Consider the following 70,984-nt stretch of genomic DNA (forward strand, 5'->3'; position numbering starts at 1 on the left):
TTCTTTGCTTTTAACAATCAAACTCCCTTTTGAAGACCCTGTAATTTGATTTTTTTAATCCTTTCAAATAATATTTTTATCCTACCTTGAGTATGAGTAATAATAAATAACAAGCAAAGAGGTGAATATATCCAACACACCTTCCTCCTCCTTATTCCCTACAACAACCCTGTGAGATGAGTTAGGCTGAAACAATATGACTGACCCGAAGTCATGTCCTAGGTACCGGTTTCTTTTCATTTTTTTCTTCGTCCCTTCTCACAAAATTCTTCAAAACTTTAAACAGGTCCCTTTTGTAAATCCAATACCGGAAAGTTATTCAAGTCATTTTGTTTTTATTAGTACATCCCTTTTAATTGTTAAGACATCCGCCATTCCATTTGTGTATCCAGTGTGGCATCTTTTTCTGTATCATTCTTGTAGCCTGTCACTTTAAAATCTAATCAGACTTTTGTCTTTTCCAATAAAACTTGTTTCTCGGTTTCTCTTCTGTAACACATTTTAAATACCATCTAGAATGGCACATTCTTAACTTCTGAATCCATTATTCACATATATTCCTCTATAACTAGCTGCCAGTCACTTGGTAGAATGGATTGCATACAAATTAAATAAATAAATATGCCCAATGTTGGAGTATTTTGCTTCAATTCTGTATTAGTAAATCAAATTTAAGTGCTCTTCTCCTTTAATTGTAATCTTTAGTTCCTTCTGGTTCCCTCTGGTGCCCAACCTTCAAAATCCCATCCAGTTTTTTTGGGGGGATGGGGGAAGTAAAGAATTTATGATTATTTGGATTTTTGTGATTAATTTGAAAACTTATTTCAAATTCATCTGGACCCCTAGTCCACTTGTAACTTTCCTGCCAACATTCTAATTACCAGTTTGTTATTTATTCCAAAAAGAGAATTTTTAAAAGTTCTTATATTTTTATTTCAAAATTCTTTTGCTGAGGATTGAAGGAAACTCACTCACTAAATGCTATAAAACTTGTTGATCCAGGGGTTCCTAATAGTTGAAAAGCAGTAAGCAATTTAAGAAAGTGATTAAGAAATGAGGCTCAGTGAACCTTATGTATATGTAGACATTATGGCTGTGAGTTTGGTTGAAACCTCTTGACTCCCAGTTGCTCAACTCACAAGTAGACCACAAAAAATTCAGATCCTGTAGTCTACTCACAAGGAGCAGCTATGCAGAGTCACTGCTCCTTCAGGGACATTTAGGTCACCATGCATCCTCACTAGAAGTCCATTTTTTCTTTCTGTTTTCACTATTTAATAATGTAAGCTGTACAGAGTTGCCTCATGCTTTGGAGCCAAAAAGGAAGTATTAGTTTATTACAAAATTACAAAATCAAAGGGGCAAGTATGATCTTGAAGGAAAAGACATTTTTGTTCTTAATCTTGTGGCATTCCTTTAGCATATTTGCAGGATGATAGTATCATATTGTCATTCCTTCTTAATGTGTACACCTTGAACAGACGTGCAAAAAAAAAAGGGGGGGGGGGGTTATTTAAAAGTCTACTTTCACAAACACTGTGAAACATATTTAATAACATGACCAAAAGTATCTACAGAAATAAATTTTAAAGATAAAACACACAGCTGCTTTGAAGACAAAGGAATGTTTGTTTTCAGTGTTATTGACGACAAGATTAATTTCTGTTGCCAAGATGATTAATTATAAGAATACTGATACAAAAATAATTTATTGACAAATAAATTGTTTAAAGTCAAAGTAATTCATAAAAGTATAGAAACATACAGTACACCCCCTCACATTTTGTAAATATTTAAGTATAACTTTACATGTGACAACACTGAAGAAATGACACTTGGCTACAATGTAGTGAGTATACAGCTTGTATAACAATGTAAATGTGCTGTTCCCTCAAAGTAACGCAACACACAGCCATTAATGAAGCAGAGCATGATCCCCTCTCTTCCGAGACTGGGCTGCAGGGCAGTATTCCAACCGGATAACAACCCCAAACACACCTCCAAAACCACCACTGCCTTGCTAAAGAATCTGAGGGTAAAGATGATGGACTGGCCAAGCGTGTCTCCAGACCAAAACCCACTGAGTATCTGTGGGGCATCCTGAAACGGAAGGTGGAGGTACGCAAGGTCTCTAACATCCACCAGCTCAGCAATGTTGTCATGGAGGAGTTGAAGAGGACTCCAGTGGCAACCTGTGAAGCTCTGGTGAACTCTATATCCAAGAGAGCTAAGGCAGTGCTGAAAATAATGGTGGCCACACAAAATAATAACACTTTGGGCCCATTTGGACATTATCACTTAGGGGTATACTCACTTTTGTTGCCAGCAGTTTAGACATTAATGGCTGTGTGTTGCATTATTGTGAGCGGACAGCACATTTAGTTATACAAGCTGTACACTCACTACTTTACATTGTAGCCAAGTGTCATTTCTTCAGTCACATGAAAAGATATGCTTAAATATTTACAAAATGTGAGGGAGTGTACTTACTTATGTGATATACTGTATAATCACTTTCCTAATTAAGAACTCTCTGCAGAAATTAAAAATGAATAAATTCAAATAGAAATTAAAAGTCTTTTATGAATAATCTTGACACACTATTTTACTCCCTTAACTTTGTTTCATTAACCTGCATGCATGCAGGTATTTTTCACTTCAGCATAATTCAGCTAGGGAATTTCTGTGACTTTCAGTAAATGTGTGTAAACAATATTTGTGTCTCTTTAAAAATGATTTAGCATTTACTTTTATTCTGTGAAAAGAGTGAATGGGTTAGTGTGTTGGAAAAAAATGTTCAGAAACAGAAAATACACTTCATTACTTCTTTGAGGTTATTTCTACATGTATGTTAGATAAGTGGGCAATGTTTTTATTGCAGCAGTTAGGTGATTTGCTGCTCAGAAGAAATACTTAAATTTAGCTTGATAATTTTAAGAGCACTTTAGGTTTGTTTCTGTTTTCTTTTTGAAAAATTAAAATACTGACAGTTTGTGCCCCCAAGGTTTAACAACTAAAAACCCAAAACTCTTAGAATTAAAATCAACACCGAGGCACATTAAAGAGCAGAAACAAGTAACAGAATTGAACAAATTAAAAAAAGATATTAAAGGATATTCCAAATTCAGATCTATATATACATTACAAAATAAATTTAAAAGGATCAAATCAACTTTACAAAAGCATTTCCTCTTCAGTTCTTCCCTCTTTTCTTTGCACCGTCTTACAAGTTATAAATTTTGTTGGTGTTTCGCCTTAGAACAGCTAACATGACAGGTAATGACACCTCTTTGAGACAGGAAATCTCTTTCACTGTGTGCAGAGCTACACCAGGATGAGAAAACCGGCTAACACTTTTTGGCACCTAGGAAAAAGACAAAGAACAGATTTCAACTCTATATACAAGTGCTGATCAGAAAGTAGGTTTAACACGTAACAAATGATTACCGTATTTTTTGCACTATAAGACACTCTGGACCATGAGACACACATAGCTTTGGGGATGAAAACAATAAAAAAAATCTGCCTCTGCCTACCAGCATCCACTGGTATTCATCTGGCTAGCGTCCTTACAGCAAACAGCCTGGTCAGCTTCAGCACATTATCGCAGTCTGATTTAGCACGAGCAGTTGATTGGCAGTTGGATCAGCCTCCCGGAATAACACCGATCAACTGTTCCAGGCTGTGGGGATCGCTGCCACCCATCGCTGCCTCCATGCGTCCCATTGTTGGCCTGCGTGCGTCCCATTTTTGGATTGTTTTAGGCAGCAGAGATTGCTGCTGCCTATCACTGCTGATTGCCATTGGCAAATGAAGGCGATCCCTGGTGGTGAGTGGTGGTGATCCCCACTGCCTGGAATGGGCCAAAAACAGGACGCACAGAGACTAACAACGGGGCACGCGGAGACTGAAAATGACTGAAAGGGGGGGGGGGCTGCAGGTTGGTGGGGCTTTGGCAACATTTGTTCTATAAGATGCACAGACATTTCCACCCACTTTTCAGGGGCAAAAAAAGTGTGTCTTATAGTGCAAAAAATACGGTATATCTTGTATTAGATTAGTGGGTCTCAACCTTTCTAATGCCGCGACCCTTTAATACAGTTCCTCATGTTGTGGTGACCCCCAACCATAAGATTATTTTATGTTTTCCATATTTTTTCAAAAATATGTTTTTTCCAATGGTCTTAGGCGACCCCTGTAAAAGGGTCATTCGAGCCCCAAAGGGGTCCTGACCCACAGGTTGAGAACCACTGTGATAGATGTAGTCCTTTCTATAAGGTATGTCTTTCTACTGTTGCAAACAAACAAGTGTTTTGATTAAAAATGTGTATAGCAACATGTAAAAAATCATGCAACTGCTAACAGACCTATCTACCTATCTCCTTTTACTGGCAAACTGACATATCCTCCCAAAAAAGTTTTGTTATCAATATATTAATGTGCAACTGATAGCAATTTCAGCCTCAAGTTTCACTTCACAACTTGGCTGCCTGAAGTGGCAGGTGAGACAGTGGGCATCCCCACTTGTACAAGCAGCAGTGAGCAAGTCCACCACTTGTGTAAATGGAGTTGTGCCCACATACATGCTTGCTCACCATCCAATACCCCACCCGCTGGGCCACAAAGCCGGAAAGGTTGGAGAACTCTGTCTTACAGCATTCAGTTACCCTCAAGTCCCCTGCCTATGAAATTTTTCAATTTCTATCCTCCTATATGCAGCACAGTATGGCTAAAACAGTTACCACCCCTAAGACCACAAAACAACTTTTTGTCCACCTATGTCAACCACTATTATTTCCAAGATATTAACCTCACCTTATTCCAACTGAAATGTTGCCTTCATATAGCATGCTGTTTAAGGAGCTGCAGTATAGCCGCAATGTGCTACTAGGTGCAGTGGCAATATGTTAAGTTAAAATAGATTCACTCAGCCTTTCATCCTTCTGACGTCGGTAAAATGAGGATCCAGATTGTTGGGGGCAATATGCGGACATTTGTAAACCACTCAGAGAGTGCTGCAAAGCACCATGGGGTGGTATATAAGTCTAAGTGCTATTGCTATACTACTTTTGTTCTTCAAGACTCATTAGTTTTAGGAAACATTTGCAGGCAGTCCTCAGTTAACAATTCATTCAGCGATCGTTTAGTTACAGTGAAGATGAACCAATGTAACTTGACTGGTCCCCTAAAGTTATGGTTGTTACAGAGCTTCCATGACTACATAGCCAAAATTTGGGTGCTAGGCAGCTTATTCAGATTTAAAACCAGAGGGGCACTTCTCCCATATGCCTATTTTCCGCCATCTCTGCCCTTTTAAATGCCCTGCACAGCATCATTCCTCAGCAGTGGTGCCACTGCTGGAACTGAAATAGAGGCACGGGGCTTTCAGCAGTCTCAAAAGACTATTATCACCCCAGGGCCTCTACTTCAGCCCAGTACTGCTATCCTTTGTTGCTGAAGAGTGTCACCTCAAGCCTCATGCCGCAGCCAGTCAGTGCTTAGTCCCAGTCATTCCATGTTCCACAGGACCTGCGTGCCCACTTGATCTTTGCCACCTTCCTTCTGCTGGTGACAAGGCACACCCAACCATGTGCTATTCGAGGCAGCTGCTGGCCTTGCCAGACCTTCTTCTCAAGGCCATGTGCATACGTCTCCAAACTATGTGCTGCCTTGTCATTATGCTTCAGAAAGACTCTTGAGGCCTTCTGAAAAACAATGAGGCCACGGGCATTTGGGGGAAGTGTGGGCACAGCTTTCTCTGAGGTTTGGAAGGTCTCAAAAATCTCTTAAAGCATCTTGAGGAGGCAGCATGCAGTTTGGAGAAGTGTATATGTAGCCTCGGAAAGGCTTGACATGGTCAGAACTATCTTGCATACCTTGCTGGGAGCAACAGGGCCTGTGAAGCACAGATTGGTGGGGACTGCTGGGGTTTGTGCTGTGGGGCTGGTTGTGGCGCAGGGCTTGAGGTTTGGCACCCTTCGATGGTGCCAGCATTGCTGCAGCACTGCTGGTACTACCATCCCCGCTGCCAAATGCTGAACTGCAGGGCGGAAAAAAAGACAGAGATAGGAGGGACATGGAGGGGGGGGGAATTAAGACACCTTATCAAGGCTTCAGTCGGAGATGCACCAAACTGGGAATGGCTTGGATCAGGGTGGCTCCTCACATAACTACTGGTGGTATTTAGTTAATGACAGCAACAGAAACTGCTGATATTGCTGTCACTAAGCAATGCAGTTGGGTGACATTGCACTTTATACCATCAATTATCGACAGAAATTCCAGTAAATATTTCTGTTTAACTGAGGACTACCTATGATGCTTACATTCTATCTGTTCCGTTTGGATTAACTGTTCAGAAATTTGAACTATCAATACTGGTTGAACTATCAATACTGGTTGAGGTATTAAATTTTTTTCCCTACTAAGTAAATTATGTAACATTAGCACAAATGAATACATAATAAACCGTGGATTAGGAATAATTTTATTTAATACATAAACTATGTAGTTGTTAAGCTTTGAACTAATAGAATCTTTTGGTGCCTGTAATATTGTAATATCTTTGTTAGCAATCTTTTGTTACAGTTTTCTGAGATATCACTTGCATCAACTATTTTATTACAAATTAAGAGAAAAAGTAATATGTCAGCTTTTTCACATTTCAAAATCTCATTTTCTATCTGAGGACTTTCCCTCTCAAAAACAAAACAAAAACACTTATGTTAATTCAGTATAAACAGTGATAGTGGATGTATTTTTAAAACCAATCTTACCTGCCGAGGAAGGAAATAAGGTGCATCTGTTTCTACCACTATTCTACTTAATGGGATTTTTCGAACAGATTCTCTAGCTTCATTTGCTGATGGGTAAGACAGCAACGCGGTGAATCCAACAGTTAGATTTGGAAAGTAGTCTAAAAGTGGTTCAATGACACTATACCTGCCAGTGAAGCAATGCCTATGAAGGGATCAAAAATAATGGTCATCCCACTATGTCAAATGAATAACTAGTAACAAGTAAACACTAATGAAGGTCATACTAAAGACTTGACAAAATAGTTATGTAGCATGGTAGCTGCCATTTCAGTAATTCTTTTTTGGTATGAAAACCTTTAGTCAAAATTATCTTGAATGAAAGCAATTATTTATGGAATCTTATTTCAATGAAATTCTTTCATTCAGATTAGGGTTTCATTTTCAGCTTTGATTTGTGAGTTAGAAGAGTCCATGGGAAAAAAATTATTTGATGCATAAGGTAAAGGTAAAGGTTCCCCTCGCACATATGTGCTAGTCGTTCCTGACTCTAGGGGGCGGTGCTCATCTCCGTTTCAAAGCTGAAGAGCCAGCGCTGTCCGAAGATGTCTCTGTGGTCATGTGGCCAGTATGACTAAACGGCGAAGGCGCACGGAACGCCTTTACGTTCCCACCAAAGGTGGTTCCTATTTTTCTACTTGCATTTTTACATGCTAGGTTAACAGAAGCTGGAACAAGTAGCGGGAGCTCACTCCGTTACGCAGCACTAGGGATTCGAACCACTGACCTTTCTGATCAACAAGCTCAGTGTCTTAGTCACTGAGCCATCGCATCCCTCATTGATGCTTAGCTGTCCATAAACTGTAAGATCTTGGCAACTGAAATTTCTTAGTTTTTAGAATTTTTCAAAGGTGTTGTCTACATCTCATGGTAGTATTCTAATCAGGCAAACTCTTATTCCCCTCAAGATTCAATTACTGTTTTTAAAAATAATAATAAGAGGAATGATACAACTTAAGAACACAGTACAATTACCTGTGTATTTTGTAGTCTTTTGGTACACATTTTTTCATGATTTCTAACAGATCACCATCAGCATCTCTGCAGTGTATAACCAAAGGCTTCTTTAAGGAAACAGCTAGATTCAGTTGCCTCTCAAAAACCTGAAGCAAGTAAAAAGCAGCACACCTTCAAATGCCATTACAACTGCCCTGAGAACAAAAGTAAGACATGGGGGAAATATGCTAGCATTAAGCACAGCCTTTTATAATGTAACCAAACCAAAGCATATTATGAATACTTAAATACAAGAAGTACTGGACTGTTTTCAGTTATTTATCACGTTTACCATTTTAGGACAGCATTGCATACACGGTATTTCTTTGGAAATAGCACTTCACAATGATTCAACAACCCATTCTGAAGTTTAAAAAAAGGCTCTGAATTTGTCACAATGATTCAACAATTCACTCCGGAGTAAAAAAAAATTGTAAAAAAAACCTCTGCATTTGTAATGTTCTGACCTTAGGTTTGAAACTGGCACTTTGAGCAGTAACTGGGGCCATTTAAGCTCAGAATATTGTTGGATACTTCCAGCAAGACCAAAACAGTTGCTTTGAATTTGAAACAGAGCAACTTGATTTCAAAATTTGGTATTTGGGTTCAAAACTTTTTTGGACACTTCCGCAATCCACCACTCATTGTTTATTAAAACTATTATCACCTTCAGTGGTCTGACAAGGTATTTTGTCTAAAATCAGTGAAATCAATGTAATTACTGTTCAGCATTACCCAATTATAAAATATCTTAACACAGTTTAGTATTAAAATTTACCTTATGCTGCATTGAAATTTCTGTAGTACATTTATGAGAGTAATCCAGTCCTATTTCGCCAAAGGCAATCGCTTTGGGGTGTCTCATTGCCTGCAAGATATTTCTTTCATGAAGTTCTGTGTAATAACGAGCAAAATGTGGATGGCAGCCAAATGCCCCCCAAACCATGTCTTCTTTTAATAAATCTTCCCACAAGTTGTTTTTTAAAGTACGAGGGTCACAAAAATCAGCTATGCAGCCCTGAAATTCTTTAGGAAAAGTGCTACTATACATTTTCCTAAATTCAGAAAAAGAACCTCCAAAACCTGTTTTTGAATATAACATGTCCAAATGACAGTGCGTGTCAATAAACCCTTCTTCTAAATATTTGGGCAAACTCCTACGAAAATCCTGGTTTACACATTTATTAGTGAAAGAATCTGACTTGCGTGATGAGGAGAAGATGGGAACATATGCTCCTATTTCCATACTATGACGTCTTTTTTTCTCTTTATAGTCCAATAACGAACCATATAACCACTCTCTCTCTTGCATACTTTCCACTGAAGGTTTTTTATCCTTCGTTGTATTCACTGGGCTTTCTAAAGAAATATCACAGAGATTATTGGAATATGAGGTGTTTTCAGTGGGGCTTGAAAAAGAATGTGTTGGCTTTGGACTGCTTGTCCAATATTTTGTATAATCACTCATTTTCTGACTGTATAAATGAGGAGGATACATCACAAATTCTGTTGTTGACAATGACATTTCCTTTGGTTCTGAAAGACTGTGGTTAGGGATGGAATCTTCTTGTGAAAAAGTAACCAGTGGTTCTCCATCTTCCGTGTCGGACCAGATATTTTCAGCTGAAAGCGCTTTCTTGGGCTCCATAAACTGAAAAAAAAAAGGGGGGGTCCATTTAAGATGAGCATGAAAATAATGATGAAAATTATTCAAAAATCTATTTTTTTCTATAACAATAAAATGACAGCCATGTGATCCCTTCCCTCAGCAGCTTCCCATGCAGTATATCCAATGACTGGACTGTCCCTAACCTTTCCAAAATGTCCCAGTGCAACACAATTATCCAACAGACCAATACAATCTTCCTATTGACCTCCCTTCCCTCTCTAACTTGAATGGTATAGGGTTTCCTGCCTAGGCAGGGGGTTGGACTAGAAGACCTCCAAGGTCCCTTCCAACTCTACTATTGTATTGTATTGTATAACTGCTGATAGACTTACTAAGCATCTAAAACCAGTTGTTCTAAGAGTTTATTTTGAACACTACTCTTATTGGGCATGCCATAGTTCTATAAGGAAGATATAACTATTCTCATAGTAAAAAAAAAGGAGAGTTAAAATTGCTGTAGTAAAGAAATAAAAAAAAATCACACCTAAAGCAAGATTATGTCATTAAGGCAAATAGTTGGAAGTAATATGATTCATTAAGTGTAACTCATTCTGAATAATTTAGGTCTACTAAGGACGTCTGAGTAAAATATGTATATTAATAACTTATCAGAAAGTCTTAAAAACCATGCAACTTGAAACCCCACAGAAAAGCTAATATAGTCTCAAAATGAAGCTAATTTGTGAATGTATGTTTGTCAAATATAGAAATAACATTTCAGTAAAAAATATAGATCTTCTGTGTATGTGGAATCACATTTCCATCTACTACTTAAATCTCCCACAATTGTGCCACTTCTAAAAGTCTATATAATTAGAATCCTTAAATATTTTATCAATTAAAGTGACTCTCTTGATACTTAAGTCTGCTATAATTCTTGCACTATGTAAAGAATAATGAAAAGCTGAGGGCATTTTAGAACATTTCCAGACTAAGTTGTAAATGTGTTTTCATTCAATTTAGGTTTTTTAGATTTGGTTAAAATAGCAATATTAATACTATTGAATAATTATGTTTTTTTAGAAATAACCTTCTAATAGGTTAATGTTTTACCTTTTGATCTGTTTCTGAATCATCCATTAACACTGATTCTTGAGAGGATTCAACAGTTGTCTGGAAATTCACAAACTTCTCTGTGGTATCACTTTGTGCATTGGATGAAATGGAGGAAATACATTGGTCTTTTGTTATGTTTTTTTGTTTTGCAGAAGCACTAATGACTTTTATAAGAGCTTTTTGATTGTTACTATTCCGCTTGGTCTCTTCGGCTTCACATTTTGAATGTTCAACTATGCTTCTCAAGTTGGTTTCTGATTTCCCCCTTTTTTTTTTACTTTGGCTAGCAAAAATATTCCCATCAGAGATTTTACTTAGCTGTTCAGGAGAGACTTGCTCATCTTTTTGCCCTCCAATTTGTGAACAGCTAGACTTGCTTTTAAATTTGTGCTCTGAGCGGCTATTTTCTTTCTTCGTTTTACTCTGCCCAACATCTATTTTTTCTTTTACTGAAACCTGTGAGTCATCTGATCCCTGATAAAGTTCTACTTCATCTTCATAACTTGATCGTATGTGAACGTATTTGGAAGTAACCACTGGTTTGGAAAGTTTTGTGTTACACTTAGTTTTATTTTCTCTTTTTGTTGAATCTTTTTCAACATTGGAATCTTCTCGCACATCAAGTTCATTCTCAAGTCTTGACAGTCGATGACTTTGCTTTGACCTAACCAAAGGTTTGGCAAGTTCTCTTACGCTATACTTAGAAGTTTTGTCTTCTGTTTCTTTAACAGTCTTCTTAAAGCTGGAAGTCTGTTGAAGTTCCAAATCATATTCAGATTTTGATCGTTTATGTCTATGTTTTGAATCATGCCTTGGTTTGGAAACTTTATGCCCAGTTTTATTATCTGTTTTTGTAACTGCTTTCTCAGTGTTGGGATCCTGTTGAAAATCTGTTTCATGCTCTGGTCTTGATATTGTAGACATTTGTGTTAATCCAGTTCCTGGTTTAGAAATCTCTTTTGTACTATACTTCAAAGTTTCATTTTCTTTTTTTGGAATAGCTTTTTTGAAGTTGGAGTCCTGCTGAATCTCTGGTTTTTTTTCAAATCTCAATTCTGCAGAGCTTTCTGATTTCAAAAAAACCTTCTGAATGTTGGATTCTTGTTCTTTTTCTTCTGAACTTGACATTAGAGATACACGTCTTGAACTGCCATCTGACCAACATGATTCTTTATTGCCTTGCTTAACAGAAATATTAATACGTTCCTTTGGTGCAGTTTTCAAACAATGTGATTTGTTTCCAGTTTGTTGCTCTTTAATTTCTGATTCCATCGAAAATTGTCTCACGCTGTTAACTGAGCCAAGTTCCTCTTCTTTAGAAGGGCTTTCCTTATGAATTCCATTTAGAGATGAAGATTTTCTTCGGGCTTGCAATTGTCCCCCAAATACACCCAACAGAGCTTTATGATATATTAATCGAGATCCCTCATGCTGATCTTGGCCTTCTATTCTTTTCCGGCGACATTCAGCCCACTTTTCTTTTAAATCATTTTTTCTTTCAGGGGCTGCTGCAATATTTATTCTTGCATCACTGTAATCTTCTTGCTTGATCTAAATAGTAAAGAGTAAGGTAAGCTTCATAAATTGTAAGTAAAAGCCAACTCACAAAACTATTTAGCTCACACTAGGTTAGGGAGCAATGGCCATGTTCATCAGCAATAATACTGAGATTTGAAGTAATTATTGTTTATTGGTTGTACATTATATGTTGCTACAGAAATGCTATTTCCTCTTACTTGGCTACTCACACCATCCAGACTAACCCTGCCAGAATCCAAAACTTGCCATGTCACCAGGGCTCCTGTTAATTACTTTTAAAAACAAAACTGCAAGTCAACATTTGTTCTTATGTTTACAGTTACTTACTACAAGGGCTGTAACCAGACAAAATAATTTAGATGATAACATAAACTATCAAATTCTAGTTAGGTTAAATGTTTCTGCTAGTAGGAACAAAACTGCTAGAGAAGTGAACTCATTAAAAAATTCTAATATTTATTAAAGACTGTCAGAAAACAAAAAAAATCTAGGATATATAATTTAAAAATGTTTTTGAAGGCTAAATACTTCCAAAAAAATACAAAATGAAAGGCTAATGACTGGATAAAAGTGGAATTATCCTCCAAAGGAAACGAAGGTTATCAAAGTACAGCATAATGTATTTAGTCAACGGTGGGATTTTTGAGGCCCTTCATCACTAAACCCTTACAAAACAGCACTGTATAACAAATAACTGCAGAGTAATAAAAACATCTAAGAATCAACAGCAACATCTATATTCTAATTTCCTCCGCAACTACTTTTACTCAGCAATTTCGGTTACTACTTAACACACCTTTAGTTTCAGGGATTCCCGAGGGGAAAATGCCACATTTTTCGTCTCCATGTCGGAAGCAGTGGGTTTTGTGAGGAAGGTTTTGCTGAGGACAGGAGGCTCTTGCCCACCGCCGCTGATGTCATCATCTACTTCAAATTCATCAGAGGAAGAATCCGCGGCAGCGAACGAAGTTCGGGAGAACTCCCTGCAGGAAAAGACCGGGGAGAAAACGCGGGTCTTCCCAAAGGCGGCCGGCCCGCTGACGCCGGGACTTCCGCGAGCAGGCTGGGCCGGTGCTTCGTCGATCTTGCTGAATTTCGCAGGTGAGCTTGCAGCGAAGCCGTCCCACTCGATTTTGCGTCTCCTGCTCGGCTGCATCGGGGCTAAATTATCTGGATATTAAAACGGGGAGGAGAGGGGTGGGTTAGAAAAGGCAATCTTTAAGCACATTTCCGCTTGACTGGTGCAGTCGCTTTAATTAAAAATATTATATACATACACACACACACATATATATGGTTTAAATATATATATTTAAATAATTATTTAATTATATATATATTTAAACCTCGCATCAACCGAAAATGCAAATAAAGGACCATTAGAGAACGCTAAAAAGGTTCCCCCACCTTTATACGCGCGCCCTCGGATAAAACGACCGTCAACAAAAGCCATCTTTAACGCCAAAATATGGGAGAGGGGGCGCGGATCCGCTCAGCAGCAGAGCGCCACGGCCCTTCCCCGGGCCCATCTCAGGGGCGCCAGGCGCACCCACCCTCCTCCAACCTCCTTCTGCGAGAGCAGCAACCCCCGGGAAGAGGGCCGCCCTGGAAATGCCCAGAAGGCTACTTCGCGACGAGCCCGAAAGGAGGAGAAGAGGGTCGCACAGAACCTTCTTCCAGGCCTTGGGGACGGCCACCCCCGCCGCTAAGCCGTGCCCGCTCATTGGTCGATTCCGGCCACCTCCGCTCGCGAGCCCGCCCTTTGACGACTCTCCCGGCTGAATCCGCTTCCCGATAACTTCTCGCGGCCTCCTCCCGCCGCGCGCCACCTCCTCCCCCCCACCCCGAGAAACACCTCCCCAAAAGCGTCGGGGATTGCGAAGGGGGGCTCGGAAGCCTGAGAAGCTGGAAAAGCTGGCTTGTCTTGGAGGCCTGAGCCTGGAAGGGCGGGGCTTTAGTTTCAGGTCACGTGGGTGCCCGGGTTGCAATAGGTGTGAGCCATGTGAGCGGCCGCTTCTGGGAAAGTGAAAGTAATGGTAGTTTCGTCCCAAAGGTGCTTTTTTTTTTCAAGAGGCAACTGGACTTTCTGGTTTTTCTTTGAAGACGTTTCGCTTCTCATCCGAGAAACATCTTCAGCCTTGGCTTCATAGTGGGGAATGGAAGGATTTATGTTTCTTTGCAGACAGAACAAACAAAAAACTCAAAGGCAGGCTCAATGGATCGCTCGCTGTTTTTCTGTCATCAATTTATTATGTTTCTATGTGCATTTTTCCTCAATCCTGTTGCTACCTCTGGGTCCTCAGTATCACTATCCAATTTTTGCAACATTTTAGACTTGTGAATTTCCAGTACACAGGTCTTATAGAGGTTCAGTTTGGATACACCTGCTGTGGGCCAATGGAAAGAACAACACTTGCCAAATTTGGAGAAAAAGGAGAATTATTATTCTTCCTCTTCTTCCAAGCACTATTTGTCTACTTCTGCAATGTCCTCCTCTAAGGAAAGCTCCACTGCCCCTCCCTCAGTGAAATAGGACTAATGATGCCTCCAGCTGGTCCTGAGATAAGAGAAATTTCAGCAGTATTTATTTCAGGTCTCGGATAAAAGGGGACAGAAGAAGCTATGGCAGATTTATCTTGCAAGAAACAGCTAGGAATACCATCCTGCTAGATATTTGAGTGTAGTCATTTATAGAGTAAGTGAAAGCCATATACAGGTGAAACTCAAAAAATTAGAATATTGTGCAAAAGTTCATTTATTTCAGTAATGCAACTTAAAAGGTGAAACTAATATATGAGATAGACTCATTACATGCAAAACAAGATAGTTCAAGCTGTGATTTGTCATAATTGTAATGATTATGGCTTACAGCTCATGAAAACCCCAAATCCACAATCTCAGAAAATTAGAACATTACATGCAATCAATAAAACAAGGATTGTACATAGAACAATATCGGACCTCTGAAAAATATAAGCATGCATATGTACTCAGTACTTGGTTTGGGCCCCTTTTGCAACAATTATTGCCTTAATGCGGCGTGACATGGAAGCTATCAGCCTGTGGCATTGCTGAGGTGTTATGGAAGACCAGGATGCTTCAATAGCAGCCTTCAGCTTTTCTGCATTGTTCGATCTCATGTCTCATCTTTCTCTTGGCAATGTCCCATAGATTCTCTATGGGGTTCAGGTCAGGCGAGTTTGCTGGCCAATCAAGCACAGTAATCCAACGGTCATTGAACCAGGTTTTGGTACTTTTGGCAGTGTGGGCAGGTGCCAAGTCCTGGAAAATGAAGTCAACATCCCCATAAAGCTCGTCTGTGGAAGGAAGCATGAAGTGCTCCAAGATCTCCTGGTAGACGGCTGCATTGACCCTGGACTTAATGAAGCACAGTGGACCAACACCAGCAGATGACATGGCTCCCCAAATCAACACAGACTGTGGAAACTTCACACTGGACTTCAAGCATCTTGCAGTATGTGCCTCTCCATTCTTCCTCCATTCTCTGGGTCCTTGGTTTCCAAATGAGATGCAAAAGTTGCTCTCATCAAAAAAGAGAACTTTGGACCACTGAGCAACAGACCAGGTCTGTTTTTCTTTAGCCCAGGAAAGATGCTTCTGACGTCGTTTGTTGTTCAGGAGCAGTTTGACAAGAGGAATATGACATTTGAAGCCCATGTCCAGGATCCGTCTGTATGTGGTGGCTCTTGATGCACTGACTCCAGCCTCAATCCACTCCTTGTGAAAGTCCCCAACACTTTTGAATGGCCTTTTCCTGACAATCCTCTCAAGGCTGCGGTCATCCCTGCTGCTTGTGCACCTTTTTCTTCCATACTTTTTCCTTCCACATAACTTTCTATTAATGTGCTTTGCACTTCCGGAACATCCAACTTCTTTTGCAATTACCTTTTGAGGCTGTCCCTCCTTAAGGAGGGTGTCAATGATGGTTTGCTGCACAACTGTCAGGTCAGCAGTCTTTCCCATGATTGTGATTCCTACTGAACCAGACTGAGAGACCATTTAAAGGCTCAGGACCCCTTGCAGGTGTTATGGCTTAATAGCTGATTAGAGTGGGACACTTTGAGCCTAGAATATTGCACCTTTTCGCAATATTCTAATTTTCTGAGATTGTGGATTTGGGTTTTCATGAACTGTAAGCCATAATCATTGCAATTATGACAAATCACAGCTTGAACTATCTTGCTTTGCATGTACCGTATTTTTCGAAGTATAAAACGCACCGGAGTATAAGACGCACCAAGGTTTTGAAGAGGCAAATTTTAAAAAAGTAGGTAGGTAGATAGAGGAATAGAGAGAGAGAGAATGAAAGAGAAATACAGTAGGTACTGTAGGTTGGGAGAGAGAGTGAGTAGGTAGGTAGGTAGGTAGGTAGTGGGATAGAGAGGGAGAGAAAGAGAAATACAGTAGGTAGGTAGAGAGTTTGTGTAGGTAGGTAGGTAGAGGGAGAGAGAAATGGAGAAATACAGTAGATAGGTAGGGAGAGAGAGATAGTAGGTAAGTAGGTAGATAGAGGGATAGAGGGAGGGAGAAATATAGTAGGTAGGTAGGGAGAGAGAGATTGTAGGTAGGTAGAGGGATAGAGAGAAATAGAAAGAGAGTGAAATACAGTAGGGAGGTAGGGAGAGAGAGAGTGGGTAGGTAGGTAGATAGAGGGATAGAGAGAGAAATAGAAAGAAATAAAGTAGATGGGTAGGGAGAGAAAGAGAGTAGGTAGGCAGAGGGGGGGAGGGAGGAATACAGTAGATAGGTATGGAAATAGAGATGGTAGGTAGGTAGGTAGGATAGAGAGAGAGAGAGAAATACAGTAGGTAGTTAGGGAGATAGAGTAGGTAGGTAGGTAGATGGAGGGATAGAGGGGGGGAGGGAGAAATATAGTAGGTAGGGAAAGAGAGAGTAGGTAGGTAGGTAGATGTTTCCAGGTGTATTTATCCATGTGCTGGAGAAGGAAATAGCTGACAATCCACAGCACCTAACTTTGTTTCTGCTGGCACAGCACTTGATCAATGTAATTCTCATCAATCAGTTAAAGAGCTTTCCAAAAGGGGGGGGAAAGTTTTTGCACTATGCAAACCTCCCCAAAATGACACTTTTTTTGCAAAAACGGGCCCATTTTTTTCAAATAAAAGGCATGAATAGACGGGGGTGGGCTTGCAGAGTGCTCCTGGTGGAGGGGGGGGGGGGGCAAAACGAGCAAAAACCAGCCCGTTTTTCACGAAAACGGGCCTGTTTTTGTCAAAAAAATTGCATGCATAGCCTTATGGAGACTTATAGAGTGCTGCTGGGGGCGGGGGGGGGGGAATGGCCCATGTTTTGCTCATTTCTGCCAGTCCCAGCCCCCAGGAGCTCTCTGAAACCCTTCATTATGCAAGGCCATTTTGGTCAAGAGGGCGAGGCTTCAGGAGGCAAAAAAATGCTGTATTCGATGTATAAGACGCACCCAGATTTTCAGCCTCTTTTTTGAGGAAAAAAGTTTCATCTTATACTCTGAACAATACGGTAATGAGTCTATCTCATATATTAGTTTCACCTTTTAAGTTGCATTACTGGAATAAATGAACTTTTGCACGATATTCTAATTTTTCTTTTTTTTTCTTTTTTTTAATTTTTAAACATAAAAGACAACATAAAAAATTCTCATCCATTATATACAGCATGTCGTTTGGTTACAAGCGTTTGTGCATCCATATTTTCAATTACGTATACAATCACAAAATTTCCATCTAATATAACTAAGTACCTCACTTTCATTGTACATCATATATTCAATTACGGTTAATATTTCTTGTGAATGCCCCAACACTGGAAGTCTTTAAGATGATGTTGGATAGCTATTTGTCTGAAAAAGGTATAGGGTTTCCTGCCTAGGCAGGGGGTTGGACTAGAAGACCTCCAAGGTCCCTTCCAACTCTACTATTGTATTATTGTATTATTGTCTATTTAATAACAATATACCTTTATGTAATCACTTATTCTGATTATTTTTACAGTGTAAAAGAATTTTCCAACTGTTTATGTTTATACATCACTACTTTCAATTATGCATAATCCGGCCAATCATCCATCAAGTATGCTTCTGTTCATTGTTGTTCTTGTACATCATACATTCAAGCAAAAATGTTATTCCTTCATTTTTAAACAGAGTATTCTAAATACTCACTTCATAAATATACCAATCTTTCATTACTTCCTTATTAAACTATTTATCAACAACAAGGTATCTTTATAATATACATCACTACTTAGTTATGCATATCACCAATCATCTATCAAATATACATAGATTCATTATTATCCTTATCCTTCATTTTAAAACAAAATATTCTAAATTATTCAATTCATATATATGTCAGTTTTTCATTATATTGTTATTAATCTATTTAACAACATGATTGTATTATCACTTATCTACTTCAATTAAAACATAAATAAAACATTTTTCATTTCCAGTTTTTTTTGTCAAGCCACTTCCAGTTTGCTCGGAGGTTCCGTTTTGACTGCTCCGGAGGCTTCAGGGAAGCGTCCTGAAGGTCCCTCAAGCCTCCAGAGGGCTTCCGGGGGGGTGGGGGAGGCTGTTTTTGCCCTCCCCGGGCTCCTATAAAGCTTCTGGAGCCTGGGGAGGGCAAAAAAAGCATGCAAAAATGGGGGGGCGCCTGTAGTGCACGCATGCGCACTGGGCGGATCGCGCATTGCATTATAGGTGCGGGACGCCCGCACACTACCCCCCTGCGCTCCCCCCACTTCTGGCATGCGAGCCAAAAAAGGTTCACCATCGCTGCCTTATACCATAAAAAAGCATGCCATCCCAATAGTAAATCAGGACCCTCTACATTCAACAATCTAGAATTTTTTTGTGTTATCCACTCCTTAATCCACATCAGGTTTGTTGCTTGATAATATAACTCCCAGTCAGGTAAACCCAATCCTCCTCTTTCTAGCAATATGAGTTTTATTCTTGCTTTTTTCCCTTGCCAGATAAACTTCAAAACTAGTTTGTTTAGATCTTCAAAAAAATCCGTGCCCAATCTGATTGGGATTGTCTGGAACAGATTCTGGGTAAGATGTTCATTTTAATTGCAGAGATTCTTCCGATCATTTATAGTTGTAGATTTTCCCATTTCATCAAGTCAATCGCAATTTGTTGCTTTTGTCTAGTATAGTTGCCCCCCTTAAGAATACTGCATCTAGCTGATAGGTATATCCCCAAGTATTTAGCCTTGTTTGTAACTTGAATCTGCAAAATTTCTTCCAACTCTTCCTTTTGTCGTAATGGAATGTTCTTTGTCAAAATCTTTGTTTTATCTTTGTTTCTTTTCAAGCCCGCTACTTTTCCCTACTCCTCTATTCTTTCTAACAATTTGAGTGCTGTCTCTAATGGGTCTTCAAGGATAAAAACCAAATCATCTGCAAACGCTTGTAGCTTGTATTCTTCTTTTTTAATTTTCATTCCTTTTATTTCTTCTTCTTCTCTAATATTTTTGTTTAAAACTTCTAATGTTAAGACAAAAAGTAACGGTGATAGTGGATAGCCTTGTCTCGTACCTCTCTTTATTTCAATAGAGTCTGTCAGTTGTCCATTTACCATTATCTTTGCTGTTTGTTTTTGATATACCATTTGTATAGTTTGAATAAATTTTTGTCAGGGACTTTTTGAAGGCCATCTATGCCCACAAGTGAATCTACATGGAAGGGGAAAAAATGATCTATCTTGACTTTGGGAAGTATTTCAACAGCAGGAGAATTTTCTAAGCTGACTGAATCATCCACATACCAGAAAAAAAACATGTTTCTTCACTTAATACCCTTTAGTGCAGGAGTTTCCAACCAGGGGTGCAAGACGATATTCTAAGGGGTTCAAAAACTTGGGTTTAGACATTTCAAAATTATATGCATAATTATATGCATATAATATGCATAATTATATGCATATAATTATTTACTTTTGTAAAAGGTGTGAGAATATTTCAGAAACGTTCTAGGGGTGTGGGGCATAGAAAAGCCCCTGCTTTAGTGCAATCTCCTTGTAATGTTTTTCTTAAAGCAGTAAGTCCTTAAGGAGCAAAAAATATGCATACATATATATACCCCAGGTTTTGAGTCATTATCTTACAAATTATAGGCAAATTGTAGGGAGACCTAGTGATTATCTAATTCAATACCATGTACAAAATAAGGAAAAAACATTTGTTTTCAGAGAATACAACAACTAGTAATCAATTGCAACTGAAGAATGCTGCTCTTTTATATCTTTTTTTGCTTATTTTTGCAAAATAAGCTTCAGTTTATTTCTGGATTCAACAAAATAATTTCAACCAGAACAGGAAAATAAGAGAAATCCATATATAAATGGATTTGAAAAATAAAGCTTTTTCATTATGTAACATCAGTATAGCTTTCTTGTATATAACAGTACTTTAAGAAATGCATTTTGCTGGTGAAGAAATGCTCCATCTTCTGAAGTCATAACTGATAGAAATATATTTATATTGAAGATTCAAAGAGGTCATAACTGTTTATCTTATTTTCATCATATAATGTTATTTTTTCCATTAGCTGCTTCTTTTTATCATTTATTTTTATTTCTTTCATTAAAGCTGAAATAAAAGAGAAAGTAATATCACTGATCAAAATAATGAATATACAAGTTTTGTCTCCATTTCACTGAGAACTTTTATGGAATACATTTCAACACAACATCTAAAACAAATTAACAATTCATCAGAAAGCTAAATACCATGTAAAGAAAAAGATTTTAAAAATGCAAACATAACAGTTAAAAGAATCCAAAAATTGTCATAAAAAAGCAGTCCAAGACTTCTGCTTTGCTTTTGAAAGCCAAATCCTGAAAAAAGCAAAGGGAACCCCCTTTGTGAAGAATTCTGGTGCTTGAGTATCACCAGAGAAACAAACCACCAGATCAAAGACTCCACAGAAAACTTATGGTCTATGTAGGTGCAAATCCTGAGCATTTGGGAGTCATACTACTTAGAATAGTAAAATCAAAATTAGGACTGGTGAGACCTAAGTTAAGTTACTTTCAGCTATGGAAATTGACTTGAGTGACTTTACCCCAGTCCCTTTCTCTTAATTCAACCTGACCTGTAGGGTTACTAGTGTAGAGAGAAAATGAGTCAAAATCTCTCAATTTATAAAGAGAGAATATAATCCCAATGAATGGACCTGGAAACCAACCAATTAGCTAAACAGTTATAGAATTAGCAGTGTATGTTCTGTACAGACAGCTCTAATCAAAACTCTATCAGGCATACTCCAGTATTTCCAACCATTTCCAAAATTTAATCTAGAGGTCACCAGTGCAAGCATCATCTGACAAACAAGCATGCAGCTGACAAACTAGCCAAATTGGTAAAATACATTATTCACTATATCTGGCATATGAGATTCCAGCACCATGTAGGTTTTTAAATACGAGTGCTATCCAATCAGCACAAGAATAAATATATATTGGAGTGAATATTTTCCCAGAAAACAGTACTGTAATTTAATTTACTTCACCTTATTTACCCTTTCTGATTTACTGCTGACTTCAGGCATTGTTTCAATCTCTCCTCACTTGGCCCTGAGGAGTAACTGTTGTATGACATTGTTATTTCTGTGATGCTATGTCAAACTTTCCACAGAATCTTTGACATTATTAATTTCTACCAGTCTCAGGAAAATATTTAAATATTACCTTTTACCTTGTGGGGAAGAAGCAGCGCCATCATTTTTTCTCTGCTGTTGATTTGTTTTCCCGTCCGAGTCTGTATTTTTTGCTGTGAACATCACAGGTTGAGTGAAAGAAAGATTTTCTGGCTCCAGACTGTGCTCGGTGGATGCACAGCAGGAAGCTTGTTCTACAGCGTCCCATGAAAAGTTACAGGATTCATCTGACTCACAAGGTTCCCGCCAAATCGGCTCAGAGTATGTTTCAGGAGGCAAAACTTTTATGCAAGGTGGTAATGTAGTGGCACAGTTGAGAGATCCAGAATTGGCAGAGCTCCCGTGGTTATGACCATGGAAATCAACATTGAAGGGACTAGCTGGTTCATCATTGGTTTCTTCTGGAATATTGGTGAAGAGTCCAAGATTTCTGCTTTCTGACATGTCCTGAGATCTTGTTTCACGATCTGCAATTTCTATCATTTCATTCACCTGTTTTTGACAAGACTGTTAAGTAGATTGTTTCTATTTTCCTCACTGAAATAAAACAATTTCCCTATTTTTACTTAAGAGTTTACTTACTCTTAAATCCAAGAAAATAAAGAAAATAAAGGCACTATATAGCATCTCCACTAACAAGCTGATTATATTTACCTCTGTTGTGTTTGCATTTTTTTTCCGCAGGCAAATGCAGACAGAAGTGGCCAAGCATAAAGAAACTGTTTCTCTCAAACAAACAGTTTGCTTATCTTGATATTTGTGACATATTTGTATGGCAGCAAGATTTTCAAAGTTTTTCTCCTTAGGACAAGACAATTCTTTTGCCATTCTGAGTTCTTCAAGGAAGGCATCTTTCTGTTAAAGAAAAAGTTGGAAGAACACGGATGATGTTATTTCTCTGTCCTTTAAAGAATTCTTCTGGTTTTTGTTCACTTACATAATGAAGTTGAAAGTAATAATTCTGTTTCCTACATATTACTAAATAGTTCCTCAAATTTTAACAGGGCAAAATGGTGTATCATAGGGCAACAATTTTTGAGCAAAGGTACCTCAAAGGAGCTAAATTATAGAATGTGCCCCAAATCCATGACTCTTGAGGAATGGAATTTTGGGAAGCTGTGGCTGCTTCAATATTGCCAGGCTGCTGCTATGGTAATTTTTGAACATTCTAGGACAGGTGCTCAGCTACTCTTGCAATCCTATTTTTTTCTCATTCTCCCAGCAACATCTGCTTATTTGGGGGCGACACCAAGACACAACATAGACACCAAGACACAACCTAGCACAAATGGTGTTTACCAATGTGCTCTGGCATCGAAAAATGAGCTTATTCATACATTTTCAATCTCCAAGCATACTTTTATGAAATAACATCTTGACATTTTACTAATATATGCACTGGAAGTAAGTTATCATGCTTAAATAAAGGAAAACATGTCCAATTCTTGACATGAATTATGGGAAGGGAACAGGAAGGAACCTCATGCACCTTCTCATGTAGACGTGGAACAAGTGAACTGCATAAAATAACAATGATTCAAAAACTACATTCTCCAGTCTGAGGACTGCTCACTCTCAGGGTCTTTCTTCAAACATTTAAATCTTCCAAAATAAAATTTTTACATACCAGAAAAACAGGATTTCTTGTTTCATCTACTGCTTTCATGCCAGTCAGTATTTCTGCTAAAACCTAGAAAAATGATTACAATCAGATTTTACATATATATATAAAACCAAGCCTATAGAGATCAATATTGCCTATGCTGATGGGCAGCTTCTCTCTTCAGTCTTAGGCAGAAGCCTTCCCTAGTCTTATAATTCAAAACCTTTTTTTCCCCTTAAGACACCAAGACACAACATAGCACAAACGGTGCTTACCAATATGCTCTGGCATGGAAAAATGAGCTTATTCATAAATTTTCAATCTCCAAGCATAATTTTATGAAATAACATCTTGACATTTTACTAATATATGCACTGGAAGTAAGTTATCATGCTTAAATAAAGGAAAACATGTCCAATTCTTGGCATTAGAATTATGTAAGATTATTCATGAAGAACAAAAACTTACAATTCCACAAGCAAATATATCCACTTTTTCAGTTAGCTGCCCATGCCTGACAAAATCTTCTGGGAAATAAGCTAGTGAAGCTTTCAAGACCTTGGTTTTTATCACAGTATATTCCGATTTCTTTTCCACAGGATGCAGTCTAAGACCAGAATGTCCAAGTTGTGGTACAAAGTTTGCATCCAGCAAAACATTGGAACTGTTTGTATAGGAGATAAAAATACAAATAAAAGATTAATCACAACATTGATCTTTGAATGTGAATTAGAAATTAACCCTAAACAGCATTATTAACTGATAAACACCATTATTATGAAAACACCATTATTAACTGATAAACATCAGTTAAACAAATGTGAGACCAAAACCTGGTTTTAAAGCTATAAGAAAGCAGTTAATTTATGACATTAATACTGTACATGCATTTGAATTCTAATAAAGTATAACGTGAAGAAGGTACTGTAAAATATAAATTATGCCAATATTATCAGCCAACAATATTTTATTTACATGACAATTTCTTAATTCGGAAAACAAGTGACTTTTTAAAGAAAATAAGTATTCATATTTTTTTAAATTTATGAAACTTGTATGTTTCCCCTCTCCCTGAAGGCAACGCTATACAGTACATCTGGCGATAAAATAATTAGGCAATGTATTAGGCAGAATAAATGAATAAAAGAACAGAGGGTGCATTCTAATTTTTCCCTTCAAGTACTCTCTTCTAGTTGTTCTGCCCTACTTATGACAAGGGAAAGAAAGCCAAAATCAGCTGAGGGGGCAGCTGCAGATGTGCACTGTAGATTCAGCAGGTAAGAAATGATTACAGTACATTTTTTAATTAACTAATTTCGCGACTCTTGAGGATTTGTCTGACACATTGGATTACTCCTAAATTTAAGTTTGCCTTAAAGTACAGAGGGTGTGTTTTTCTTTCCCCTTTTTTAGTCATGAAAGCCAAGCCAGTTCTGTGTGTGTCTGTGTCTATGTGTGTGCATGTGTGAGGGTTCATCTATGTAGGAGGAAGTACTTTATGAGTCAGTTACATCCTGTTTTACTTAAAATTTATTGAAGACAAAGTTGCTAAGGAGGATCCAGCACTGAGCTGATGTTGTTTAGCTATATTCCTTTCTTATGAAAACACAACATTTTTAATCAGATAGAAGTTTAAGTAGTTCATTAAGTAATATATTATAGGATGCATAAAAAAGTAAATGCTATTTTAAATGCACATCCCCACCTTTTTATATTTCCATGAATAATTCCAAACTGATGTAAATGCTGAATGGCTTTAATTAATCCCAAAGATATTCTGGTGCGTTTCTCCCATGTTAATGCTTCAGAACTATCCTGCAACAGAAAGAACAATGGCTCTTTAAAAACATGAATGTTTTGCAATGAATGACAATACACTCTTATTACACAAAATGAGTAACACATTGGGAATAGTTTTCACGTACTGCTCTACTGCCACATATTTCAGCCTCTTGAACCTGATACTGTATTGGAATGCAATTACCATCATCTCCATGAGGATTGGAGATAGAAACTGTAGTTCAGTCTATTTGGGGGACACCAAGCTCTGGAAAAGCACCTATACTTCCTTCCAAAATAGAATTACAGAATATGGAATATGTTGTGCTCCTAGGAGCCCCCTCCCCAAAAAATCCTAACTGTATGGTAGGAGTGTCAAACTTGAATTCATTAAGGACCGCATCAGGGTTGGGGCCAATTCGATGTCCTGCAGTCTTCTGCCAGTGAAAATTGAGCTCCATTTTCACTGGCAGAGAGCTGCAGGAGGCCATCACAGCCAAAAACAGAATGGAGGAGGGCTGCATGTTGCTGTCCTTTGCTGTTTCCAGGGAAGTCCCACAGGCCAGATCTAAGCACCCCGTGGGCTGGATTTGGCCCACAGGCCTTGGGTTTGGCACCCCTGCTGCATAGCAGCAGCTAAACATACTGCAACAGAAGCTGGTATTGAAGGTCAGAAAAAGTAATCACTTGGCTGTGGGGTCATTGCAATAGCCAAACATTTGGGGACCAGTCATAGGTACCATTTTAAGTTCAGTCACTGAAAGAGTGGTTGTTAAGCAAGGACCACCTGTTATTAACAGTCATTCTGAATTCCGATAACTAAGTAAGCCAAAGAGCAATACTTAACAGATTCATATGGTCAACTGTTTCAAACTTCAGCTGGTTGATTAAGTAAGAGCTAAACCCACCTCCCCATTCCCTGTAAATTGGGCTGCCTCCTTCTCCATTGTGTGTCAATAATTTTATTCTGCTTGTATTGTGATTTTATTGGCTATATTTATATTTGATTATTTTAATGTTTTTTTTTAAATTTTGAATGCTGCCCAGAGTTGCTTTGAAACAAGATGACTAGCAAATAAATTTCATCATAAATAAATAAAATAAAATAAATGATCAAGCACAGCCTACTGCCTAAACACAACCAGATTTTCAATCCTACAGTATCCACTGGGTTATCACTGCAACCTAGATCTTTTTGAAAGGTTTAGGGAAGCAAATTCTCGAGGCTAGACAAGAGTCAAATTGATGCTTCTGTACTTGGGAATGGCTGATTCCTCATTAGCCCTTTGCCTTCCTGCTAGTTATACAGGCAAGGCATCTTTTCCCCCCATCTCTGCAACCTCACATGAACTTCAATGAGCAATCTCATGTCTTCGAAATGTTGTTTGTTGGAATGTAATTCCCATAATCCCTTTCATGCTTGTTGAGCTGACAGAAGAGCTTCCTTTTAATAGGTGTGGTACGCAAAAATGCATGCTGTTGCTTACCTGACACTGTAGCCTGTCCAGTAACGATCCATTTTCCATGTAGAGATAAATCAAGGAGTGAAGCCCACTTTCTACACAGAAACCCAACAACTGTAGAATATTAGGATGGCAACATCTAAAAGGCATTGGAAGAAATTGCATTTACCCACTTATTGCAATTATATATCCCATCACAATCCCATAGGACATTTTCCAAGAATTCAAACATTGTAACATACACAATACAACAAGATCTAAGAAACATAAAACACGCAAATCCAAAATCTCACAAGACCTTGTTTGAGGGAAAGGTTCCTCCAGCCCTTTCCTTCAGATGGAGCTGAGGGTCAAAAGAGGAGAAGAGCTACAAAGCCTATCTAGAAGCAAACAGGCATAAAAGGCAAAAAATAAGCAATGATTTTGATAGAAAAAGAATAGAAAATTGAAACAAAAAAGAGATCAAACCCTATTGTTGTGGTTTGTTGGCCGCCAGCCCCTCCAGCAGGCGAATCACATGAGGAGAAGGCATGGGAGTCAGGGTCAGCATCAAGGCAACTTGAGGGTACCAAGGGGGGATAGGGAATGGAGCTGGCAGAGAGAGAGAGACAGAGACGGAGCTTGGGCCAGCCGTAAGCCCTCAAATGGAGAGTCAACAACCCCCAGGTCTGGAGGTGGCTGGTGAGGAAGAGGAGGAACATCTGGGTTTAGCACCTGATGTGGAGAAGGCAGAAGAGAGGAGAGCAGTGGAAATCCATTGGCCAATCCTTGGGAAGGAAGAGCCACAGCTGCTAGCGAAGCCCCATCCTAGCTCTGGAGATAAAAGGCAGGGGTCGGAGATGAATAGATGCAGCAGACAACTATTCATCTCCCTGTTGGACAGACTTGTTAGCCTACAGTGAGGGAGAAACTTTTTGCCAGGACTGCTGGCACTCCTAATACAGGGATCATTGCTTCAACTACAGAGGGTTTGTTGTGCTTACAAAAGGAGTATAGGTCTATAAAGAGTAGCAATGCAATAAAGGGAGACTAGTATAGATCCATTTCGAGCTATTTAGCTCTCATCAGCTAGCCATACCCCCACTGGGATTCGAACCCGGGCTGTACTATACACCAGGCAAGAGTCTTAGCCACCATGCCACAGGCTTCTCCTCCTTTATCAGCTGAGCCAGGGAAATAAGCATGTGTCTGTGTTACAACCCCTGGTATGACCAAATATGGGAGGGAGCTCACCCCTCCCTCTTTCTGTCCTTTCGGCTCATCACAGAAAACCATCCAGGCAGAAACCCATATTTTTATTTTTAATGTTGCCTTTTTATATTTGTGTTATATTTGTACTGATAAATAAATAAAGGGAGACTAGTATAGATCTATTTCGAGCTAATTAGCTCTCATCAGCTAGCCATACCCTTACTGGGATTTGAACCCGGGCTGTATATATCTTAGGCAGGAGTTTTAGCCACTAAGCCACGGGCTCTGTTCCTTATCAGTTGAGCCAGGGAAATAGGTATGTATTTGTGTTACAACCCGTGGTATGACTAAATATGGGAGGAAGGTCACTACTCCCTCTTTCTGTCCTTCGGCTTATCACAGAAGACCATGCAAGCAGAAAACCATATTTTTATTTTTAATGTTGTCTTTTTATATTTGTGTTATATTTGTACTGATAAATAAATAAAGGGAGATTAGTATAGATCTATTTCGAGCTAATTAGCTCTCATCAGCTAGCCATACCCTTACTGGGATTTGAACCCGGGCTGTATATATCTTAGGCAGGAGTTTTAGCCACTAAGCCACGGGCTCTGTTCCTTATCAGTTATCAGTTATCCTTATCACTAAACCCGAGTCAAGATGATAGCCTGATCCTGTCCCTTCTCTCATGTACATGTTATACATATAAACAAAAAGCATGGCTTAAATTGCAGTGAAGGCCGCCATCTTGATTTTTTTTACTCAGCTTTGCCCATACCTCTAATTTAAACAATAGAAATAAAAAGTTAAATGTTGTAACAGAATCTAGCCAGCCTGCCACAGTACTTCTCCAGATCAACTTAAACCTTAAGATGGTTTAAAGCAGAATTAGCCTGAGTCTCTTGTGTTCCCCCACTTCCTAGACTCAAAAATCTCTTCTATAATAGCTCTCCTTTCTTCTGTAACAGTCTTTGTTCCCTCCTACATGTTATCAGAGTCTGTTAAGACATTCCATTACAAATCCATAACTAAATTAAGAAATCTCCCTGGATTAAACATTCACTTTCTGATTCTTCAGGGTGAAGTAATTTTCATCAGGAAGTGCTTCTGTTGTGGAAATTATTTATATCTTTTATTGACTATATTTTGTTACTGTAGCTTTAAGAAAGAAAAATCATTTCTTATTTCTTTTGTTTTTTTTTCATTGCTTTGCTACTTATATTAACTTATTTACTGCCCGTTACATAAACAAGAAATTGTATTGTTTCTAGCAATTTTCTACTCCTACGTAGCCAGTTAATGAAAGGGAGATCTATTTTCCCTTTCCAGTACCCCAGCTGCATTTCACAAGGATTCCAGGCAATTTCCCCTGGTAAATTGCAGAATAATTATTATTATGCAATATAAATACTTAACAGGCTTAGTCACAGGAACCAGAAAATTTCAAGAGCTTGAATTTAGGATCAAGAAATTCCTGGTGGTTGAGCTTGACTCTGGAAAAAGGTAAAATGTAACTAAGGAAACATTGGCATTACAGCTTATGCAGGCGTATGTGTTTATCTCTCTGTGTCTAAAATCATTTTTTGAGGTCATTTATAATGAGAGCCACTCATATTCTGGGACTCTCTGACGCAAATCCTAAGTTAGTAATACTTTTTGAAGATAAAAGGTTTATTTTACTAGACTGAACTAGAAAAGAAAAAAATGAATGACATTGTTACAATGCCCACCCGAGCTCAAATGTTTCTCAAAGAGAACAATTTTCTTATTAAAGCCAAAATAGCAAAAATAAAATATAAAAACATTGACAGACTAAAAGACACACACATACAATCCTCACATAACACCCATTTATTCAGCAACTGTTCAAAGTTGTCATGGTGCTGAAGAAATGGATTTATAACTGACCTTTGAAATGTATATCTGTTTGTTTTATTTATTTATTAAATTTTTATACCATCCATCTCGCTATCCTGAACAAGTCTGGCTCACAAGGTAAACTAACATTGTCATCTGCTGCTTTTCCCCACTAAAATGTTGTCTAGCTACTTACCGAAAGCAGATTTGCACTTCTGTACGGAAAAATACTTGGGCCTCATTCTGGAATAAAGAGAATTCTATTCTTTTTCTGAACAGTAAGTTCATACTTACACATATTAGTATATACTAGCCATTTTCTATAACTTGTTTGAATCTATTAAACTCAAAGTGACAATCGGAATTGGAGGAGAGGCTAGTATGTTTACTTTGCTACAACCAATTTCATCAGTAATTCAAGACCCAAGAGTTCTCTGCCAACATGCTCATACATTGCATTTCACTAACACTATATATATTGGTATAGAATGAAATCACATTGTATTATTATATCTGGATTTTCAACAATACAATTTTAAAAGTGAAGTCATTTTTTGCTTCTGTGTTTTTAATTCTACTATTTTAAACCAGGCTGATTTACTGATTTAACTGGGAGGTTAATTGAAATCTGTATTTATATTGTATTACATTTGTATAAGTAATTTATATAGCTTTGTAGAAAAGATGATTCGAAAGTGACAAGACTTTCCCATCTTTCTCTCATCAAAATAAATAGGTTCAACATTTAATGTTATTTGGTTTTAACTCAATAAAATTAACCCCATTATAATAATCCAAGCCTATGTATCTCATCTCCTAACAATACTGAAGGATCTGGATTTTTGAATTTGTCCTCTCTTGCTCGATTTGGCTCTGATAAGCCAGTCTGGGTTCAGGACTTATAAACAAAAGATGCCCTTTGAAATTATTGCAGACCATTTCTAAATAGCAATAGCACTTATATACCGCTTCATAGTGCTTTTACAGCCCTCTCTAAGCAGTTTACAGAGTCAGCCTGTTGCCCCTTACAATCTGGGTCCTCATTTTACCCACCTCGGGAGGATGGAAGGCTCAGTCAACCTTGAGCCAGTGAGATTCGAACTGCAGAACTGCAGCTATCAGTCAGCTGAAGTAGCCTGCAGTACTGTACTCTAACCACTGTGACACCTCGGCTCTTCTCCACTAAAGTAGTGGAGATAACCGCCAAGAGTCTTCTTTCAAAAAAACAGTGCTAGGGATGGGAATGGCAGTGCCAGGAATCCAATATAGCTATATAGAGACCTCCCTCTAAAGTTAACCAGCTTTGCACATGGCTTTCTAATTTTGTTCAATTCATGAGATAAATGAAAACAGACACCTACCTCTTTTAGTTTTTTAACAACATAGTGAGCATTATCTCTCTGACCTCTGTAAATAGTAGCAAAGACGCCTTCACTAATTCGGTTTTTTTCACTGAAGCCACTGGTGGCAATTTCCACTTCTCTCGGCATCCACAAAAGGCTTGCAGTGTCACGATTAGGAGAAGCTTTCTCCTGAGGAATGGAAGAACTATAGAGCTATACATTTAAGAGAAAAGATATGACTGATATTTTGGTAAACATCAGAAAAATTACTTTCAAGCCACATCACACGGTGTCATTCCAAAATAACTATACCTACCGTATTTTTCGGAATATAAGACGTACCTTTTTCCATCAAAAAAGAGGCTGAAAATCTGGGTGCATCTTATACACTGAATACAGCATTTTTTGCCTCCTGAAACTCCGCCCCCTCACCAAAATGGCCGTGCACAGCCTCTAGGAAGCTTTTGGAGAGCTCCTGGGGGCTGGGGAGGGCAGAAATGAGCAGAAAACAGACCGTTCTTTGCTCAATTTTACCCCCTAGCCCCCAGGAGCACTCTATAAGCTTCCTAAAGGCTATCCATGCCCTTTTTTAAAAAATGAAAAATGGGCCTGTTTTTGTGAAAAACGGGCTGTTTTTTGCTTGTTTTTGCCCCACCCCCACCCCCGCAGGAGCACTCTGCAAGCTCCCTAGAGGCTATTCATGCCTTCTTTTGAAAATAAAACAGGCCTGTTTTTGCGAAAAATGGGTTGTTTTGGGGAGGTTTGCAGAGTGCAGAGTGCAAAAACTTTTTTTTTATTTGCCTCTTCAAAACCTTGGTGTGTCTTATACTCCGGTGCGTCTTATACTCCAAAAATATGGTAATTCTGGTTACCACTAGAATTGCCTACCTAAAAGTGTACATTTCAATTTGATTTGATTAGTGATATCAATTATGCTAGGGAAGCAATAGAATAGGTTCTTCATTATAATCCTCTACATTTGCAATGCCTTCCAGGTGGTTTGCGGGAGCAGGTTTCATGGCCATTTTAACCACTGCAGAAGCTTAATGTTTATTTTGACTGGGTATGCTCAGCTTTGTTGCCACCTTATTTTGAAAGTTGGGTGGTGTTTTTTTGTGATATAAAATCTTAGAAGTTTGAAGATATGACATGAAATATTACTAAAAACTAATATAATACTTTCTTATTTATATTTTTTTTACTACCTTCTTTGGTCTTTTTTCTATTTTAACTGCCAGGTACTATTTATTTATTTATTATTTATTTATTTATTTATTTATTTATTTATTTATTTATTTATTTATTTATTTATTTATTTATTTATTTATTTATTTATTTATTTATTTATTTATTATATTTATTTTTTATTTATTTTTTATTTGATTTATCAGTCGCCCCCTCTCCGCAAAGGGACTCGGGGCGAACAATACTAATATGCATTGTTTCATAACTCTAAAGTTGTATATCGTCAGAATGCAGCATATTTGGATGCTACTTCCTGGAATGGGGTAAATATATTCAAACTTGAATATATGGATAGTTTTTCATAATATTAGACTGGGCAATTGGCTTAGTTTAGTTTACAAGTGTCAAATATATAAGTATTTAATTTATTAATTGCATTTTAATACCAGATTCAAATCCAAGATGTTTATAGGATTTACTGCCTCAAATAAAGGATAATTTAGCTGAACTGCAAGTTTTTGGAAGGGGTGTTATATTGTTGCTTAGCTTCTTTTGAAAAAAGCTGGAATCCAGGATTTTGTTTTGACAGCTGCCTTAAACGCCAATATCTTAACTATTATGCTTTACTTTGCCTCTTGCATAATAACCTTCTCAAACAAGTCATCTCTAATGAAACATTTCTCTTATTTGAACAAAAGATTTAACAGGATAGTTGCTAACTATGCATAGAATTATTTTTACTGATTAAAAATATAGCTGATAATACCGATAATAGAGTTTTTAAAACCCTTACTGTATATTTCAAATTAATATCTTATTGGAAGAGAGCTGACGTCGCAACAGCACGAAGTACGATCTTGGTGTTCTGAGATCGCAGTCGAATTTCTGCCGCTGTACGGTCCATTTGGACTTAAACCATCCCGCAGAGATGGTGATTGAGAAGGGCACCTCCTGCTGATCTCAGGGATACCGCAAAGTCCCTGAAAGATCCAGGAAATAGCCTTTTTTTTTCTGGCGACAGAAACACAGCTAATGAAGCTGCTAAAGCTGGGACAGCTCCGGAATGGGAAGAAAGCGGAAAGAGAAAGTGTGTCGAATCGGTGAGGAAATTTTATAATTAGAGGAAGAGACTACCCAAGAAAAAAAATTAAGTTAAGATTGAAGACAGAAGACTGTAGGTGGCGAGATTGATCTGCATTGAACTTAGTGTGTTATCCAGTTTCTAATTTTTTTTTTCACGAATGGAACTTTTGCAGGGGCTCCCTATTTTTTAAACTGAATGGATTAATTATTTCTTCTTCTTTTTTCACTTTTGCTTATACCTATGGATTAAAATTCTCCTTTTTTTTTATAATGCTTGATTTGATTGATTGGATTGTTTTTGATCTCCATTTAAGGTTTTTTTTCCCCTCTTTCTTAAACTTGGAATATAAAGAAGAAAATAAGAAGGATTATAAAGAGGGTTGTAACAACAGGAGGAAAAGCAGTTACACTGCCACTTAGAGGCTGGAGGCTGGATACATTGTTTTTTTTCTTTCTCTTTGATCACTTGAGATTCAAAGTTCTTTCAGTTTGTTTACTGATAGTAATAGTAGGAAGAGTGCAAGTTGTTTATACAGGTGCCTTTTGGAAGTTCTATCACTAGCTATTGGAGGGAAGACAACATTTTGACTTGAAAGATAATAAAGGAACCTGTTTGAAGTTTATTAAAATAGCCTTGAACCCTATAGTGGCAGTGTCTGCAAAATTGAAAGAATGGCTGAGCAGGAAAAAGAAACTGTAACATTGCAAATGATTATGTTTGAAATTCAAAATCTATTAATTGTGACAGAGAGAATTGAAAAGAGATTGGAGAATATAGAATACAAAACAGAAAAATCTGATGGAGAAACTGAGGATGTTTACCAAATGAAGAAAGTGGAGACAGAGTTCAAAAGATGGAAGAAAAAAATCAGCAAAGAGATAAGAAAACTGTGGATACTGACAACAAAGTGAGGGTGGTTGGTAATGGCAAGAGCGGAATATGGAAAGGGGAGATGGATGGATTGGAACTCTACCCTGGACTTCAAAGCACAGAAGAAGAAAAGAGAGAAAAATTGATGGAGATAAGGAGAGAAATCTTGATAGAAGCACTAGTGATAACCAAAAATAAGCTGATGGAAAGAGCAGATGTTGGGTTTCAAGCTTTTGTGAGATACGAAAGGAACATCATGTTGCCAAGGGAGGTTTATACAAGATTTATTAAGAAAGTAACTAGAACATTAATGTTACAAATGGCAAGAGATATAAGACCGTACTATTGCTGGAGTGATACAGGTTGATGCAATGAAAATATATAATAAAAATTAAGCTAAATTTAGTTTACTAGTAGGATGTATAAAATGAAGCAACAATAGCAATAGTTAAATAATGATTAATAATGATAACAATACATATAGATATATTAGTTTGATAATATGAAATTTTATGTAAACACATGGAGATTATGAGAGGAGGTTTAAAAGCTTTATCTAGAATATGTTATAAACATGTATTGTGATTGGATGATTTTAGGATGATTTAATGGAATGTTATCATATAATTTTATTCTAGATTTTGAATATTATATATAAAAGGATGTAAAAACAATTATAGTCAAATTAAGGTTGAGATATAATAATTGTGATATACATGAATATAGGTGAATTTAAAATATGCGATTTGATATGAAAAGCAGGTGGTGACTATGGAAGAGATGCATGGAAATACTGTAACCAACTGACACACTTTCTACAATTTGTAATGGAAGATGGGTTTTTTTATTTTTATGTTTGTTTGTCCTTGTTAAAAAACAAATAAAAATTGTTTAAAAAAATTAATATCTTATTAGTATAATATATTTTACTATCAATATGCTTAAGTAATATATTTTACTGACTGCAGAGTATTTTAGTTAAATGCAATAAATATGACCCATAGAAAAAAAATTAAAATAATGTAAGTTTTCCTGCTCTTTACCTTTCCATTTGAGAAATCTGAGAAATCTGAATGTAAAGAATGTGGAAGGTCCATGGAAGTTGGCGGTAGAGATAAAGGAGGCATGTCTGAATCTACTTTTAAAAAAGGATCTGAAAGTAATAAAATAAAATACATTAGAGGCTACTTCTGCAGTTTTGGAGTCAGAGGTGAGGAAGATTTGTTTCATTTCAAATATTTGTACTCAGTAAAAATTAAAACAGTCAAAAATCTTCTAGCACAGGGGTGTCAAATTCATGGTCCACGGGCAGATGATGCTCACGCACTGCCATGCCCACCCCGGGTTTAGTGAAGGTGGGGAAAGTCGCGCTACATCGTGTGATGACAACATGATGCCGTGAGTTAGACACCCATGTTCTAGCATTTTAAAATTGAATTGCAGACGCTAGTCAATTGTGGCTGATCTTGACAAAGCTATGCAAGACTACATCTAGTTACTATTTAGACAGGAGGCTACTAAGTAATTCTGGCCCATATACGACACTGTGAACTTGATGAAACATCCTGGAAGACAGAAATAGCAAAATCATTTTTAGACTATTGTAAAGAAAACTATGTGGATCTCTTTACATAGTCCTCAGAGATTGAATTCAACTCAATGGTGACTTTACTTCTTTGTGCTAGAAAGCAGATCCACTCATCCTGGAGCTTTTCAGATGTCTGGTGTTCAAATTTCAATTATCCACTTAATGTTGGAAGCCACCTTATCTTATGGCAAGATCGGCAGCAAACAAATTAAATAAATAAATACATCCAAAGACAGCATGTCAGGCTAGAATTTATGGAAATTGAAATCCAATATATTTAGCTGTTGTGGTCCAGCAGTGGCCGACTGAGTTGTTGGTGGACTCTGACAGCTCAAACCATTATGGGACTGCTCTGGAGGATGAGGAAGACTCTGGAGGGTGTTTGGATTCAGAGCAGGAACTAAAGAAGCCTGTTGGCCACCAGGTGGAATCTGAGTCAGTGAGGAGCAGTGAGGAGAAACAGAGGGAGGTTGTTCCTAATGTACGTAGATGCCGAATTGATAGGAGATAGGAACAGCTGTGGAGAAGACGTCATAGAAGGAAGTAGGCACAGCTGGTTAAGGGTGTGGCCCCTCCCAAAGAGTTTATAAGTGGAGCGAAGGGAGGGGGATCTTTGCAGGAAACAACAGTCCATATTCAAGCCATTGCAAAAACCTTCTGTAAGTGTTATCTTGTGTTTGTGAAGAGAACTTTCTAGGCTCCCAGCCAGGGGGTGGCTTTAAATGTGTAATTTAGTTGTGGCAGACAGCCAAGCCTGGGTCTGAATCCCTTGGATTCACGAGACACAACATTTAGCATATACCAATATGAGGAAAATTGCCCTAAGTGTGACTTATTGCTTAGTATGATGCATAAGCCAGGTCATTATGAATAGTTCAACAAATTATGTGGAATTAGTCACAGGGTGATGTGATGCATGAGTCTAATCACTCTTCTACACCCTAGGAAACAGATGAATTTGTGTGATGATGGTTATGCAAGATAAGCCCGACAACTATCAACCTCTAGTGTGGAAAAGAGTTTAATTTGTTTTGAATGAATCGCATTTGATAGCACATTTAAGAAATAAGATGTTGCATATACACAATCAACAGTGGCTGACAGCTTCTTCCCTTCGTTAACTAAACAAAACTTAAGGATTTAAGAAAATCTAAATGCTTTTTGTACCATACCATTCTGTCTTCTATGCATCTGTGTCAAGTATGGCAATGATGGTGATACTTCCATCCCATTTCCTATTTTCTCTTTATTTTCCTTCCCATTTTGATGTGGCAAGTCCTTCTCCTGTTTAGGGGACTTCAAAAGAGTCCTGGCAGAATCATGATTTGGTGACTTCCCTGTAAATATAAAATACATTGGTAGAGAATTCCTAATTGTACACATGTAGAGCCAGAGCAGTAGGCTATCGAGACCTGTAAATTCAATTCAGATGGGTTTTCTGCTCAAAATACTTGAATTTACACTTGTACAGATAGGCCTTGATGAAGAACAATCTATAACAATATGTAGATATGTAGATTTCTATTCCTTCTCTATAATAAACTTTTAAATTTTTCAGTTATACAGGTAGTCCTTGACTTACAACAGTTCGTTCAAGATACAACGGCACTGAAAAAAGTGACTTATGACCATTTTCACACTTATGACCGTTGCAGCATGGTCATGTGATTTACATTCAGATGCTTGACAAGTGATTCACATTTATGATGGTTGCAATATCCTGGAGTCATGTGATCCCCTTTTGCAACTTTCTGACAAGCAAAGTCAATGGGGAAACCAGATTCACTTAACAACCATATTACTAGCTTAACAAGTGCTGTGATTCACTTAACAAATGTAGCAAAAAAGTTGTAGTAAAGTGGGGCAAAACTCACTTAACAAAATCAATTGTGGTCATAAGTTGAGGACTACGTGTATCTCATTTTTTTCTGGGTGGGGCATTGGGTGCAAATGAACACCCATCTTCTACAATGAGTATAAGCTGCATTGAGATAAAAATCTGAATTCTCTGAAGCAAATAATAGGAATTCAGTGACGTAAGGGAAACATTCCAAAATGCTGCAGATGCTATTATATTTCAGGAAATTCCCATCTTTTCTTCAACATTCCTGTTCAGCCTTTTATTGAAAACAATGCAGTAGAATGAAATTTCATACCACTGGAATCTGCCAGTCTGTAATGCAGTGGAGAAATGAGAAGGTTAAAGAACAAAAGGCAAGGTATGAAAGGTATATGGATGAGGCAGAAACAACCAGAAATATGTTAGTATAAACTAGTATAAACATCATCTGATGTCCTTATTTAGCTTTGTACTTCTTACGATTTTTCTGCTCTTTGCATATTTTCACTTACCTAGCTCAAGAAAAGACAGATGGTACTTACAATCTGAAATCACTTGTGCTGCTCTATAAAACTCCAATTCCTGCAGAAGTTCAAACAATTGTTGGACCGTCGCGAGCCGCACTCCCCACCACCACATCAGTTCTCTTGTTATACTAATTCCTGCTTTTTCCATGCATTTGATTTTTCTCAGCTCAGTCTGGTCAGTTATCACATGAGATGCTGAAAGCAAAACCAGACAATTTTGATTAACAGGCCACTTTCTTTTCACACGTATTTACCATCCGATTGAACTTGTTGAATCTGAAAGATATGAAAATTCTCATGGTTTTACCTCAGAATTTAATCCAGAGTTTTATATTATTGAATGGTGAGTGGGGAACCTCTTCAGATGTTGCTGTACTACAAATCTCAATTAAACCAGGATGGCAGATCATGAGGAAATCTGAGATTTGTAGTTTAACAGCATCTGACATGGATCAAGTTCCTCAATACTATGATCACAAAGAATAGTTTTGATTGTGATAATGTTTTAAGTTCTCAAGACCTAAGATCTACTTTGGATTTAGTGATGCTCCTTAGATTGAAAAGTTTCATATAGCATAGCTTAGGTATCTGAATTTATTTTTAGCTTATTCAATTACCAATGTTGTCTTCATGATGACACAGATCTGCACCTTAACAATTCAAAAGATACAACACAAAACAGAATAATATTACCTTAAGCCATGCAAGAGGACAGTTGCCAGCTAATGCTGTGGGTATCTAGAAAAGAATCATGCAGCTCTTCAGATTTTGCAGGACTTGAATATCCATCTTCCCTGAATTCTGATAATGCTGGCTAAAATTGGTGGGAACTGGAGGATTATATATTTTGGAAATGTATAAATTATCCTACTTCTGACTAACATTATTCTAAATATTGTGTAACAGAATGGTTATAGGTTCCTTGTGTTTTTAGCAGATGACTGGCAACTATAAGGAAACAGTATTTGGCCAAAGTTCTCTGCAAGTCGCTTCATTGCCCATATAACAGCCTATTTTACTGTTCCATGAAAAAGCTATAAATTGCTGATGCCCTAGAACTTGGAAGAGAGAAAAGTTGTTTCATGGGTGGACCTCAAGTGCAGCACTGCATTCATTTTTTTTAATAATGGCATTTTATGATCACAACAGCTTTGTCAAAAGTTTGGGAAGTATTTTCTATGTTTCCTCATTTTTTTCTGCTTTCATTTCAACATGCATAAGTGTGGGGGTAGAGGTATCTTTAAGAGGTATCTTTCCCCTGCACAAGGCAACACCATACACAGAAGAGCTGCCCCCCTCCTCATTGATGGGAAATCACTCCACAGTAGACTATTAATCCCTCATTCTTCAGGAATACAATCCAGCAATTCATACATCTTGACTCATAATCTCTTGTGAATTAAAAAGCCAATGATAACACAGGCTTTCCTATCTACTGTATGACGTATTTCTTGAAATACCTCTGTTAATTAAAAAAAAATGTGGGAAAATCAAAAGAACAATTTACACCCAAAGATTCTCTGAGGACCCTCATAGCCAGAACATACAGATGGAGACATAAAGATCACATTTTCACTAAGCTCTTTTTTATTTCAAGATAACGAAGAAAAGGTACAGCTCTAACAAAAAGCATTTTATCAGAAAGATTAAGCAATAAGGACAGATCACAATAAGTGAATAACTTTTACAGGAAATGTCTTTTGTTAAAACTACCAAAGCCTCTTAAAGGAATCATAAATCATTTTACTGTTAAGGCACTTCCATTGACAGATGAGATTAATTTTCATCATCATCATCTCCATTTAAAAAAAGAGCTAGTTCTTTTATTACAAAACAGAACAGAAGCCAAAACAGAACAGAAGCAGAAATAAGAAATGCAGCTCCAAAATGATTCCAAACTTTCACATAGATGCCACATCTTCTTGAGAAATGCCCAGGGACATTTATTTTAGTAGATTTCTAAAACTTTAAGAGATTCTATCATGTTTAAATTCTTTCTGGCATTGGGGGTGAGTGGGTAGGTGCACTGCCAGAATTTGCAAGATCTAACATTTCAGTTCATTAGAGCAAAAATATACAATATAGTATAACATACTTTTGTGAGGTTTTAAAGTGTGTGTGTGTGTGTGTGTGTGTGTTTTGTGTATTCATCAGAACAACTAGACACAAGAACAGTCCCCCTCCATGACATCACTTTGCTAAACAACTAATTCCCACAACCCTATCAAATTATTTACTAAGTGTATTACTGTATTACTATTATTATTATCCTATTTCCTATTATGGTACCTATCTCCTTTTTCTATTTATGACTATGACTTGTTACTTGTATCGTTACGATTTATATTGTTTTATTTAGTTTACTAGTATTATTTATGTTGATTGATTATTTAGTATCTTATGACTACCGCTAAGTGTTGTGTCTTATGATTTAGGGTTGAATGTATTTTTATGATGACTATGATCATGATTTATCACTTATAGCTTTTATGTACACTGAGAGCTTATGCACGGAAGCCAAATTCCTTGTTTGTCCAAGTACACTTGGCCAATAAAGAATTCTAATTCTATGCATTCACCTTCGTTCTGTACAGCTGCCGAAGCAGAAGACCCAAACAGCAACATCCTCTCCCTTCTCTCCCACCCACTCGGTTTTCTCACCAAAGCGCATCCAGTCGTACTCGTTGAGGCAGTCCATCTTCTGGCAAAAGTCCTCCAGCACCCAGGAAGGCAAGTTGTGGAGGTAAGGAGACGGGGGTTTGGATCCTTCCAAAGAACAGGACGGCGGCGGCGGCTGAGCCATTTCGCTCTCCACTTGCGTCACAGGCTTGGGAATTCCCGTCTCTTTACCTTTAGCCATTCACAGGAGCTGCCCGTCCCGATGTCTAAATGAGAAAGAGAAGGTGAATTCTTTTCCTGGAGAGAGAGGCCCCGCAACAGCGCCGGGCTCTCCTTCCCTTCAGGGCGGCAGGTTAAGAAAGTCGAGCCCACTTCCCCTAACTTGCCGCACCCCGAGAGTTGCGTCTAGGACGAGGTGCGGCTTCGCCTCAGCTCACCGCGCGGACCTCGGCTTTCAGACCCGCTGCCTGAACGGGCTCGGCTCCACCCCGAGCTCCCCGGTTTCCACCCTTCCTGACGTCAGTTTCTACACGTGACGCAACGCGGGGTTTTTTGCTCTGTCTCTGCGATTGCGGCGTCGGTTTTCCCGCGATCTTGCCGGATCATAAGAGCCTTTGACTTTTAGCAAAGTGGGGCATTTCAAAACGTCAAGGAAAGCCTCGATCGCCCCGTTTCTAGGTCACTTCTGGGGGGAAAGGAGCGAGGCCCCGAAAGGAAAGGAGGCAGCGCGGCGGGCAGGGGTAAACACTTTCGGGCGGCCAGAATTTTGTGGGGACGGGAGACGGATGCTTCGCTTACAGGAAAGGACCGTACAATATATTTTTTTTAAGTAGATCCGAGCAAAAGGCTATTTTTGACCCCAGGAAAAAAGCCGGCGCCTAACATTTCTAAATAAAATTCTCCCTGCCTTGAACATCACTTACATGCCACTTGGATAATAGAGAAACAAAGTAAGGATGAGTTCTACAAATAGAGGTGTGAGAAAGTGAGAGCCTCTAGCTAGGCCACAGCCAACTTACAAGACAGATTTAGAGCTCACCAACAGGTATTTTAATGAGGTTTTGGCTCTTATATCTTTTTGGCCTCAGTGAGTTTTGCACATCAATCAACCACATCTGCTTATTGTGTGTCATGCTTCCTTTCCCCTCCATGGATTAGGGTTAAGTTTAAACATTGATGGTTGACAACTACCTATGGAAATTTATGTAGCCCTGCTATGTTCACAACAAGGATATTGCACCACTCTATTCCGTCTGTGGTAGGCCAAAACTTTTCAGATGTAAGATTTTAACTCTAGTGGTGGACAAAAAAAAGGGGGAACAAGAGCTGTTCCTTCCTCCAAGAGGAAATTGTGTCAACCTAAATTCTGCTGCGAAGGACGCAGTGGCTCAGTGGCTAAGACACTGAGCTTGTCGATCAGAAAGGTCAGCAATTCAGCTGTTCAAATCCCTAGCACCGTGTTACTTGTCACAGCTTCTGCCAATCTAGCAGTTTGAAAGCATGTAAAAATGCAAATAGAAAAATAGGGACCACCTTGGTGGGAAGGTAACATGTTCCGTGCGCCTTTGGCATTTAGTCATGCTGGCCACATGACCACAGAGATGTCTTTGGACAGCACTGGCTCTTCGGCTTTGAAACGGAGATGAGAGCCACCCTGTAGAGTTGGGAGAAACTAGCACATATGTGTGAGGGGAACCTTTACCTTTACCTAAATTCTGCTGCCCTTATGCAGTGTCCTTACTTTGATCTGGAATTGAACTAGGCCTTTTGTTCTCCCATTCAAGACTACTGCCTCTTTTAGCATTCTCTAGGCAGCAACTGGTGATTTTCATGGCTCCTGCCCATAAATATTTTTCTCCTGCCCATAAAAACAGTCACCAATTACTATTCACAATTTTATTTGATTTCTATAACTGCCCATTTCAACAAGTAACTCTGGATGTATCATTGCTCATTAGGTCGTTGCTTGGTGACTCTTGGTATTCTGCCAATTTTTTTTAAAATGGCGGGATTACTGACAATGACCTCCCCTGTGATAGCAGTAAGAAATCCAGCTACAAAATTCAGCAGTCAGGTGAAATTGCAGTGTGCAGGAGTGGGAACAGTGGTTTTTGGGGGGCAGAAAAAAAATTCTTCCTGGATAGTCTAAATATATTTTCTTGCTGTTGGGTGTTGCTGTGCCTCTGGTTGCAGGGATGCCATTCTCTGGTAAATGAGCTACAGTGAGCCTTGATCTCTGACATGGAATGACTTTATGCCCATAGTCTCTCATTATGCTCACATCCAAGCAAGCATGGCTGCCCTTGTTCAGGTGAATCAAGATAAGGTGGAAGTTGTGCTAAGCCTGGTCTAAGCATTGAAGATGGTAGAGATGTTGATCAACAGTACCTGCCTTACCTCAGCTACCTGAGGTAGCATGGAAGCTACAGAGTAGACCTTTCCTGGGCTGCATAACCAGGACCAGGACAAGTTCAGGAACCTGAAGATTGTGTTCTGCAAGCTGTTGGAGGAGCACAATGAGAAGCCAACAGTTGTTTATCCTAAAAGCTATGGATGGTTGACAGTGACAGGTGAAGTGCCAGCACTCTTAAAGAGAAGAACTCAGTAGGTACGATATTAGCAGCCAATCCCCTAGATTGCAAATTCTTCCAGCTGTACATTTAAAAAAATATTTTTCAGCCCCAGGAATTGCCGGCAGCCTTTGCTTCTTGGCTGGTATTATAGGAACCCATGGTATTTGTTTCATTGTAATGGTAATCAGAACATCTGGTGGTATTTTTGCCTCGTAGGAGGACACAAAACACATCTCCATGCCCACTTCACCCTAAAAATACAAGCAATGGTCTGTTGACGAATTCCAAAAGTTCCTTTTGGACAGTCCCTCCAACAAGTTTTTACAGAATAGCATCCATCTTGCATTTGCCATACTGCACTGCAAAAAATGTTCTGGCTTTCAAGAAATTCTTGAAAACGAAGTTCTTTTTGAAAGCCAATGGTGACTGATGGTCACCACTTTATGGCTTAGAACTTCAACTGTACATATTTTATTTTAAATGCTTGGCAATAGAGGAGGTAGGCCAACAGGAATCAGTTAAGTGTTCTTGCTTGAGCAACATTTGCAAGAAGTATTAGACTACACACCCCACAATTGTTCTCAATTATTAAGTCACAAGGAGATAGGAGAGCCTGAACTGATAATCCAAAATGTTTTGAAACCCAACAAGAAGATTGGGTGGAAATCCTGGGATTCCTAAGATCCTGATTTCTGCAGGCACCCTGGGACATAGAACATGTAAAATAGTACTTTATTTTCTGTGGAAAATAAAGAATCCATCATACCTTTTATACCAACTGCAGAGAGCCATCCAGGGAGGGAACAGCCTGTGGGGCCGGTCAGCCGCCGACCCTTCCAGCAGCCGAATAGATGAGGAGACATGGGAGTCAGGGTCAGAGGGAATGGAGTTGGCAGAGAGAAAGAGACAGAGGCGGAGCCTGGGCCATCCGTCAGCCCTCAACTGGAGAGTCAACAGCCCCCAGGTCTGGATGTGGCTGATGAAGAAGAGGAGGAACAGCTGGGTCCAGTGCCTGATGCGTGGATGCACAGAAGGTAGAGGAGAGGAGAGCAGTGGAAATCCGTGGGTCGATCCTTGGGAAGGAAGAGCCACCGCTGCTAGCGAAGCCCCACCCTAGCTCTGGGGATAAAAGGCAGGGGACAGAGATGAATAGATGTAGCAGACAACTATTCATCTCCCCTGCAGGATGGACTTGTTAATGCGAGGTGAAAGAGAAACGTTTTGCAGGTTCTGCTGATGCTCCTAATAAAGAAATCATTGCTTCGACTACAGAGGATTTGTTGTGTTTGGGGAGTTGAGTCAGAACACAGCCTTAGGAAATTTATCTGCCAGCTGAGTTGTTCCTTTTTTGATGTTATTCACTAATATAGCAGAATATCTATTACGTCCTCCCCTCCATCTCACCCAAGCAGCAAGAATGTGTAACAAACTCTAGGAAAAAGTTTATTATTGTAACAATTTCTCAAGTGCAGTGTCCAAAGCTCATTTGTAGGAGCAATGGTAAAACAAGCAAGTACATAAAAAACAAAAAAAATATGTCCATTGGAATATAATATAATCTTGTTCTCATTTGTGTAACTAGATTACAAATTATTAATAACATTAAACATTTTAAAACTTTAAAACAATTGATAAAACTCTATACATTGCTTCTGCCTTTCATTTTCATACTTAAAATCAATAAAATTAGTTCCAATCCATGTATGTCCTAGGTCAGTGATGGCGAACCTATGGCACGCGTGCCACAGGTGGCACGCGTAGCCATTTGTCAGGGCACGCGAGGCGTTCCCCCGTCAACTGGCCAGCGTGCATGTGCGCACTGGCCAGCTGAGTTCACCCTTTTTTAAAGCCATTTTTCACCCTCCCCAGGCTCCAGAGGCTTTATAGGAGCCTGGGGAGGGTGAAAAGAGCCTCCCCCACCCCCCCCGGAAGCCCTCATGAGCTTCCCTGAAGCCTCCAGAGCGCAAAAAACCAGCCCTAAAGGCAAACCGGAAGTTCGGGAACAGACTTCCTGTTTGCTCGGAGGGTCGTTTTGACTGCTCCCAAGGCTTCAGGGAAGCCTCCTGAAGCCTCTGGAGGGCTTCCGGGGGGGGGGGCGGAGGAGGCTGTTTTCGCCCTCCCAAGGCTCCTATAAAGCCTCTGGAGCCTGGGGAGGGCGAAAAAAGCATGCAAAAATGGTGGGTTGCACCTGTAGTGCGCACATGCGCACTGGGGGGGGCATTGCATTATGGGTGCAGCATGCCTGCACATGACCCCCCTGCGCTCCCCCCACTTATGGCACATGAGCCAAAAAAGATTCGCCATCGTTGTCCTAGGTGAAAAGTCAGTGTGATTATTTTAGATGCATGCCTCTGGATATAATGTCATTACAAAGGATGGGTGCCAATGTACCCCTGTGCCTGTCAGTACATAAGACTCCCTGCTCCCCTTGTTTTTTCTTTTCAGCACTCCTTTAATCACAAAGTGGAGAGAAAGCGATTAGGGAGCATGAGAAGGAATAGATTTTCTTTTGGCTTCTATTAATTGGGTGGTTTAGTTTACTGGTGGCCATGTTGGTCATGAGCGTTTTAGGAAGATGCCCATAACATGGTCTCAAAGTTCCAAAGTTGTGCACTGCCCCCCCAACTCCCCAAAAATCCTGTATACCTCTGACATAACAGTGTAACTTTGGTATCTGATACATGCAGGGCCTAAACGCAGGGGTGTCCAACCTTGGCCAAGACCTGAGGACTTCATGAGTGGCTGAGGAATTCTGAGAGTTGAAGTCCACAAGTCTTAAAGTTGCCACCTAAAACCAAGTGTTTTTGATAAATAGCTCCACATTTAAGAGATCTTTTAGATGATAACAGTGAACTCTGAGAGAGCTTTTGGAGCCACTCTTGTAAACGAAGACAGGAGCCGGACATCAAAGCAAAATGTGGTCACTTCAGCTTCATCACATATTGCCCATCCTTATTGTAAAGCATTACCAATTAAATATATATCTAAAAAGTTATTTGTTTCATGTAAGTAGTGCTACTTAGAGTAACCGTTGTGATATCTGGATCTATTCATCTGCATTGCTTCAAAAGGAGTTTAAAAAGCAGAAGCTAATCCCATTTTAAAAATAGAGAAATGCTATTGTATATCAGATCTCTAGCCAAACACTGCTAAGAAATGTACTTTGTCAAGAAAAGTAAGCATTGCCCTGAGACACCTGTAGGCATTAAAGGGAAAATACTGCCAATTAGCTCACTGTGCTTCCTAGTGTGGGGGCATTGTTTCTTACAATTGCTTTCTTGCATTGCTTAAGAATCTAGCAGGAAACTAGCCAAAGTAACAATATGCTTGACTTCATATAACCTGGAAAGACAAAACATGACTTGTCTGTTTGTGGCTTACCATTTGATACGTATCCAGATAATGAATTTTATAAACAATGGCTTAGTGTGCATTAACATAGTCTATATTTTACATATTTATACAAACTGAAGGGGAAGGAGAGAAAAGAAAAAACAGATCCAACTAACAAGCTGCTTTAATATCTTCAAGGATTTTAAAAAAAAGATAAACTGCATTATATGGAATGCTGAGAAATAATCAAATATACATTAAAAGCAATTCTTAACAACTCAGAAATAGAAGTCAAATAGGCCAGCCTCGACAACTATTATCACTCTATATCAAATAAACATAGAATTACACAAAAGTAATGATGTGCCCAATTTCACATTAACAACATGTTTTATTCTAAGAACTCAGATACAGAACTAAATATTTAAGGTACTAAAACTGAGCTGCTATATACTTCATTTTCATAAAGACCTTCTTCCTGTTTTATGTTGCTATTTTTGCAGTCTGATTTCAAACAGGAGTATCTTATTTACACAAAGTTCTAGCCCCCAACGTTCATGTGTATACAAATTATACACTTTAGAAACTATTTTGGACATGAAATTATTTAACAAACATGCCCTACTTGAAAAATGATATCCAAACATTGGGCCCTCACCTCAATTATTCCACCTTGAAATCTTAAGATTAAATAGTGAAAGCACTCTTTGCTGACACCAAATAACGTAAAAATAATTGTGAAAATTAGTTTTCAGTAGCTATATAGAAAAGAGACTGGAAAATTGAACACCAGTGATTCCATCTATCACCTGCTAAACCTCAAAACAAAAATATTTTATAAAGCAGCTGAATACTACCTCAGCATTCTCTAGAAAGTTATTAAAATGGAGAGTTTTGGGGATGTGTGGTATATAGTAGTCTTGATTTACGACCACAATTTGGATAGGAGTAATTGAGCAGTGGTTGTTAAACAAGATGTTTTGCTCAATGATCACAATCCTGGCACACCTGACTACAGTCGTTAAATAAGTGTGTGGGTTGTTAAGCGGAGTCCCAGGTAAGGAGTGCAGGGTGCCTCAGGAGGACAGAAGAAACCCAGAGAGGCTCCAGTCAGGAGCTGAAAATCACCTTTGCCAAAATTCAAGCAAGATTTGCAGCCTGAGTAGAGACACTCATGCACAGCCTGCACTGGATTTTACCCATAAGTCATTCCCCACTTCTTTCCTTGCTACTTTGACGCTCTGTTCCTTGCTTGGATTTTGGCTCCTTCCCGTCTCTGGAGGCTGGCTGAGAGGAGTTCAGCTCCCCTCTGTACATGAAAGGGAACTCTTTCAACAGGGTGTAGGAATGGAGCTGAACTCCATTCAGGATTTTTAGCTCCATTTCTGCATCCTGCTAAAGGGGTTCAGCTTCCCTTGGGAGGCAGCTCTTTCAGACAGCCCCTCAGAAATGAGAATGGCAGCAGCTTGCAAACCTTCCCTGCTGGCTTTCCCACAGATTTTCTAGAAAAGCTGGCACAGAAGATTGCAAATGCCAATCATATGATCGCAAGGCACTTGGCAATAACCTGGTCATAAATGCGAACAGGTTGCCAAGCACCCAGATCAGGATCACATGTCTGCAGGGTGGTGAAGCAATGTTTTCAAATGGCCAGAATTGCTTTATGGGCTGCAAAGCACCTTTCCAAGGACATTGTAATTCCGGACTGTTATTAAATGAAGTTATAAATCAAGGGCAACCTGTAGTGCAATGAACTGAGGAAGCATAGGAAATTCAGGAAGCTTTCTTCGTATTGTTTAGGCCTGGTCATGATTTTCTGGCTGGAACATCAAAGAAGTGGAAGTTATTATTTTCATATTTATTTCATCCACTTTTACTTCTATAGTGAGTCTTGAACCAAGGTTAAATTGTGGTTTATCATAAAACTATGTCTGCAATATAGTTGTTAGATTTTTGGGTTAGAGGCAATGGAAAGAATGCTAGCTAAGAAAATTCTTACTCCTTGTTTTAACAGAAGTAACATTCATTGCTTCATGACGTTTATTCACAAAATTTCCATCTTTTTCTATTTATGTCAGATATCTGCAGCAATAACAATAATCTACAGGAAACATAAGAATAATAAAAGGCAACCTAATGTTCTTGTCCCTCAAAATCAATTTGTAAGATAAATATAGAGGGGTGAAACATTTAATAGTAATTTACCCTTAAATATGAGGATTATTTTGTTCACAGTTCAGTTTTTACAATAAAATAATAAAAATAAGACAGTAGTTGGAATATGTGGAGAACCACCAGGAAACAGCTTTGGAAACACTTCACCTTCTCCTGTGGGATATCTAAATAAAGTTCCATACCTTCCCTAATGTTTTGTTTTATTGAAGTGTTTTTAGCTATGGCCTGGTGGCATTTTGACTCGTTGTCCTTTGCCTATCAACATATAACCTACATAGGCTAAACCAAACAAAAGCTAAGTAATACACAATGGAAAGTCGATGCCATCTTTTCCATTCATAAAATATAGTTAATACCTCTTGTACACAGCAGTTTATTAGCCCAAGTAGCTTTCTCATTTAAGACTCCCCACGTTGATCAGAGATTCCATTCCTCAGCCGGTTATGTCTTTCCACAGAAAGCCGCTGAAGATCCTTCCTAATGTCTGGATAATCTTCTAGATCTTCATATAATGAACGAACAATGTCTAATTCCCTGTAGTTTCCTGGTTTCACTAATGTGCGGACAACTTGCAGACATCTTTCCTTCAGAGTGAATACTATCGAGAGAAGAATGGACTTTTAATGTTTGGCTTAAGATACTCAAAAACTAATGTGAAACAAGCTTAAAGATCAAATATTCTTATTAGCTATCAAAACAAAAGTCATGGCTGTCCATGATAAATTAGTCATTAAAAAAAGAGAAACAGCAACAATTATAGAAACTGCTTGAGAAACAGTATTTATGTACTAGATTTGCAGTGAATTTTCAACAGAGGATTAGTTCTGGAGATAATGTATTACAAATCAAGGCAGTTGTGATTGAGAAAACAGACCGAATAATTGCTAGTTATATGTGAATGATGAATAATTTGTGCATGTTGATGCATTTGTGTCAGTAGAACTTCTTATTAAAGTTGGAAACACAGATCAACAAATTTTAAGATATGCATATGCTGATAGGCAGGTAATAGGTGATATATTGAAAGAACGGATGTTTGTTGAAAGAAACGAAAAGGCTATTTTTAAAAGGGTAGTTATGGCCACTTCGTTATATGGAAGTGAAAGCTGAGTACGTCAGGAGAAAACATAAATGTTGTATGAAGTGGGAATGAGAGGCTTAAGAACTTTATCTAGTAAAACAAGAAAAGATGGAGTAAAAATAAATGCTGAGTGTTTACTGAATCTAAAGTAGCACACTTGGGTGGTATTGTCATGCAGTGAGAATAAATAAAGACTGAACAAAAAATGCATGAAGGAAGAAAGAAAGAGATGAGAGGAAAAGGAAAACTAAGAAGGTGCAGTTGATATTATCCTCAAAATGAGAGACATCAGAAATTCAGAGAATTTCAGTTGTTGCTTTTTTCAGACAAAAAGAAGAGAACCAAACTGCTATTTAGTAATTGCATTGTTTTTCATCATACAATAGACAAAAAAACTATACTGTAATCTTATTTCAGATATTCAGTGCTAACTTTACCTGGCAATGTAATATTGGCGAATATGGGTTGTTCATTTGTATTGCGAGTAGCTACGAACAACTCTGTCTGGTTGACAAGGAGACTATCATCTGACCTGGCATCTCTGAACAACCAAAGATGTTCTAGAAAAGAAAAAAAAATAAAGTATCTGCTAGCAAGTCATACATATATTGAAAAGTCACATATTTTTGTAAATATAAAGCTGGACGGGAATGTAATTTATCGGGTTTAGCAAAGATTAAGATTTATATGGGATGGAAGACAATTACCAGAATAATGAGGATTGTAAGAACTAGAGTGACACACAAATAACTATGCAGATACAGTTAATATTTGTGAGTGTGTTTTGAGTTACCCTTGACTAGACAAACCCCAAATTTCTTGGCAGTGTTTTCAGAATGGCTTGTGCTTGCCTTCTTCACAGGCTGTGATTCATTTGGCAGCTAATCTGGCCAAATATCTATTAGTATCCTGGTTTGTTTCTTTAATTTCCTAGTTCTTTCCATTTTTAATAAAATACTACATGCGATTTCTGTTTTTTACTCCGTTTCAGTTATTATTTCTACCGGTTTTGATGCTGCAAGTAGTCCTGGCAATGTTTATATTTACACTGAAATATAAGAAGACACCCACCCATCCGCATTTGTAGGGTTTTCCTGTTTACCCAGTGCAGGAACAACCACCCTTTCTGGGGCTCAGAAATGTATGCTGGCATTCTCAATTTGCCCTGGCAACTACAAATGAAGGTCTGCATTTGTATAGTTTTCCTGACTTTTTTTTAAGGTACAATTGAGGGGAGCTCTACCAGCTTCTCTCCTAATTGAAGAAACATCATCTACTCAAAAGCAGAGCTAAGGAGGGGAGAAGTGGCATTTTCTTCACAACGCAGGCGGGAAAGATTTTAAAAAAAAAAAAAGGGGGGGGAGAATCCATACAAGTCAGGGCTGTAGCAATCACTGTCAAGACATGTTCAGTATCATTGCAAAAGCCACTTTTTCTAAGCTTTTCAGCAGAGACAACGCATTGTCCCCAGTCCCCACCCCGCGCATTTATGTGCAGCTGAAGTCACCGAAAGGCCAGCTTGTTCAAAGGCTAACCCTGCAGACCTCATGACTTCAGCGGCACCCCACGGCTTCTTGCAAAACCCGTCGCCTCCTGTGCAGAGAATCGGACATCTCCGTCTTTTTAGCTGCCTCTCGGGGACTCCGGGAAGTGGAAGGATTTCCCTAATAAACATTTGCAACATTAGCCCCCTTTTTGCAAAGACATTAACAACCCGACAGCGGAAAGGCTGCGATCCGCACGTCGCGCCGCGTCCGTTAAGCCGACCGCAAAGCGCTAAACACCCTCCGCAAACTACCCACCCAGGTAGCTGTACATCCGGCGGCCGGTGCCCGGCTTCAGGGTGGGATAGGGGCGCGGCTTCCCGTCGAAGTCCAGCCAGACGGGTCTCACCAAGCGGGGGGTGCGGTTGCAGAAAATAACTTGGCTAGGCTCCCGGTTGTTTACCGAGCACAGACGCCGAGCAGCGTCTTCCCGTTCTCGCTCCTCCTCCTCCTCCTCCCCAGGTTTCTGCGGCATCCTGAGCGCCTCCGGTCCCGGTACCTCCCGCAACCCAAACCGGGGAAGACTTACGCGCACGGACGGCAGCGCACGCAAGCAGCCATTATTTTGCGGAGAAACAACCCCCCGCCGTTCCACGCATGCGCACCACCGGCAGCCATTGTTTTGCGGAAATCGCGTGCCTTAGACGTGAGGGCCCGTAAACGCTTGCGCAGTTCGGATGTTTTGGAGGGACGTGTGGTAGGCTCATGTTCGCTTTTGAGGGAACAGCGTATGGCTGTTTTGCAACAATTGCTTGAAAGATACATTATAATACTATTGTAAAATGGTTCCTGGTAGGAGAATATCATTTTGGTTGAGATTTGAATTAATAAACTGGGAATCAACTATCAGAAACGGTTTTTTTTTTAAAATCCCAGAACTTGTTATTGACCATCTGGTTAGTTCCAAAAAGTATTTTAGGTAAAGGTAAAGGTTCCCCTCGCACATGTGTTAGTCGTTCCCAACTCTAGGGGGCAGTGCTCATATCTGTTTCAAAGCCAAAGAGCCAGCACTGTCCGAACGAACACCTCTGTGGTCATGTGGTCGGCATGACTAAACACATGGAATGTTGTTACCTTTCCACTAAAGGTGGTTCCTATTTTTTCTACTTGCATTTTTACATGCTTTCGAACTGTTAGGTTGGCGGCAGAAATTGGGACATGTAACGGGAGCTCACTCTGTTACGCAGCGCTAGGGATTCGAACTACCGACCTTCTGATTGACAAGCTAAGCATCTTAGCCACCCTAAAAAGTATTTTAAATCACATATTTTAAACTGCTCTGAAAATTTACTGGTGCCTATTACTATATTCTCCTTCGATGAAAATAAATTCTTTACCTTGTTCGCATCTTCAAATTTTTAAAATCCACCTCACAAGTAGTATTTTCCAGATGAGTTACAAAAGTGCCTAAAACATTTTTGACAATTCATAATAGATTAATCTTGCTGCCAGATACAGAGAGACATTTGACTGCGTCAAATGACGCTTAATTCCAATATACAAAAATGAGAATGTGAGCACAGAGGTAATAAAAGACAATGGAATCTTCATCTACCGGTATATCCCAACACCCGAATTGTTTGCACCTATTACTTATATCACAATTGTCTAGTTATCCACATATTTTTTTGGGGGGAAAGTACTCTTTCCACTCTGGGATCAAAATATCCTCCAACAACCACATGGTATCCACTGTCTAGGTTGTATGGCAAAGTAAAAATGGTACTGTATTCCCCTTCCCCTCTTCAAATAAAGTCAAAGCCATAATATAAGCAACTGAAGTGAGGGGCTTCAAAAGTAGCCTTCAGTACAGAATATGCTTTTTCATGTAAAGAGCTAATTGCAGAAGAAAACTAGTGCCAACTTCTGTGCTGTCACTGTTGCAACTTTGAGAATCCCATTCCCACATGAAAAATCTGTTGGGCCAGAAGTAAATTCAACCTCTTTCTCTTCAGCCATCTTTCCCTTCTTTTATACCATGCACTGTCACTGTCCTTGCTAATAGTTAAAACATATACATTTCTTAATACTGCATGGATTGTGTGATATAAAATTATGATTGTGAATTGGCCAAATAATGACATAGTGTTTTAAAATTGGTTAATAGTGATCGCAACAGGAATATGCAGCTTTAAATACAATACAATAGTAGAGTTGGAAGGGACCTTGGAGGTCTTCTAGTCCAACCCCCTGCCTAGGCAGGAAACCCTATACCGTTTCAGACAAATGGCTATCCAACATCATGTTAAAGACTTCCAGTGTTGGGGCATTCACAACTTCTGGAGGCAAGCTGTTCCACTGATTAATTGTTCTCACTGTCAGGAAATTTCTCCTCAGTTCTAAGTTGCTTCTCTCCTTGATTAGTTTCCACCCATTGCTTCTTGTTCTGTCCTCAGGTGCTTTGGAGAATAGTTTGACTCCCTCTTCTTTGTGGTAACCCCTGAGATATTGGAACACTGCTATCATTTCTCCCCTAGTCCTTCTTTCTCTTAAGCTAAACATACCCAGTTCCTGCAACCGTTCTTCATGTTTTAGTCTCCAGTCCCCTAATCATCTTTGTTGCTCTCCTCTGCACTCTTTCTAGAGTCTCCACATCTTTTTTACATCGTGGCGACCAGAACTGAATGCAGTATTCCAAGTGTGGCCTTACCAAGGCATTATAAAGTGGTATTAACACTTCACGTGATCTTGATTCTATCCCTCTGTTGATGCAGCCTAGAACTGTGTTGGCTTTTTTGGCAGCTGCTGCACACTGCTGGCTCATATTTAAATGGTTGTCCACTAGGACTCCAAGATCCCTTTCACAGTTACTACTACTGAGCAAGGTATCACCTATACTGTACCTGTGCATTCCATTTTTGTTGCCTAAATGTAGAACCTTACTCTTTTCACCATTGAATTTCATTTTATTAGATAGTGCCCAATGTTCAAGTTTGTCAAGATCCTTCTGTATCTTAAGCCTATCTTCTGGAGTGTTGGCTATTCCTGCCAGCTTGGTATCATCTGCAAATTTGATGAGTTCCCCATTTATTCCCTCATCCAAATCATTGATGAAGATGTTGAAGAGTACTGGGCCTAAAACAGAGCCTTGGGGTACTCCACTGCATACTTCCCTCCATGTAGATGCAGTTCCATTGAGAACTACACGTTGAGTGCGGTTGGTCAGTCAGTTACGAATCCATCTGGTGGTGATGCTGTCTAACCCACATTCTTCTACTTTATCTAGTAGTAGGTTATGGTCTACCTTATCAAAAGCCTTACTGAAGTCCAAGTAAACTATATCGACAGCATTCCTCTGGTCCACTAATTTTGTCACATTATCAAAGAATGCAATAAGATTAGTCTGGCATGATCTGTTTTTGACAAATCCATGTTGGCTTTTGGCTATTACTTTGTTTGCTTCTAGGTGTTCGCAAATTCGTTGCTTGATTATTTTTTCCAGAATCTTTCCTGGTATTGAGGTTAGGCTGATAGGTCTGTAGTTTCCTGGATCTAATTTTTTCCCTTTTTTGAAGATGGGAACCACATCAGCTCTTTTCCAGTCCTCTGGTAGTTCCCCGGTGTTCCAGGATCTCTGAAAGATATAATTCAGTGGTTTTGAGATCTCGTCTGCTAGTTCCTTCAGAACCCTGGGGTGTAATCCATCCGGTTCTGGTGATTTGAACTCGTCTAGGGTAGACAGGTGCTCACTTACCATTTTCTTCCCTATTTCAATTTGTGTTCCTAATCTGATTTTTGTGGTGCTGCTTCTGATAGGTTGGACTGTTTTATCCCTTTGTGTAAAGATAGATGCAAAACATGAGTTAAATAGTTCTGCTTTCTCCCTGTTGCTTGTCACCTTCTTGCCATTTTCTCCTAGCAATGGACCAATTGTTTCCTTAACCTTTTTCTTGTTTTTAACATGTTGGAAGAAGCTTTTTTTTTGTTAATTTTTACTTTTGTGGCAAGCCTTTCTTCATTGTGAGCCTTAGCTTTCCTCACTTCATCTTTACAGGCTCGGGCTATTTGCTGATATTCTGCCTTAGTTATGTCCCCCTCCTTCCACTTTTTATACTTACCTTTTTTTGTCTTTCAGTTTGTTAGATAGTTCTTTATGCAGCCATGCTGGTTTCTTTTGGGAGCTGTTATTTTTCTTCTTCATTGGTATTGTGCTAGACTGGGCTTTTGTAAATTTCCCAAGCTTCTTGAGTTGTTTTCCCCTTGAGGATTCTCATCCATGGAATTTTTCCCAAGCTCTCTCTAAGCTTATTGAAATTAGCTTTCTTAAAGTCCAAGACTCTAGTTTGACTTTGTTCTACTACTTGTGTTTGCATAATGTTGAATTCCAATATTGCATGGTCACTTGCCCCCAGGGTTCCTATGGCTTCAACACCTTCTATCATTTCCTCTCTGTTAGTGAGAATTAAGTCCAATATGGCTGATCCCCTTGTTCCCTTCTCTACTTTTTGGAAAACAAAGTTGTCTGCTAGGTTTGTTAGGAACCTGTTGGATCTTCCACTTGGTGCAGAGTTTGTTTCCCAGTTGATGTCAGGGTAGTTAAAATCTCCCATTACTATTGTGGTGTGCTTCCTACATACCTTAGTTAGCTGACTAGCAAAAAGTTCATCTACTTCCTCTGCTTGGTTGGGTGGCCTGTAGTATAGACCTATGGCAATGTCATTTCCCCCACAACCTTTAATATTGACCCAAATGCATTCAAGATAGTTCTCATCATTGTTATGATAGAGGAGGGAGAGCTATTTCTCCTGCCTTGAACTCCTGGAGGAAAGGTAGGATATAAGTCCATTTGTTTTTTTAAAAATCAACAATTCATTTCTTTCCAAAGAAAAATGATCATGGGGCTGAGGAGAACTGAACAAAATAAGGGAGTTTTCAATGTCTTTTTCTTCCAAGCTGTGAGTTCTTGAAACATTTTTATAATTCAAGAACGTTCTTAAACATTCTGAAAATTTAACATCAAGGAAGTGAGTTGAATCAGTTTACTTTCAGAAATGTTTAACTTAAGCCACATCAAAAGAAAAATCTCATTCCTTTTACAATTTTGAAATAACCATTTACAAGGAAATTCTTTACCTTGCTTACGCAGACAGAAGCCTGTTTTACAACACCAAAGCTTGTATAATATTAAGAGCCACCTTTCTTTGTTGAGTATGAAGCATACTACTTCATACGAAAATGCATTCAAGGTAACTTTTTAGTATGTGCTTGTGACATTGGAATCCCAGATTCAAGTCACTTTTAGCTATGGAAGCTCCCTGAGTGCAATGGAGCAGCTCCACTGACTCCACTGAGTGCAATGGAGCAGCGCCACTGACTGCCAGCCCAGACTACTTTAAGGTTGTTCTTGAGGGGGCAAAATAAAAGGGATATAAATCTAATAAATATCTAAATATCCAGCAAAACTCAAGATATAAGCACATAGGAGATGGCTTCCGGTCCCCGAAGGCGACGGATGTGCGCATCCGCTGCTCGTCTTTTCGGTGGGCTCCCATTGGGAGCACAGGGGGCCTTGGAGGGGCTCCCTGCCGCAGGGCGGCTTGTTGGGACCCCCTGGATTGGCGGCAGCCACGGGTGTGTGTGTGTCCAGCTTCGCCCCAGGAGCCGGGAAGCGTGGGGGGTGCGGGGCGGTGCTGTCATGTCACCGCGCGTCTTCGCTGAGCGGAGCCTGGAAGGAAACAATCAATTGAAGGCTACAGCTGAAGTGCGGTGAGGTGGGAGGTCTCCCCAAATCTCTTGCTAATTTATCCAATTGATGAACAGCACTCTTTTTAAAGCTTTGTTTCAATCTCTGGAAGAGTTAAGATTGGAGGGGGGGGGTTTCCACCCCCCTCAGAAAAGCGGCTTTCGTAATATCTCCCTCTCGGAGGAGAGAGAGAGAGAGTTAAAAACTTACTTTCACTTCCCTTAAGCAATGGGAGAATGACTTTTTACTACAATTGCGAGAGAAAGGATGGCTAAGTTGATTTTCTTTAAACTATTTATGGGAACTTTTGACTTGTTGTTTTCTGACCTCCTGTGAAGGCTGAGCCAAGATGGCCAACTTCCTCCTTCTTCCTTGCTTTTACGAATGAGATTCCTCTCTTGGAAGATTTTCTGGCTTTGAACTATTTTCCACCCCAGAGACCTCCAGGAGCCTCTTCTACCATGTATTTCCCTTGGATTTGGAATATTTGATTCAACTATTTGGCTTGGAGCTGCACAGGAAGATTAACATTCTCTTCTGGGCTTGCCTGCCTTGCGATCTCTCCCGGTTGTGCTTTTCCTCAGATGCCATTTTTTTGCACAGACTTATAACTATCTCTGAGTTTTCATGATGGGCCCTAAAAAATTACCGCCTGGTAAGGCATCTTCGGCCCCGACATCCTCTATGTCCAGCCCGATCACTCAACAGACACAATTGGTGTCATTTTTACAACCTAAAGCTCCTGAAGAGAGTCCAAAGGATTTATCTGTTCACCAAATGCTTCAAACTCTTTTAGAGGGACAGGACGAATTGAAAAAACAACTGACAGATTTAAATGATCAGCTCAGAGAAACGCAACAACAAGCTACACAAAATAAACAGAGAATAGGTGTACTGGAGGAGGGCGCAGTTGGGATGAGGGTGGAGGTTAAGACAATTCAGAAGGGGAATATAGAATTTGAAAGCCATATGATAAAGATGGAATTTGAAAGGATGTCTTTTTTCCTTAGATTTCAAAATTTGCCAGAAACAGAGAATGAAGATCTCAAGGATGACCACAATTTTAGCAGAATATATTAAAAGAGATAAACAGCAGCTGTGGTGGGATATTGACCTGATTTACAGGATCAACTCAGCATACGTTAGAACACACAATGTTCCAAGGGAAGTTCATGTTAAATTTCTTAGAAAGACCACAAGAGATGAGGTCTTAGGAGCTCAAAGGGTGGGACCACTAAAATACAAAGACAAAGAAGTAACCATTCTTAAACAGATTCCAAAGAAAGTAAGAGATAAGAGGAAGAAATATTCCTCTTTAGCAAAGAAATTATATAATAAAGGAGTCTGGTTTAGATGGTTATTGCCAGAAGGTATGCTGATTTTCTGGGAGGGCAGCAGAATTAGAATTAATACAGTTGTGGAGGCAGAGGCTTTCATTAAAAAACACAATGCTCTCCTAGACGAAACAGGGGACAGTACACAAGATATGAAGGAGGGAGGGGCTGAGGCTCTGCCAGAAGACAGGGGGGAGGATCCAACACTGAGAAGACTCAGGTCACAAAAATGAATTGAAACATTATTGCAATTGTTGTTATAATGTAATTCTTGGAAGTGATACAAAAAATGATTGAATATACTGATGATCTAATGTAAAATCAAAAACTGCCAATGTTTATTCAAATGTTGATGTTTTTCTATTTCTCTTTGTAAAAGTTGCGAGAACTGGGGGGGATTACCTTCCCCCGCATGATGAAGCTGTCAAAATTTTCTATACCTTTTTTTTACCCTTTTTCCTTTAAAAAATTTGTAAAAACCAATAAAAATTTTTCAAAAAAAGAAGATATAAGCACATATTAGCTCTTGGGACTTAGCTCTTACATGTGCAGTTAGATCCTAAAAGTATTTTCTTTGCTACCTGCCTCTAATAAAGTGAAAGACATGTTTCTTCTCTTCTTTCTATAGAATTGCCAGATGTCTTTATCGTATTCAAAACTAAGAATATCCCTTAATGAATTTGGTCAAAGGATTAGGTTTAAAGTTATATGTATCAAGCAATTGAGGTATCACTAATTAAAAAGGGCCCAATCACATCTAGTTTCAAAATCCTTCACTTACAAAACAGATCTTTAATTACATAAGTTCTTCATTTATAAAAGGTTGGTTTATAATGGGGCAGAGCAAGAATCAAAATTGATTCTACGTTTGCTTTTCTCAAAAATGCTTCATTAGAACATATTTATTATTCAAGTATTTATTTAATATTTAAGAGACTGAATATACCTGCTTTAAACTCTTAGTTATAAGTTAAAAGGAACGAATATAATTGTAAATATGAATAACAGTTTCTGATTTTCTCTGAATTATGTTGTTAAATATGAACAAGTATACCTAAATAACCTGCCTTACAAGAAACTGCTTGGGTTGTTTGATATGTATGAAAATAAACACCAGGAAAATGAAGGACAGATAATCCTGGTAAAAACTTTATTATATAAAAGAAAAAAAAATATGTTAGAAGTTAGTGAATATCAACAACTAACATGAGAAGAAAAGAAAGCTTTGCAAGAGTATGGAATAACAAACTGATGGTGGGATGTATATTTATTGTATAGATCTTGTTAGTTTGGATCATGTTTGAGAATTATTACAAATTATTGTCAATTCAGCTACTAAGCACATTCTTTAGCTATTATTTTCTGGTTAAAGTTAACTTATTATAAATATTCTCATGTATCCCGCAAGCTCCAATCAACAATACATATAAAGTTTATTATTGCATTTTTCGCCTGAAATCTGAATTAAAACAATGACAAAGGAGAATATAAAGACGCATACAACACCTTCTCAGTTAGAACTACAACAAGCATATGACAGTAAACAAGATTTAATTCTTACATTTAGACAGCAGATAAGGAAACAACATTAGTGAGATCCCAGAGTGTAATTCAGAGCTTATAAAAGTTAGTAAAACTGTACTAACATTGTTGTCCATATTTTGGACAATAAAGTTTGTAAAACTGTCCTAACTTTGTTGCCCTTATTTTGGATGACAAACAAAATAAAATGGAGGCAATTCTCCAGTGGCAAAATATTATATACTCTCTTACCTAAAGAAACTCTAAACTGAATAATATTAAAGAAAACAATCCTCTAACACTATATTTTGAAGTATCTCTTCTGAAACTCCTATTAATCTTTTCACCAAATTGGGTAGCTTGCCTTATGAATATGAAAGCATTTGCACTTTTGCACAGTAACTGTCATTTTCAGGCTGATAGTAAAGCTGCAAGCTTTATCAACTTACTACATTTTTCTATTTAATTGCCTCCAAGAGCTTCAAGTTGGATTTGGCATAGTATGTTTACTCAGTAGTTCATTTTGCTGAACCCACTTAATTTGGAAACACTAGCCAATTTGAAATCTCAAGTAAAACTATTGGATTATGGAAGAGTGTTACGTCTGTCTAAAACGTTACCAATATGATTTTCTCTGCTCAATTATTTCTGAGGTGCGTTTCAGGAGATATACAGCAGCACAGAGGCCTCCAACATTCACCCAGATTGTGTGAGACTTTTGCCACAGGTGCCCCATTTTTGACAATGCCTGAAATACAAAACAAAGGTTTTTTTTAAAAAAAAAGATTAGCAAATCTACTTCACTTGGTAAATAAATGCCTAAAAGCAAAGACTTATTGCAACCCTGAGCTGAAATTTCCATTAATTTCAATCACCAAATAGATATATAACAGGAAAGCAGTTAAAAGGTTAAAAACCCTGCTTGTTTCTTTTAGGAACCTAATTTTGAGGAACATTTTCAAAATATAGAATTATACAGATTACAATTTTCTAAGGAAAAAAGGGAGTGGGGAATGGAGAAAGAATGGAATAAGCATTCTTTGAAGGTGCCTTTTAGTATATAAGCAAAGATACTCATTAGAGGATAACCTGCATAAAATTATGTTATTCTTTTCATCTATACAGCCTACTAGTACTCTTTTGTTAACCAAGTTAGTAATATCAGATTTACAGTTATTAACTTATATCTTAACTTGGCTAATGCATACTGAAGAAAGAAATGAGAAGAATTCTAATTAAACAAATATAATTGGAGGTGTCTTTTAAGTTCCCCTTGAAAAATTTATCCAGTTTACAGTTCCTCACATATAAGCTGCAATTGGGCAAATAAATGTGACCTCTTATTTACCTTTACTAATGTAGAATTGGGCTTGTTCCAGAATGTGGGATTAGACAGACACCAAAAATTACTGCAATACAGCAATAACATTTAAGTTTATATACTTCACCATAGTGCTTTACAGCACTCACTGGGCAGTTTACAATGTAAACATTATTTGCATATTGCCTGCAACAATTTGGGTCTTCACTTTATCAATCTTGGAAGGATGGAAGGCTTGAGTCAACCCTGAATCCTATCAGGATCTAACTCCAGACTGGGGGAGAATTTGCCTGCAATACTGCACTTAACCACTGTCCACCAGGACTAACCTATGCCCTTTGTATGCTCTACCATGTTCTGTGGAAGGATTGCTTTGAAGATAACATACTGCTACGATAGGCTAGCAATCCATGCCTACCTTGGCAAAGCATTTCCTATCTTCAGTCAACAGCACAGCTCTCCCAGTCTTGGGTCTACAAATTCGGGCCATCTCCATAAGGCTAGAGGGATAGAGATTCCAATTCTTCTTCTTGGATCCCATCCTACAGTGAAATTGATTATCAGTAGAAAGTGAGTAACTTTAGAAGTATTTGGATTTTTAATTTTGTCTCCCTATTAATAGCTATCCAGCAATGATAAGTCATGAATAATATAACAATTTAAATTAGACTGAGAAACTGTAAGAAGCCAGAAAGCTGTACTATTTCTCCAGTTTTTATTCACTTAAGCTAATTATGATATAAATAGCCACTTTAATGCTATTACATATTTTTACAGTAATGGGCTACACTTCCAATTATTTTTAATCATGTACAACCAGAACTACCAAATCAAGAACTACATACCTTGATGTTTTGAAAATCATAAATCTGAGTTTAAGATTGTGTGTAATAAATTATCTATTATTCACATTAGAAGCTTTTTGCATTTAGACCCATACAAAGTTCTACATACGTTTTTTGTGAGCTGGATTTATGACCTTGGATATTATGATTGTTGTTAAACTGTATTTTTTAATCCTCATTGCTCAGTCACACAAATTGTTAAAATAAATAAATAAATTTCCCTGCATCTTACCAATTTCTATCCATCTATTGTGTCCTTTCCAAGGACCTGGAAATAGGCAGATGCTGAGGTTTAATAGTGTCAAGGGATCTTTGCAGGGTGTAACCCTGTCAACAGCTGTTGCAATTGACTTTAAATGTTGAATTTGTCAATGGCAATGTGTTTGAGTATTGCTGCAGTTGTTTTGGGATTGGACCAATGATGCCTGTTCCTATTGGTACTACCTTTGCTTTCTTTTGCCAGAGTTGTACTGTTTCTATTGGCAGGTACTTGCATTTGTTATTTTTTCCAGTTTTTTCTCTTCTATTGTCTCCACATACTCGAAGTCCACTATTTAGACTTTTTTATCCCCAATTATTAATAATAATAGTCACTTCTTAGCTCAAAGGGGAATAAGGTATAACTACATAAAGAGAATTATTTCTATAAATTGCACATACTTTGCCTAATTACTAAACTACTGATTAGTTGATGACATTCAGAAGTATTTCTGATACACAAGTCCATACAATGGACAGTAATTTTTTGCTCCAAAAGCTATTTTTGAATCTCACAATAATGATGAGGGATCAACATATTTCTTATCAATAGGGCAGGGGAAGAAACTAAAGAAAGATAAAATATATTTTGATAGTAATTCACTGATCAGTAATCTCCCCACCCATGAAGAAGGAACAGAACCATCCCAACGTATGGATCTTTACCTTTTTCCAAATGGAAGATCTGTTATAATGACATCCACAGAGCCAGTTTTCAGGGGGAGATTGCAGCTATCCCATTGGATGCTATCTATGGGTAGTCCTGTAGAAGTGCTGTTATAAATTAAAAATTCCCATCAGCAGTAAATTATTTCAAGGAGAAAGAATTGCTTAGACCCACATATTCACAATTATGAACTGATAAATACTTTCTATTATTTGGATGTTTAAAAAAACAAAGATGAGATTATGCTATTTTTTTATTCTTAATCCTTACCTTTCTTTACTTTCAGTTTGCTTCAGTAAAGAGGAGATATTACTTGCTGTTTTCTTCACTGCCTGTGAATGGTTATCCCCAGCAATATGAAAACAATTTGGCCAGACAGTAACCCCCTGTGAATGAGAAATATAGTGAACTTGGTAATTTCTTTACTGTGTACATAAGAATCTGCCCATAATTAAGACATAGACATTCACTCACTCACTCACATTCAATATAAACCGAACTGGTTAGATTTCTTGAGATCAAGATTAAGAGTTTCTTCTGTATGTTCCAGACCTTTTGGTTATATAGTATCACCCTTAAGTAAGAATGGCAATTTGGGCTGGAATGTCTATTGCTAAGTAAAGTATTTTAAAGCGGGATGTCATGTGACAGCATTGCTTAGCGGTGGCAAACCCTAGTTGCCATTGTTAATTAAATCCCACTGGTGTTAATTAAGCACTCACTCTACTCCAAACCACTCTTGGCTTGGTCCCTCCCATCCTTGAGCCTTGGTAATATAACAGACTGCTTTCTCTTCAACTCCCCACACTGGCCTTGTCTCTCCATCTTTTCCCTATTGACTGTCTTATAGGCTGGAGCCTTTGGTGGGCCTGCTGTTCCTGGTGGACCTGTTGTCTTGTGCTTGGTAGCCTTGCCAGTCTTGCCATCCCTAGCTGAATCTTTCCCATCTTTTGTGAGGCTGCTACTGGCTACACCATGCTTTCTTCCCGAGACTGCACTCACCCTTTTAAGTTATATATCCAAAGCTCAGATAAAACCCAAGCTATGCAAACTACCCCCTATCAGTAGGTTTTAAATGGCTATATGCCCCTCCCGATTTCATAATAAGCATATTTCAGAACAGTCACTGCTTTGCCAACATACCAGAGTACCTCTGCATGCTGATACGATTAATATGGTGTAGTAATATCAACTTCAATACCAGAAACTGAAGTTGCCAATGGATATACATATCTACTCAGAAATAACAAAGACCCAATATGCTTGAGGACAGGGAAGCATGGAGAGAGCAGTACCTCTATTGGTATAGCACCTGTCCCACACATGGGATCAATTATTACATCGGCTGGCTGAGGATTACACAATCTAAACAAAACCAGGATAAAAAGAAACAGGGTATATTATTAAGACACAAAGGAAACTCTAACTGACCACATCATGGAGTGTGTGACGAGCAAAAAAATAAAACAACAAAGCAGCGAACAAAAGATGATAGCAAAAAGCTAACAAACATTGAGCTAACAAAACGCTAACAAATATTTTAAAAATTAATATTAGTTTTTTCATTCCTCTCTTCCCCCATATCAATAGTTGATACCATCAAGAACATTTACGTACAATACCATCCTGCAAGTGGGCAATTTGGAGAAAGGGCCTTCCAAATGACCTTAAGAATAATTGCATTCAATAGCTTTCTAGCCTTTTAACTTAGGGAATGCAATCATTCTCATGATCATTCAGAAGACTTCCAAGTCATATAAAAAAGCAATAAGCTTTTTTTGTATGAAGTTTATTTTTTAAATGAAGCAAAACAAAGCAAAAGCAATAACAAAAGAGAACTGCAGTAAACATCTGGTAGAATAGTTTTAAATATCATGATGAATAGTATAGTAAAACATATACATACCAGGTTAGAAGGTATGGCATACTGCAGTTTAGGGTAATACACATATGATTTTTAATTGACTGATTGATTGACTATATGATTTTGGTCAAAATTTGAAACAAATGTTCACACATACCTCAGCATTCCATACGCAAGAGTGGAACGAAGAGTTGTGGGCCCAAAATGTGTAATATTTCTTCTATGAAGACTCTCTTCTGTTAATGCAATCCCTACAATCACTTCATTATTGTGGATATTGAGAAGAACCTTGATTAAGTAGATTAATATTTGATAGTTAATAATAATAGTAATAATAATAACAACGACCCCAATTGAGCCTGGAATTACCGTTGTAATTCAAGCCAGTAGTTAAGCAGTTCACGTGATTGTGCCCAATTGCATGACCTTTTCTGTAGAGATTGTTATGTGAACATCATGGTTAAGTGAATCTATTACCCATAAAGGGGTTTTTTTGGGGGCTGGGAAAAGTAAATGCCAGTTTCCATGAAAAATCATTGTAAATCATGGTCATGTGACTGCAGGATGGTGCAAAAGGCTGAACATGTGGGCCAACTGCTGGGCAAACAAAATGCAATTATATGATGGGGAGTGAACAGGACCGGCAGTCAGAAACTCAAATCTGGGTTGTAGTCCATTGTAACTTTGAACAGTCACTAAGCGATCAGTTGTAAGGTGAAGACTATATGGATTGTGTTTTAAACCATTCTTCCCACTGAACATATAAGAGGAGACTTTCAAAGAATGAATGTTACCTCTACATCGAAATTGGTCATATCTGCTTTCCATTGAAAGTAGTCTTGTACAGCTCCTCCAAAATCTCTTGCTGCTTCATCTGATTTAAAGTTGTGGTTATCACCAGCTCTATTGCAAGTTACCCGGAACTTGAGTATTTCAGCTTCCATTTCTTGTTTCTTACCATCACCTGATTCCTCTCTCTTGTCACCATTAGATGTTGTCTCTTCTCTGGGTTCAGACTTCTCGTTGTCATCTGATAGTACTATTTCATCAGCATTTTCTGGGTCTGGGACTTCAGCAGATTTCAAATCATTTTGCACAGGTTTTTGCAATTCTTCATTTCCTTCTTGATTCTTGTTCTTATCTACCTTCTCCTTCTTTGCATGACTCTGATGGGTGCCCTTATTTCTTCTAGTTTTTCTTTTCTTAAGACTTGTGTTTAACTTCCATACTTCCAAAGAGTTGGTCCAAGGGAGATCCTTAACCAAATCTTCTAAATCCTTTAAAGCTTCTTCCTGTAACAATTCAATAAAAGTTTGGAGACAAACACATTGCATGTTTTCCATATTTCAGAAAATGAATTCATTTTTGGAAAGCAATGCATGGCCTGCTAATATCTTCTGGAATGTTCTCCAAATAACGTTTAGCCGTTACCTACAGGTAATCCCCTGGATACGAGGGTTCCTTTAGCGAATTTTCACCAAATTTATTTAGAAAGGGTACTTATATTAGAAATTCAAAACTGTAATAAAAAACAGGCCTCTGTAGCCATGTGACTTGGATTCAGGCACTGCTGCAGCGGCCGCCATTTTTAACTCTGTGTTTTGCCTGGGCCTTTCGGGATTATGATGCAATTTCCTGAACTTGTTTGTCCCTGGTCACATGGCCAAACTAGATCTGGTGATTTTTGCAGCCAGCCCAGCAACGAGTTTTTGGTTTTTTTGTGCTGTGTAGGATCTCCCTGTGCTGGCTGGGCTTGAGAACCTGGGCGCTGGAACTGCTTTGTAAACATTTTAAAATATTATTTTTTGTTACTCTACAGTACGGTACTGTTTGTAAGCACTTTGGGAATTGCTGTGCTTCTTTTTAAGTACTGTACTTTGCAAATTACAGTATTTTGTTTGTAAGTACAGTTCTTTGGAAAGATAAAGTTTGTTTGCATTTGTTTTGGAACTGCTTGTAGAAATGCTTGTGTTGATCAGGGCAGTTTTTAAAAAGAGGTTTTAAATCTAAATTGCCTCCAGAAGTTGTGGGTGCCCCATCACTGGAGACTTTTAAGAAGAGACTGGATAGGTATTTATCAGAAATACTCTTGTGAGAGCAGTGGGTTAGACCAGATGACCTCAAGGTCCAGGCTGAGCGGAAAGTAAGTCAGAACTTCATTTATTTAATGAGCCATTTGATTCAATTAATGAATTTGATTTTAAAGATTTATAAAATTGAGTCTGATTCATTTGATGAATTTTTTGACTTATGCACCTAACGGGCAGCCTCCATTAGGTTTGCACCTCAAGGACTATCTGTATTAGGGGCAGAGTCTTTGTAATTGGATGCAAAGAATACAGGCTGCCTCTCTGAGGAAGACCATGTTAAGTAATTTCAAATAATTCTTAAAATATGAGTTAAATTGCATTGTTTGGAGTCTTTAATTTTAGCTTTGTGTCTGACTTTTTTCAGTTTCAGATGGTTATTCTTCTCATTTTTATGCTTTTTCTTTATATATTATTTTGATTTTGTGCACTAAGTACCATTGATTTTTCAGCTTTTAGAGGATGAGCTATATTTTAAAGAAGAGGCTATATTCTGCAGTTCAGATCAATGCCCTTTAAGTCTTCATTTTTATAAAATCAACAGTTTTGAAAAACAACTGCCTAAGTTGTTTATTTTTCTCTTCCCCCTCTACTTGCACAGTATTTATTAAACTAAAAGCTGAGAAATAGAAATAAGATTTGGTGAATTTCAGAAGCTTTGGAGAATGATAAAGTATCAACACCACCCCCATATAAGAGAATAAATAAATATTCTCAAACCCTAATAATAACTGAACTACTTCTGTAATTTAAAATTTGAATTTGCTTAGCATTATGGAATAAAAAATAACTTACCTTAGTTTCTTTGAACTGATAATCTTTGAATTCTTGAACGACGACAAATAAATTATCAACTGATCTTAACTGGTGAACCTAGATGAAATTAGATTTTTATCTTACATGACAGATATGTATAGTACACTGTACAATTTTAGTTTTTAGTTTCACAAGCATACAAACTAAAACTGCTGCATTCCATAGTATTTTTTTTAATGAAAGGTTCTATTTAAAAAGTAGAACATAAATCTACCAAATATATTGAAAAATACTAGGTAGAATAGATGCATTGCAACCTTATAAAATTTGGTACAATGCGTTTAATACAATGTATTAAACTATATCAATACCAGCTTGCCTAGTTTCAAAAATGTTTGGATCAGTAAAGGAAAGTCATGGGGATTGGTGGAGATTACCCTTGATAGCAGTGTGATTGCCTGTGAAGGCCATTGGCTGAGAAATTAATGGGCTTCCTCGTGCAGTTGGTTGGCTGCTATGAGGACAGACTGTTGGACTATATGGATTGGTGGTCTGATCCACCTTGTGTTTATAGTCTGTGTTCTTAATCCACTCACTGAGATTTGCAGCTTTCCAACAAATAGCTTTTACAACAAATTATGATAAAACATATGGTTTAGTAAAGAGTATGAATCAAGTCCCAGCATGTGGATTCAAGATCATCCAATATAATCAATGAAATATTATAGAATATCTTGTCTGCTAGGCTATAAATCTGAAATTTATAGCCATCAGGAATATGTACATGTGGGTAACCTCAAGGAATACTGCAGCCTCAGACCAATATTCAAATAGCAAATTGCAGAAATAATAAAATTTTCAAACCTTTGGAAGACTTATAGCTGGAATGTCAAAGTAGATCTTCCCACGGCCCTTGCTAATCCTAGATGTTGATCCTAATTTTTCTTGTACTTCATCTGCTGCAGTCAGCTCAAATCCAGTTGGTATAGTAGCTCCAATAGTAATCACAATATCTTCAGGATTCTTCAGGTCTTCTTTATTCTCATCAATTGGTGTACTTGCGTCACTGAGGTCCACTTCAGATAACACATCGGCAGCATTTGCAACTTCAGACATTCTGTCAGTTCTGGTAGCTTTTAAAGACCTTCCAGAAAGAAAATACAAATAAATAAGGAAACATAAAATAACAATTAAAATAATTGCTACAGATTTTGAAAACAGAATAGGAGTAAAATCCAAAGTAATAAAAGTGCTCCACCTCAAGGCACTAGATGTAAGTAGAATGGCCAAATACTATGAAATTTTAGACACCCAAAGAACTAAAAACTAATCAGGAATTAAGAGATCAGGGAGTGATTATAAACTGGTGGCCATATCTCCAACTACAATCGAGAGATTAAAAAGGTCCAGAGGAATTTGTAATTGATATAGAACCAAAGCAATTAGACCAACTGCTGTTAGGTACGGAAGAGAAATTAATATCGAGGACATACAATTCTTTACTAAATTTTGACATGGCAGAGGAAATAGTAAAAGGACCAATGAAAGCCTGGGCTAAAAATATTAGTCACAATATTCAGCTGGAAGATTGGGAAAGAATTTGGAATAAAAATAAAAATTACACAATAACAAAATCTGTCACGTATAAAGAAAACCAATACAAAATGTTTTATCACTGGTATTTAGCCCCCATGAGATTGGCAAAAATGTATCCAAACTTAAATCCAAACTGTTGGAAATGTAAGCAGGTACAGGGTATCTTCTTTCATGCATGGTAGTTATGCCCAATGGCTAAAAAATATTGGACTAAAATACAAAAATGGTTACAGGAAATTACAAACACCCAAATAGAGCTCAAAGCAGCATTGTTCCTTCTGGGGATTATTAAGGGACAGTATACAAGAGTATACTTAAATATTAAATATTTAATTTTGCACATAATCACTGCAGCAAGAATAGCACTCACACAATGTTGGAAAAGTGACACCATGCCGACAGATAGTTTGATAATCCAAAATATCTTTGATTGTGCAGAGATGGATAAACTCACATTGGAGTTAAGGGAAAAGGAAGGCTCAGAATATTATACAGTTTGGGAAAACTGGTATCAATGGATAAATAATAGGAACATGAAATGTATGGCTTAGAAACATAAATGTATAGATATAGGAATAATTAGGAATGCATAAAAATGTATTTGAATAACAAATGGTTATGCTAGTACTGTCAACAAGGATTGTAATTTATACAAAATTATTTTTAAAGGTATTTGTATTTTAATGTTTCAAATTTTCAATAAAGGTTTAAAAAAAAAAAAGAAGTGCTTATATTTCTACCCATGTAAAATAATGTGCTTATTAACACATAGCATATCTAGATGGTGAGGTGAACTTTCAGAAGGGGGAGAAAACAAATGAAGTGAAAAACAGATATATGTCTGTGAAGAGAAAAAGAGAAGGTGCTAATAAACCTAAATGAAGATGGACTGATTTTATGGAGCTGATGCTATTAAGTATAGGGAGTTCTCAACTTATGACCATTCATTCAGTGACTTCCGAAATTAGGAAGGTGCTGAAAAAATGGACTTGTGACCCATGCCCAAAGTGATAGCTGTTGCAGAAAAGAATTGATTTCCAGTAAATGTTAAAGGAATAAATTCTATATATAAAAGTGTGCCTTTGCCCACATTGTTATTTTAAAAAATGAGAATCTGGTATTTCAGAAGAAAGATAAAATCTGGATGCAACAGGAGTGGGTTAGTTATGTTCTAAAGGGAAATTAGGGCTAGGAGTGGAGTTCAAACATGGACTAAGTATAAAAGCATGACTATACAAAAGAAGCATCCAGTGGTGCTTCTGTCATACTATTTAAAAAAAAACATTGAAGATCCAACTGCAAATCCCAAAGGTGCTTTTTCAAGAGACAACTGGATTTTCTGGTTCTTTGAAAATGTTTCACTTCTCATCCAAGAAACTTCTTCTGTTCTGAGCGTGAAAAATCTTCAAAGAAAAAACAAAGTCCAGTTGTCTCTTGAAAAAGCATCTTTGGGATAACCATGATCTGGATGACTGAGAATCTTCATAGACATCCAACTGCAAAGCAGGCATATGAAAAAATTGGGTGGCTACAGATGAAAGATCAAGGAAGGCCAGATGGAGGAAACTGACAAATTCCTCAGAGAGCCATTGTTTTAAAAAAAGGTGAAACAAAGGTTATTAGGGACTAGAGGGTAAAACA

At 38.2% G+C, this 70,984-nt stretch overlaps 4 protein-coding genes across 10 annotated transcripts in view; all 4 read right to left on the bottom strand.

The window, feature by feature from the left end:
* Positions 1–1,532: 1,532 nt before the first annotated feature.
* LOC309382787 (uncharacterized protein) lies at positions 1,533–13,905 on the bottom strand. Of its 3 annotated transcripts, none has more exons than XM_081934651.1 (7): positions 13,746–13,904; positions 12,872–13,245; positions 10,534–12,087; positions 8,590–9,462; positions 7,791–7,918; positions 6,777–6,960; positions 1,533–3,364 (listed from the first exon to the last, which is right to left on the bottom strand). In XM_081934651.1, exons 2-7 carry the CDS (start codon positions 13,229–13,231, stop codon positions 3,224–3,226), a joined length of 3,240 nt encoding a protein of 1,079 aa, XP_081790777.1. In that variant the 5' UTR covers positions 13,232–13,245; positions 13,746–13,904; the 3' UTR covers positions 1,533–3,223. The 3 variants fall into 3 exon arrangements, with proteins under 3 accessions (XP_081790777.1, XP_081790776.1, XP_081790778.1); XM_081934650.1 differs by having other exon boundaries at positions 13,483–13,904; XM_081934652.1 differs by lacking the exons at positions 1,533–3,364; positions 6,777–6,960 and having other exon boundaries at positions 7,856–7,966; positions 13,483–13,905.
* A 5,614-nt stretch (positions 13,906–19,519) lies between these two features.
* IRAK2 (interleukin 1 receptor associated kinase 2) lies at positions 19,520–41,212 on the bottom strand. 4 transcript variants are annotated; one of them, XM_081955069.1, is made up of 13 exons: positions 40,748–41,212; positions 38,102–38,281; positions 36,892–37,056; positions 35,175–35,284; positions 31,011–31,178; positions 29,846–29,892; positions 26,626–26,740; positions 25,065–25,174; positions 23,828–24,023; positions 23,384–23,446; positions 22,411–22,611; positions 21,795–22,248; positions 19,520–20,687 (listed from the first exon to the last, which is right to left on the bottom strand). In XM_081955069.1, the coding sequence occupies exons 1-13, from the start codon at positions 40,944–40,946 to the stop codon at positions 20,575–20,577; spliced, it is 2,121 nt and encodes a 706-aa protein (XP_081811195.1). In that variant the 5' UTR covers positions 40,947–41,212; the 3' UTR covers positions 19,520–20,574. The 4 variants fall into 4 exon arrangements, with proteins under 4 accessions (XP_081811195.1, XP_081811194.1, XP_081811193.1 ...); XM_081955068.1 differs by having other exon boundaries at positions 31,011–31,181; XM_081955067.1 differs by having other exon boundaries at positions 31,011–31,205.
* Positions 41,213–46,777: 5,565 nt separating this feature from the next.
* On the bottom strand, positions 46,778–52,032 carry VHL (von Hippel-Lindau tumor suppressor). Its single transcript, XM_081934185.1, has 3 exons — positions 51,670–52,032; positions 50,305–50,427; positions 46,778–49,384 (listed from the first exon to the last, which is right to left on the bottom strand). The coding sequence occupies exons 1-3, from the start codon at positions 51,884–51,886 to the stop codon at positions 49,185–49,187; spliced, it is 540 nt and encodes a 179-aa protein (XP_081790311.1). The 5' UTR covers positions 51,887–52,032; the 3' UTR covers positions 46,778–49,184.
* A 7,523-nt stretch (positions 52,033–59,555) lies between these two features.
* Positions 59,556–70,984, bottom strand: part of THUMPD3 (THUMP domain 3 tRNA guanosine methyltransferase) — a 12,372-nt gene continuing 943 nt past the window's right edge. For both annotated transcript variants that reach the window (XM_081934689.1, XM_081934688.1), the window contains exons 2-10: positions 68,612–68,891; positions 67,787–67,864; positions 65,699–66,196; positions 65,062–65,192; positions 64,336–64,405; positions 63,311–63,426; positions 63,040–63,147; positions 61,689–61,812; positions 59,556–60,697 (exon numbers count right to left, since the gene is read on the bottom strand). In XM_081934689.1, coding sequence (XP_081790815.1) covers positions 60,566–60,697; positions 61,689–61,812; positions 63,040–63,147; positions 63,311–63,426; positions 64,336–64,405; positions 65,062–65,192; positions 65,699–66,196; positions 67,787–67,864; positions 68,612–68,863 — 1,509 coding nt within the window. In that variant the 5' untranslated portion in view covers positions 68,864–68,891 and the 3' untranslated portion in view covers positions 59,556–60,565. The remainder of the gene's footprint in view (positions 60,698–61,688; positions 61,813–63,039; positions 63,148–63,310; positions 63,427–64,335; positions 64,406–65,061; positions 65,193–65,698; positions 66,197–67,786; positions 67,865–68,611; positions 68,892–70,984) is intronic.

The sequence above is a fragment of the Natrix helvetica genome (assembly GCF_964273705.1).
Source record: "Natrix helvetica genome assembly, chromosome: 1".
Taxonomy (NCBI): Eukaryota; Metazoa; Chordata; class Lepidosauria; order Squamata; family Natricidae; genus Natrix; species Natrix helvetica.

Excerpts from the sequence above, each read along its gene's own strand:
- IRAK2 (XM_081955067.1), bottom strand. The coding sequence starts at position 40,946 with ATGGCTAAAGGTAAAGAGACGGGAATTCCCAAGCCTGTGACGCAAGTG. Across the intron at positions 24,024-25,064 it reads ATTCATGGAAATATAAAAAG|TTCCAATGTTTTGCTGGATG; the intron begins GTGGGGATGTGC and ends CTATACAAACAG. Across the intron at positions 22,612-23,383 it reads CAAGAAATCCTGTTTTTCTG|AAAGATGCCTTCCTTGAAGA; the intron begins GTATGTAAAAAT and ends TTTCTTTAACAG.
- VHL (XM_081934185.1), bottom strand. The coding sequence starts at position 51,886 with ATGCCGCAGAAACCTGGGGAGGAGGAGGAGGAGGAGCGAGAACGGGAA. Across the intron at positions 50,428-51,669 it reads CCGGATGTACAGCTACCTGG|AACATCTTTGGTTGTTCAGA; the intron begins GTGGGTAGTTTG and ends TTTCTTTTCTAG. Across the intron at positions 49,385-50,304 it reads CGCCAATATTACATTGCCAG|TATTCACTCTGAAGGAAAGA; the intron begins GTAAAGTTAGCA and ends TTCTCTCGATAG.
- LOC309382787 (XM_081934650.1), bottom strand. The coding sequence starts at position 13,528 with ATGGCTTTTGTTGACGGTCGTTTTATCCGAGGGCGCGCGTATAAAG. Across the intron at positions 12,088-12,871 it reads GGGAATCCCTGAAACTAAAG|ATCAAGCAAGAAGATTACAG; the intron begins GTGTGTTAAGTA and ends TTTACTATTTAG. Across the intron at positions 7,919-8,589 it reads AAATTTCAATGCAGCATAAG|GTTTTTGAGAGGCAACTGAA; the intron begins GTAAATTTTAAT and ends TACTTGCTTCAG.